Source organism: Eschrichtius robustus, chromosome 3 (genome assembly GCF_028021215.1).
Source record: "Eschrichtius robustus isolate mEscRob2 chromosome 3, mEscRob2.pri, whole genome shotgun sequence".
Taxonomy (NCBI): domain Eukaryota; kingdom Metazoa; phylum Chordata; class Mammalia; order Artiodactyla; family Eschrichtiidae; genus Eschrichtius; species Eschrichtius robustus.
This window is the reverse complement of record NC_090826.1, coordinates 154,168,550-154,238,846: the sequence shown is the minus strand read 5'-3', so window position 1 is coordinate 154,238,846 and position 70,297 is coordinate 154,168,550. Positions and strand designations below refer to the sequence as shown.

Sequence of the window (70,297 nt, the reverse complement as noted above, 5' to 3'; positions counted from 1 at the left end):
CACGCTCACTCTGTGCCATAGAAGGGACTTGCTTTGATGACGTGGGCTCCATTGTTTAGCTCAGCTAATTAGTAAGCATGTAGTGTACAGCCACCATGTGCACTTGCTGAGTACCTACTATATACCCAATCTGAAGAGGAGTTGGTTACCAAGGTCATCCAAGGCCTGAGTCTGAGGTAGCAGACCATAACGGAAAAGACTGTCCACTGAATTTGAGGTTGGTCAGGCTGGGTTCTAATTCTGCATCTATCCTCAGTTAGTACCATTAGAAAGTTTCTTAACTAGAACTCACAGTCTGAAAATTGTAAGATACCTACTTCATAGAATCATTGTAGAGACAAAATACTGCCCGGCAAACAGGAAAGTCCTAAATGATGATGTAGCTGTTGACGATGACATGGTGACGATGGTCACATTGTCCCCCCTGAGTCAATCCTACTTCAGGTCCAGGGTACTTCCCTGACTATCCAACACCCACTGGGTGATACTAGATGGAGAATGCAGCTGGCTATGGGTTCAGGAATACAAGAAAACATTTCTCCTCACTCCTGGACCAGGAAGCATGAGAACCTCACTAGCAAACAAAGGAAACTGTCACTTTCAGAAATCTGGATACAGTCAAGAAAGATGAGAAAGACAACTGGAGACTTCGGAAGCCAGACACAGGTTTGTGAAAGCAGCCCTATTAAGAGACCAGGGATGGAGGAACAGGGTGAGGGAAGGGCAGATGCCTGAGATCCTATCACAGTCTGGTCCCCTGACCCACCTCTCAAGACCTCGACTTCCCCATCTATAAATGCAGAAAAGCAAAGTTTGCTATGTGAGCTATGGCTAGAAATTTGAAGTCAGGGCTATGTCTCCACCATTAAGGAGCCAAGATGGGGTGAGGACATGGAACATACGAGCTGGTGAACGTTTTGATGTGTGAATTCCATGGGTGGTCTGAGAGTGTGAAGCTTGGAACTTTAGGAATGGGAACAGCCTGCTGAGGAAAAGTCCCTGGACCCAACTACACATTTACTACCAGGAGGCCACATGCTTTCAGAGGCAGAAAAGCAAATGGGTCCTGCCTTGGGCTGGCCCAAGCGCCCACAAAGAGGGGAATGCAGAGAGGCAATATGGCTCAGGGAAAATACTCCAGGCACCAGGATCTGGAGAGTGGAATGCAGTGTTCCCACAGCTCGCTATGCAGGGAACGCAGCAGATGGAACTGCCCTGACTTGGGGAAACATTTGGTTCCTTGTCTCACACAGACTCACTGTAGAGGATTGTGAGGATGGCCTGGAGACAGACTAACAAAAGAAAAGGTCAGGAAAGGGAAAGCCAGGAAGCTGTGCAGAAGTTTCCTAAGATCCTTCCAGAGGCCTTGAGCAGGTAGTGACAAAAGGTCAAACTGGATGGGACCTTCCAGAACACGGAATCTAATTCTTTTATTTTACAGATCGGGAAACTAAGGCCCCTAGAGAAGTCAGCATAGCACAATTGAAAGAGGCTGTGGAGTCAGGGAGACATGAATTCACCGCTTAAAAGCTATGTGATTTAGTACAAATTTCTTAACTTCTCTGAGCCTTAGATTTCTTCTTTGTAAAGGGACTGTGTCACTTGTAAGAGGTGAGTGAGGTAATGTATGTAGACCACTTAGCATAGTGGCCAACTCACAGTAGAGACTCAGTAAATATTAGCTTCTGTTTCTCAAGGTCACATTGGGGTTAACAGCAGACCTAGGACTAGAGTCTAGATGTCCTGACTCTTGACCCAATGAGTTACACATTCTACCATCCAGCTACAGAAAAGTGTCGAAGACAAAACATGCCTGTGATGTGCCGTTAGAGATGGGGTAGGGAGGGGATGAAGCGATGTTAGAAGGGATTTTCTCATGACCAAAGAATGGGAATGTATTACCAAAGGTTCCATTTTGGGAACTTATTTAAGTGTGTGCTTGGAATGGATTAAAGGCTGCGAGTGAACTAAATGTCATCTTGATGACCTGTTTGGCTCACAGATGCAGGAATCAACTTACCAGAGGCAGGGCTGGTTATACTGTTCTCTAAACCCCCCAAAAGAAAGGAAATGAATATGCAATCATTCATTCAACAAACATTTATTGAGTACATGATATGCCCAGAGAAACAGGGTTTCTAGTTACCATTTTGCCTATGAGGAAATGAAAGTTCCAAGATATTAAATGAATAAAAGGTCATACAGCTAGCAAGTGTCAGGGCTAGGATTCAATGCCATCTGGATCTGATCTTTGCCCTGCACCACATTGCATCTCCTGTCTTCTGATAGAGAGAAAGGAGTAAGATTGTGTCTGGGGCTGACATCCTCAGAATGGTGTGCATGGACAGAAGGTCTAGGGAGAACACCCGGCTTGCCCCTTCCTAAGAGCAGAAGTAGTCCTTGGAGGCTGCCTTGTGACCTTGTCCCTGGAGCTGCCCAGCTCGCTCTGGGGGCCACCCTGCCCTGAGTAGGAATCTCTGTCTAGGATCCCATGGTTTTCTCACCAGGATCAGACATCTCCCAGGACCACTCTCCAAGACAACCTCACTGCCCAGGAGCTCCACTGGGACTGACATATTCACACCCAGAGTGATTAGGGGCAGGCAAAGAAGGAAATTCAGGCACAGACACAGTTCCTGTGTGAAGGGGGAGACATCAGGTAGCTCTCACTCTTTAGGGAGATTCAGCCCCTTTCCCCAGAGAGCTCCCAGGAGGACAGAGTGATAGAATAAACACTACTTCTGCTCTTAGAGAGCTCCCAGTCTGATGGGGGACACACAGACAAAGGTAGGTTCAATAATAATCATGGAGCTAAAGCTTACTGAGTACATACTACATGAAAAGCAGTCATATAAATATGAACTCATTTAATCCAAACAATAACTTTATGAGAGAGGTCTTATTTTTATCCTTATTAAACAGATGAAGAAATGGAGGTACAGAGAGGTCAAGCCACTTACACAGCTAGAAAGTGATAATGCTAGGATTAAAACCCAGGCAGTCTGGCTCAAGGGTCTCTAAAATAAAAGAGAAAGAAAAAGCAAGCCCCTAGGCAGTGCTGGACAGTCTGGGGATACTCTGACTACTGGTGATTCCAGGTGACCAGCAACAGTGGTTCTGGTCCAAGAAGGCTGCCTCAGGAGCATGGGCAGTCTTAAGGCTTGTTTGGAGCTCAGGGCCCAGGGATAAGGGGCAGAAAGCAGGCCTGGGGCAGAAAGCAGGCCTGCTGAGATTAGGAAGCCAGAAGTGAGGGCAGTGAAGGTGAGACTCCTAGAGGAGGAAGACCAGGAAGTCTTGTGAAGAGTTTAGATAGAGCACCTGAGAAAGGCCCATGAGCCTGCCATGGAGAGAGCTGGCTAGGGACAGAGGAGCCCCAAAACAGAGAGGAATTGGGGTTGGGAAGAACACAAGGAAACATCCAATGGGAGATTTTCCATAGGGAAGGCTCTTGAGCACCAAGCCTGAAAGTGATATTGGGGATGGGGAGTTGATCAGGAGACAACAGCATGTCAACAGCTGAGCCACATACTCCCCTACCCCCAAGCCCAACAGGGCTCTCTCTGGGGCACCCATCTCAAATGCTCTAACTAGTTGACTGTTAAATAACATACTGATCATGAGCTGGGCGTTGGCATTAGAGAGATATGAGTTTCCGGTCCTAGCTTTACAACTCACCAGCTGCCTACCCTCTCTGAATTCTGGGTGTTCATCTGCAAAATGGTGGTAATAGTACCTTTAAGGAATTATTGAGAGGATTAAATGAATTACAGGTTATCTAGCACTTAGCATAGGGCCTGGAAGAAAGGGCTCAATAGGTAATGACCCATGAGTTATTTAAAAGTTTAATTTCCAAATATTTGGGGGGTTTTCTAGAAATGTCTGTTATTGATTTCTAATTTAATCACATTGTGGTCAGAGCACATGATCTTTATTATCAATATTTTTAAATTTATTGAGACTTGTTTTGTGGTCCAGCATATCTCAACCTTGTGCAGCTATTGTTGGGTGGAATATCCTACTAATGTCAATTGGCAAAATTGATTGATAAAGTTGTTTAAGTCTTCTATTTCCATGTTGATTTTATCCACTTGTTCTATGAATTACTGAGAGAGGATTTTTGAAATCTCTAGCTAAAATTTTGGATTTGTCTCTTTCTCCCTTCAGTTTTGTCTTTATGTATTTTGCTTTATGCATTAATTTTTGCTTTATGTATTTTGAAGGTCTGTTATTAGGTACATATACATTTAAGATTAACATGTTTTACTGATAAATTGAGCCCTTTATCATTATATAATGTATCCCTTTATGCCAAGTAATATTTTGTTCTGAAACCTACTTTTTCTGATATTAATATAGCCACTCCAGGTTTCTTATGAGTAGTGTTCTTATGGTGTATATTTTTCTATCATTTTACTCTCAACCTATCTGTGTATTTGTGTCATTAGTTTCTTCTAGACAGCCTATATTTGGATCTTATTTTTTTTAATCTAGTCTATTTATATTTAATGCAATTATAGATATGGTTGGGTGTAAATCTACCATCTTGATAATTGTTTTCAATTTATCCTATCACTCTTTGTTCCTTTTTGCCTCTTTTCCTGTCTTCTTCCAGATTAACTGAGTAATTTTTAATATTCCAGTTTATCTCCAGTATTGACTTATTAGCTATAGCTCTATGTTTTATTTTTTAGTAGTTGCTCTAGTTTTGACAATATTCTTCTTTAACTTATTACAGGCTACTTTCAGATAATATTATACCACTTCACATAAGTAAGAACCCTACAACAACAGCATACTTCTTTTCCCACCTCCCATTCTCTGTGCTATTGTTGTCATATATTTTATTTTTATGTTATAAACCCTACAGTATATTGTTATTATTTTTGCTTTAAATAGACAACTATCTTTTTTTTTTTTAAACATCTTTATTGAAGTATAATTGCCTTACAATGGTATGTTAGCTTCTGCTTCACAACAAAGTGAATCAGTTATACATATACAATATGTTCCCATTTCTCTTCCCTCTTGCATCTCCCTCCCTCCCACCCTCCCCATCCCACCCCTCTAGGTGGTCACAAAGCACCGAGCTGATCTCCCTGTGCTATGCGGCTGCTTCCCACTAGTTATCTATTTTACATTTGGTAGTGTATATATGTCCATGACACTCTCTTACCCTGTCACATCTCACCCCACCCCCTCCCCATATCCTCAAGTCCATTCTCTAGTAGGTCTGTGTCTTTATTCCCGTCTTGCCACTAGGTTCTTCATGGCCTTTTTTTTTTTTTTCCTTAGATTCCGTATATATGTGTTAGCATACTGTATTTGTTTTTCTCTTTCTGACTTACTTCACTCTGTATGACAGACTCTAACTCCATCCACCTCATTACAAATACCTCCAATTCATTTCTTTTTATGGCTGAGTAATATTCCATTGTATATATGTGCCACATCTTCTTTATCCATTCATCTGTCGATGGACATTTAGGTTGCTTCCATGTCCTGGCTATTGTAAATAGAGCTGCAATGAACATTTTGGTACATGACTCTTTTTGACCTATGGTTTTCTCAGGGTATATGCCCAGTATTGGGATTGCTGGGTCGTATGGTAGTTCTATTTGTAGTTTTTTCAGGAACCTCCATACTGTTCTCCATAGTGGCTGTATCAATTTACATTCCCACCAACAGTGCAAGAGTGTTTCCTTTCCTCCACACCCTCTCCAGCATTTATTGTTTCTAGATTTTTTGATGATGGCCATTCTGACCGGTGTGAGATGATATCTCATTGTAGTTTTGATTTGCATTTCTCTAATGATTAATGATGTTGACCATTCTTTCATGTGTCTGTAGGCCATCTGTATATCTTCTTTGGAGAAATGTCTATTTAGGTCTTCTGCCCATTTTTGGATTGGGTTGTTGGTTTTTTTGTTATTGAGCTGCATGAACTGCTTGTAAATCTTGGAGATTAATCCTTTGTCAGTTGCTTCATTTGCAAATATTTTCTTCCATTCTGATGGTTGTCTTTTGGTCTTGTTTATGGTTTCCTTTGCTGTGCAAAAGCTTTTAAGTTTCGTTAGGTCCCATTTGTTTATTTGTGTTCTTATTTCCATTTCTCTGGGAGCTGGGTCAAAAAGAATCTTGCTGTGATGTATGTCATAGAGTGTTCTGCCTATGTTTTCCTCTAAGAGTTTGATAGTGTCTGGCCTTACACTTAGGTCTTTAATCCATTTTGAGTTTATTTTTGTGCATGGTGTCAGGGAGTGTTCTAATTTCATACTTTTACATGTACCTGTCCAATTTTCCCAGCACCACTTATTGAAGAGGCTGTCTTTTCTCCACTGTATATTCTTGCCACCTTTATCAAAGATAAGGTGACCATATGTGTGTGGGTTTATCTCCGGGCTTTCTATCCTGTTCCATTGATCTATATTTCTGTTTTTGTGCCAGTACCAAACTGTCTTGATTACTGAAGCTTTGTAATATAGTCTGAAGTCAGGGAGCCTGATTCCCCCAGCTCCATTTTTCGTTCTCAAGATTGCTTTGGCTATTCGGGGTCTTTTGTGTTTCCATACAAATTGTGAAATTTTTTGTTCTAGTTCTGTGAAAAATGCCAGTGGTAGTTTGATAGGGATTGCATTGAATCTGTAGATTGCTTTGGGTAGTAGAGTCATTTCCACAATGTTGATTCTTCCAATCCAGGAACATGGTATATCTCTCCATCTATTTGTATCATCTTTAATTTCTTTCATCAGTGTCTTATAATTTTCTGCATACAGGTCTTTTGTCTCCTTAGGTAGGTTTATTCCTAGATATTTTATTCTTTTTGCTGCAATGGTAAATGGGAGTGTTTTCTTAATTTCACTTTCAGATTTTTCATCATTAGTGTATAGAAATGCAAGAGATTTCTGTGCATTTATTTTGTATCCTGCTACTTTAGCAAATTCATTGATTAGCTCTAGGAGTTTTCTGGTAGCATCTTTAGGATTCTCTATGTATAGTATCATGTCATCTGCAAACAGTGACAGCTTTACTTCTTCTTTTCCGATTTGGATTCCTTTTATTTCTTTGTCTTCTCTGATTGCTGTGGCTAACACTTCCAAAACTATGTTGAATAATAGTGGTGAGAGTGGGCAACCTTGTCTTGTTCCTGATCTTAGTGGAAATGGTTTCAGTTTTTCACCACTGAGGACAATGTTGGCTGTGGGTGTGTCATATATGGCCTTTATTATGTTGAGGAAAGTTCCCTCTATGCCTACTTTCTGCAGGGCTTTTATCATAAATGGGTGTTGAATTTTGTCGAAAGCTTTCTCTGCATCTATTGAGATGATCATATGGTTTTTCTCCTTCAATTTGTTAATATGGTGTATCACATTGATTGATTTGCGTATATTGAAGACTCCTTGCATTCCTGGGATAAACCCCACTTGATCATGGTGTATGATCCTTTTAATGTGCTGTTGGATTCTGTTTGCTAGTATTTTGTTGAGGATTTTTGCATCTATGTTCATCAGTGATATTGGCCTGTCGTTTTCTTTCTTTGTGACATCTTTGTCTGGTTTTGGTATCAGGGTGATGGTGGCCTCGTAGAATGAGTTTGGGGGTGTTCCTCCCTCTGCAATATTTTGGAAGAGTTTGAGAAGGATAGGTGTTAGCTCGTCTCTAAATGTTTGATAGAATTCACCTGTGAAGCCATCTGGTCCTGGGCTTTTGTTTGTTGGAAGGTTTTTAATCACAGTTTCAATTTCAGTGCTTGTGATTGGTCTGTTCATATTTTCTATTTCTTCCTGGTTCAGTCTTGGCAGTTTGTGCATTTCTAAGAATCTGTCCATTTCTTCCAGGTTGTCCATTTTATTGGCATAGAGTTGCTTGTAGTAATCTCTCATGATCTTTTGTATTTCTGCAGTGTCAGTGGTTACTTCTCCTTTTTCATTTCTAATTCTATTGATCTGAGTCTTCTCCCTTTTTCTCTTGATGAGTCTGGCTAATGGTTTATCAATTTTGTTTATCTTCTCAAAGAAACAGCTTTTAGTTTCATTGATTTTTGCTATTGTTTCCTTCATTTCTTTTTCATTTATTTCTGACCTGATCTTTATAATTTCTTTCCTTCTGCTGGCTTTGGGGTTTTTTTGTTCTTCTTTCTCTAATTGCTTCAGGTGCAAGGTTAGGTTGTTTATTCGAGATGTTTCCTGTTTCTTGAGGTAGGCTTGTATTGCTATAAACTTCCCTCTTAGCACTGCTTTTGCTGCGTCCCATAGGTTTTGGGTCGTCGTATCTCCATTGTCATTTGTTTCTAGGTATTTTTTGATTTCCCCTTTGATTTCTTCAGTAATCACTTCGTTATTAAGTAGTGTATTGTGTAGCCTCCATGTGTTTGTATTTTTTACAGATCTTTTCCTGTAATTGATATCTAGTCTCATAGCGTTGTGGTCGGAAAAGATACTTGATACGATTTCAATTTTCTTAAATTTACCAAGGCTTGATTTGTGACCCAAGATATGATCTATCCTGGAGAATGTTCCATGAGCACTTGAGAAAAATGTGTATTCTGTTGTTTTTGGGTGGAATGTCCTATAAATATCAATTAAGTCCATCTTGTTTAATGTATCATTTAAAGCTTGTGTTTCCTTATTTATTTTCATTTTGGATGATCTGTCCATTGGTGAAAGTGGGGTGTTAAAGTCCCCTACTATGATTGTGTTGCTGTCGATTTCCCCTTTTATGGCTGTTAGTATTTGCCTTATGTATTGAGGTGCTCCTATGTTGGGTGCATAAATATTTACAATTGTTATAGCTTCCTCTTGGATCGATCCCTTGATCATTATATAATGTCCTTCTTTGTCTCTTGTAATAGTCTTTATTTTAAAGTCTATTTTGTCTGATATGAGAATTGCTACTCCAGCTTTCTTTTGATTTCCATTTGCATGGAATATCTTTTTCCATCCCCTCACTTTCAGTCTGTATGTGTCCCTAGGTCTGAAGTGGGTCTCTTGTAGACAGCATATATATGGGTCTTGTTTTTGTATCCATTCAGCCAGCCTGTGTCTTTTGGTGGGAGCATTTAATCCATTTACATTCAAGGTAATTATTGATATGTATGTTCCTATTCCCATTTTCTTAAATGTTTTGGGTTTGTTATTGTAGGTGTTTTCCTTCTCTTGTGTTTCTTGCCTAGAGAAGTTCCTTTAGCATTTGTTGTAAAGCTGGTTTGGTGGTGCTGAACTCTCTCAGCTTTTGCTTGTCTGTAAAGGTTTTAATTTCTCCATCGAATCTGAATGAGATCCTTGCTGGGTAGAGTAATCTTGGTTGTAGGTTTTTCTCCTTCATCACTTTAAGTATATCCTGCCACTCCCTTCTGGCTTGCAGAGTTTCTGCTGAAAGATCAGATGTTAACCTTATGGGGATTCCCTTGTGTGTTATTTGTTTTTTTTCCCTTGCTGCCTTTCATATGTTTTCCTTATATTTAATTTTTGACGGTTTGATTAATATGTGTCTTGGCGTGTTTCTCCTTGGGTTTATCCTGTATGGGACTCTCTGTGCTTCCAGGACTTGATTAACTATTTCCTTTCCCATATTAGGGAAGTTTTCAACTATAATCTCTTCAAATATTTTCTCAGTCCCTTTCTTTTTCTCTTCTTCTTCTGGGACCCCTATAATTCGAATGTTGGTGCGTTTAATGTTGTCCCAGAGGTCTCTGAGACTGTCCTCAGTTCTTTTCATTCTTTTTTCTTTATCCTGCTCTGCAGTAGTTATTTCCACCATTTTATCTTCCAGGTCACTTATCCTTTCTTCTGCCTCAGTTATTCTGCTATTGATCCCATCTAGAGTATTTTTAATTTCATTTATTGTGTTTTTCATCATTGCTTGGTTCTTCTTTAGTTCTTCTACGTCCTTGTTAAATGTTTCTTGCATTTTGTCTATTCTATTTCCAAGATTTTGCATCATCCTTACTATCATTATTCTGAATTCTTTTTCAGGTAGACTACCTATTTCCTCTTCATTTGTTAAGTCTGGTGTGCTTTGACCCTGCTCCTTCATCTGCTGTGTGTTTTTCTGTCGTCTCATTTTGCTTATCTTACTGTGTTTGGGGTCTCCTTTTCACAGACTGCAGGTTTGTAGTTCCCGTTGTTTTTGGTATCTGTCCCCAGTGGCTAAGGTTGGTTCAGTGGGTTGTGTAGGCTTCCTGGTGTAGGGAACTAGTGCCTGAGCTCTGGTGGATGAGGCTGGATCTTGTCTTTCTGGTGGGCACATCCACGTCTGGTGGTGTATTTTGGGGTGTCTGTGGCCTTATTATGATTTTAGGCAGCCTCTCTGCTAATGGATGGGGCTGTGTTCCTGTCTTGCTAGTTGTTCGGCATAGGGTGTTCAGCACTGTAGCTTGCTGGTCATTGAGTGATGCTGGGTCTTGATGTTGAGATGGAGATCTCTGAGAGATTTTTGCCGTTTGGTATTACGTGGAGCTGGGAGGTCTCTTGTGGACCAGTGTCCTGAAGTTGGCTCTCCCACCTCAGAGGCACGGCCCTGATGCCTGGCTGGAGCACCAAGAGCCTTTCGTCCACACGGCTCAGAGTAAAAGGGAGAAAAAATAGAAAGAAAGAAAGAAAGAAAGAAAGAAAGAAAGAAAGAAAGAAAGAAAGAAAGAAAGAAAGAAAGAAAGAGGCTATAATATAGTGAAGCAAAATAAAGCTATTGTAAAGCAAAGCTATACAGACAAAATCTCACCCAGAAGCATATACATATACACTCACAAAAAAAAAGGAACAGGGGAAAAATTAATATATCCTGCTCCCAAAGTCCACCTCCTGAATTTGGGATGATTCATTGTCTATTCAGGTATTCAACAGATGCAGGCACATCAAGTTGTTTGTGGAGTTTTAATCCGCTGCTTCTGAGGCTGCTGGGAGAGATTTCCCCTTCTCTTCCCTGTTCACACAGCTCCTGGGGTTCAGCTTTGGATTTGGACCCGCCTCTGCGTGTAGGTCACCTGAGGGCGTCTATTCCCCGCCCAGACAGAACGGGGTTAAAGGAGCAGCTGCTTCGGGGGCGCTGGCTCACTCAGGCCGTGGGGAGGGAGGGGTACGGAGGAGGCGGGGCGAGCCTGCGGCAGCAGAGGCCGGCGTGACGTTGCACCAGCCTGAGGCGCGCAGTGCGTTCTCCCGGGGAATTTGTCCGGGGATCACGGGACCCTGGCAGTGGCGGGCTGCACCGGCTCCCGGGAGGGGCGGTGTGGAGAGTGACCTGTGCTCACACACAGGCTTTTTGGAGGCGGCAGCAGCAGCCCCAGCGTCTCACGCCCGTCTCTGGGGTCCGCGCTGATCGCCGCGGCTCGCGCCCTTCTCTGGAGTTCGTTTAGGCGGCGCTCTGAATCCCCTCTCCTTGCGCGCAGCGAAACAAAGAGGCAAGAAAAAGCCTCTTGCCTCTTCGGCAGCTGCAGACCTTTTCCCGGTCTCCCTCCCAGTCAGCTGTGGTGCGCTAACCCCTTCAGGCTGTGTTCACGCCGCCAGCCCCAGTCCTCTCCCTGCAATCCGACCGAAGCCGAGCCTCAGCTCCCAGCCCCGCCCGCCCCGGCGGGTGAGCAGACAAGCCTCTCGGGCTGGTGAGCGCTGCTCGGCGCCGAGCCTCTGTGCGGGAGTCTCTCCGCTTTTTCCTCTGCGCCCCTGTTGCTGTGGGATCCGCGCTGTTAGCTGCGGCTCGCGCCCGTCTCTGAAGTTCGTTTAGGCGGCGCTCTGAATCCCCTCTCCTCGCGCACCAGGAAACAAAGAGGGAAGAAAAAGTCTCTTGCCTCTTCGGCAGCTGCAGACTTTTTCTCGGACTCCCTCCCGGCTAGCTGTGGTGCGCTAACCCCTTCAGGCTGTGTTCATGCCGCCAATCCCAGTCCTCTCCCTGCGATCCGACCGAAGCCCGAGCCTCAGCTCCCAGCCCCCGCCCGCCCCGGCGGGGGAGCAGAGAAGCCTCTCGGGCTGGTGAGTGCTGGTCGGCACCGCTCCTCCGTGCGGGAGCCTCTCCGCTTTGCCCTCCGCACCCCTGTGGCTGCACTCTCCTCCGTGGCTCCGAAGCTTCCCCCCTCTGCCACCCGCAGTCTCTGCCCGCGAAGGGGCTTCCTAGTGCGTGGAAATCTTTCCTCCTTCACAGCTCCCTCCCACTGGTGCAGGTGCCGTCCCTATTCTTTTGTCTCTGTTATTTCTTTTTTCTTTTGCCCTACCCAAGTACGGGGGGAGTTTCTTGCCTTTTTGGAGGTCGGACGTTTTCTGCCAGCGTTCAGTGGGTGTTCTGTAGGAGCAGTTCCACATGTAGATGTATTTCTACTGTATCTGTGGGAAGGAAGGTGATCTCCGCGTCTTACTCTTCTGCCATCTTCTCTCCTCCCCCTCGACAACTATCTTTTAAAGAAATTTTTTAATGAGGGGGAAAGTCTTTTTATATTTACCCACATGTTTACCACTTCTGATACTCTTCATTCCTTTATGTAGATGCAAGTTTCAATTTTGTATCATTTTCCTTCTGCCTAAAGAACTTCCTTTAACGTTTATTATAGTGAATATCTCCTGATGATAAATTCTGCCAGCTTATCTTTGTTTGAAAAAAAGCCTTTATTTCACCTTCATTCTTGAAAGATATTTTTTGTTGGGTATAGAATTCTTGTTTGATAGATTTTCTTTTCTTTCAGCACTTTAAAGATGTTGTTCTACTGTCTTCTGTCCCTCATAGTATCTGATGATAAATCAGCAGCTTTTAAAAATCTTTGTTCCTCTTTACATAGTGTGCCTCTTTTTCTCTGACTGCTTTAAAATTTTTCTCTTTATCACTGATTTTCAGAAGTTTGATTATGATGTTCCTTGGTGTGGTTTTCTTTCTTTTTATCCTTTCTGGGGTTCATTAAGTGACTTAGATTTGTGAGTTCATAGTTTCCATCAAATTTGTAAAAATTTTAGTCATTATTTCTTCTAATATTTTTCTGTCCCTTTCTGGGACTTCAATTACATGTGTGTTAGTCCACTTGATATTGTCCCACATGTCAGTGAAGCTCTTTTTTAAATATTTTTTCTCTGTGTTTCATTTTTGATTTTTCCTATTGCTTTGATTCAGATTCAATGAACTCTTTCCCTCCAATATCTCATCTGCTATTAATCTGTTATGAACTGAATGTTTGTATTCACCCCCCTCCCAATTCATATGTTGAAACCCTAATCCCTCAATGTAATCAATGTAATTGTATTGATATTTGAAGATGGGCTTTGGAGAGTTAATTAGGTCATGAGGGTGGGGGCCTAGTCTGATGGGATTATTACCCTTATAAGAAGAAACACCAGAGAGCTTGATCTCTCTTTCTGTGCACCAGGAAAAGGCCATGTGAGCACACAGCATGAAGGCAACCATCTGCAAATCAGGAAGAGAGCTCTCACCAGAACTCAACCATGCTGGTACCCTGATTACAGACTTCTAGCCTCCAGAGCTGTGAGAAAATAAAATTTTGTTTAAGCCATCCAGTCTATGGTATTTTGTTATGGCAGCCAAAGCAGACTAATATATAATCTTATCCAGTGAAATTTTGATTTCTTTTTATATCTTCTATTTCTCTCTTCATTATGCTCATGTTTTTCTTTAAATCCTTAAGCTTATTGAGCATATTTATAATAGCTCTTTTAATGTCCCTATCTGCTAATTCTATCATCTCTATCATTTCTGGGTCAATTGACTATTTCAATTTACTAGTTTTTCTCCTGATTGTAAGTCACATTTTTTTCTCTTTCTTTGCTGCCTACTAACTTTCGATTGAATAACTGACATTGTGAATTTTATATAACTGAGTGTTGAATTTTATCATATTCCTTTGAAGAGTGTTGGACTTTGTTCTGGCAGGAAGTTAAATTAGTTCGACCCTTTGCTTGAGGCTTATTTTTAAACTTTTTAAAAGCAGATCTAGAGTACCTTTTACTTTATTTTACTACTAAGGTGTGACTGTTTTGTGAGGTTCTTGCTAAAACTAGTGGAAGTTCAAACAATTCCTGGCTTTATGTGAAGCTAGGAATTGTTAAGATACAGAGGGGAACAGAGGTTGAGGGGCTTTTGACTAATTTGATTTGGAAGGATAAGAGATAGAGAGGAACTACTGGGTGGTGGCATTAGTCATCTACAGTAAATAGGTGGCAAAACCACTATGTTTGACAAGGAAGACATTACTCATCATCCCCATTTTAAAGATAGAAAAATGAATCCCAGAGGGGAAGAGATTTGCCTCAAACCATACAGCCTGGGACATGGCAGAAGAGATCCTATCCCCTACACCTGGCCACCTGACTTCCTATCCCACAAGGCTCCCTCCATATCAGTCTAGAGCCTTGGTCACCCCTGCAGGAACCTAGGAAAAGCTGGATGCCTGAGTTCCAGAGAGAGGAATGCAGGGAGGGTCTTATAACACATTCTGGGAAGAGGTGGCTATTGGGAGAGGTATTGGGGAGGAGAAGACAGAGCTGGGAGAAAAGCAAAGGCACCTCCACCCAGTCAGCAGCTGCTCCCAAATATGTCACAACTTGTCAAAGAGGCAGAAATAGAAGCTGTCCAGGGAGTAGAAGGGGGGTGGGGTGGCATGCTAGGGCTCTTGGCCCACAGGGAGGGCAGAATTGAGAGGCTGGAAGGGAAGGGGGACAGGAGTGGGGGTGTTGTTCAGAGATGAGTATGACAAATACATGCCAGGCAGTTCTAGGTAGGCTGAAATGGGTCCAGAGAACATTCCAGTTGCCTTTCAGTGAGATTAAATATGGGAGCAGAAGTGGAGATGGGATGGGACAAAATATCCAAGGAAACATGCCCTCTCTGATCCTATGAGTTCACCTTCAGAGCTAGGTCTGATTCAAACAACACTCAAAACAGCCCTCCTACCCCTGACCACAGGAGCACTTCCTCCAGTCCCACATGCTGAGTCGGAAAAAGAATGTCACCTCTCAAAGGGCTGTTTGAATCATTCAATCCAGCATCTTGATTTACAAACAGGGGAGTTGAGAACCAGAGAGGAGAAATGACAGTAATATGCCCTGACTCCTTATCCAGGGTTTCTTCTTCCTCTTTCCCTGAACTTTCTCACAGTATTTGTCTCAACCAGGAGCTGAAGTTCCAGCCCTCATAGGGATTTCATAAGAAATCCTCACCTATATTTCTAAAGGCCCTCAGGTTCACACTGCCACACACTCTCCCAAGCTCTGGTCTGGTTATTTAAAAAACTAGCTCTGTGCTTTGTGTCTACCAATCACCTCTCCATGACCCTAACTTCCCAAGGACCTATCCCCTTCCACCTCCAGACCTGCACTTCCCCACCCCAAGGCCAGAGATTCTTGATGAATGAGCCTGGCTCTGAGCTCCAGATTCCAGGCAGGGACGGATTTCCCAGTGGTTATTTGATGCTCAGTTCTCAATGGAAACAATGTGTGGCCTCTGGAGGCCTGGAGCCCTCCCCTCCCCCTCATCTCTCCACCCTGGCTCCCATCTGCCTCCAAACCTCTCCTCCTGTCTCAAGCCCTCAGGATTCCCCCTGGTCTCCCCAGCCTATTGTCTCTCACCTTTCTCTTGTGTCTTCTTTTCATCTCTCCATCACTACCTCTCCTGATGTCTCTCTGAACGCTCCATTTGAAACCTAGAGCACCTCCAATTCCCTCACTGCCTCCCACCTGTGGCCCCAGCCTCACCTGGAAAGCATGTACTCACCTGCAGCACCCTTCTTCACCTGTCAGCCTCAGAGAGGGAGATGAGTCACCTTCATTCAGCCCTGAGGCCTAAGAGGCAGTCCAAGAGCCTAGGTAGTCCAAGAGCCAACGCTCTTCACACTTCTGACATTAGTGCTCTGTGCACCCAGTATGTAGAAGGAAGAAGGTGCACTAGCTGATCCTTAGACTACCTTACACCTCTGACATTCTATGATCCTGTGATCTGTTCTCACCCTGCTACAAAGCCCCACAAATAATGCTGATTTGCATGACATGTTCTTGCATCTAGGTCCTATTGAAATGTACATGCATACCTGCCACCCACCTCCCACCTGGTCCTCATCCATAATACCAGAGAACTAGCCTAGGCAAACAAAATGTGGGGCCTGTTTGGAGAAGCCAGAGGCTCCCAATCTTCCAGAACCTTCTCCTTGATCCTCTATACCTAGGTATGTGAGACTCTGGGATGGGAAACTTGCTTTGATGTGAGTCAAGCAAACTAGCAGCCCAGGTCAGCCCCCCTGTGCGGTCAGTAGGGACTGGAAGATGCTGGGAGTCGGAGGCCTGGGACTGGGTATGCAGCAGATGTGGAAGGGTAGAGTCAGGAGCAGGTGAAGGGGATCTCTGAGCATTTTGAAATCCAAGCACTACCATGCAAATGAGATCAGCCCAGCATGCAAATAGACAGAATCAAGTTGAGACAGTCAGGGTGGGGGCACAAACGACCTGGCCCTGGAGCCCCAGCCAGGGATAAGGGCTTCCTCTGGAGGGAGCAGGACTGCTGGAGGAGGAGGCTACAGTCAGAGCAGGGGGCCCTGAGTGCCCAAGCCAGCAGGGGTGGGGATTAAGGCCTGACGCCCTGCTGTCAAGTTAGAGCTGATGGATCACCACTGGTGGCAGAGCACAAAGGCTGTTCTGTGCTTGGCACCAATATGTTCCCATCCATCAGAGGGCAGTTTTCACGGGGTGGAGGAATATGCAGGGGGAGCCTCTAGGGGCAGCTTTTCCTCAGCTCAGTTCTAAGAGAGGAACAAGGAGAGAAAAGGGTCAATCGCTCCATTAGGGTTCTGAGGTGAGAGACACCTGGGCCACCCTATCTTCTCAGTTCTGGAAGGGTCTGTGCCTCACAGCTGAGATTTGACATAGTCCCCAAGCCACTTACTTAGACAGACATACACAAACACATCCACAGACAGGGATTCATTGAAACCTAGACACACAAGGTCACACTAACCTCCCAGTCCTGCCCTCACATTTGGTCAGAGGCAAACGTCACACAGACCTAAGGCCAAACTCACACCCAAACTGAGGGCAGGGACTCATCTTATTTACTGCTCTTGCCTATGTCCAGTAATGCCCGGGGAATAATAGAGAGTGGGCTCTCAGGAAATTGAGTTGAGCAGAGAAAGGAGTAAATGAATAAATTCCTTCTCTGGATTATATTAGCACTTTTTCTAGCCTACTCTGTTATCACCTACTTTGTATAATCATCTTCCCCACTCAACTGTGAGTACCTGGCAGGCAGAAAGACCACATCTTATTCACATCAGTGACTCTCACAACCAGCACAATGTGCACAATACCTGTTCCTTGAATGAAAGAGTGAATGAATAAATATATACACACATGGGGTGGGGCCAGGTTTTCCCTGCTGTTTTGGTCCCCCAGAGGCAATGAAGACAGCCAGGGAAATAGCCTGAGGGAGAGGCCAGGAGTGGAGAAGGGGACAAAGCAAGTAAGGGGACTAATGTTTTGGAGGTGTTTCCATGTGCCAGGTGCCCTTTCATCAATACAACAACCACTCCCCTATAATACGCATGTACCATCCCTTTACCAGCTGAAACATACATCCTCTCCCAGTTGAATCCATCCTCTTGACTCTGAGTGGCTTGTTCAGGTCTTCAGCACTTCACTCCTGGGTCATTGTCATGGTCTTCTGTGCCATCTCCTTGCCTCAGATTTCAAGTCCCTCCATTCTGCCTAGGTGGGCCTCCTCTCGTCTTTGTAGGCTTGTCCAATCATCCACTTACCTGAACCCTGAGCTCCATACAAACCCATCTACCCAATGCTCCCTTCACCCTCCTCTCCTCTTCTCATCCAAATGCTACCTTTTCTCCAAGACCCAGCCCAGGGCTCTCCTCCCCTTCCAGCCTTCGGTGATTTTGATTTTCTGTAAACTTCAACACTCATTTGATGAAGCCACTCATTTACAATCGGTCGTGGCCCCCATGTTTACTGCTGAATTAAAATAGCTCTCTCTTGCATTGTAATTTAACATTCACACAGTGTCCACACTCACCAACCAGAGAGTAAGATCCTAGAAACAATCACAGAACAAGCCCAGTTCTCCTGCTTCCATTTTTAGAGGATGTGGGCACATTGTTTAGGGGTGAGGCAGACTGGATCCCAAAAGGACAAAATAGTGCAATTTCTGGGTTTCTATAGTAATTTCAACATCACTTTTTTTCTCAGCGCTCAGAGGATTAGAGTGTAAACTGAGACAAGGGTTTTCTTTTATTTTTTCTTTTCTTGATGGGATGTATGTTAGAAATAGAGATTCTTCTTCAGCCTATCTGGTCAGAGTCAAAGCAAGGTTTACAACCCACAGCCCCAAGGCTGCCACTTTGTATCACAGTGGTAAGGCCCAAAACCAAATTAAGACCTTGCTGCTCCCCCTCAAAATCCTTGGGTTTTTAAAAAAATTGTCTAGTTATGTCCCCTCCTCATCTCTGTTCCTTACCCCAAAAGGACACCAGCATTTTCCTGGCTCCTCACCACAGACAATGAGAGGGAGAAAAGTTGGGTTTTTCAAGCTCCATTCAGATCTCACCTTCCCTGGGAAGTCTTCCTTGAGTCCCTAGCACAGTTCCTCTTCTTCTTGTTATCCTTGCCACTGGTTGGAACTTATAACATCAGCCTCATCTGTCTTAGGAGGAGGAATCAGACTTAGTCCAGAGTGTCCCAGGGAAAAAACTGGGACCACAGGATAGAAGATAGTAGAGGGAGCAGATTGCAGTTCAAAACCCAGAAGGCCTCCCTGCACATCAGTGGAATGGGCTGCCTTGTGAGGACAACAGATGTTGGACAATGGCCACTGGGAAGGGGATTTGGGCATCAGGGGTTGGGTAGAACCAGGTGACTAGCAGGGTCTACTAGGTGGTAAGGTCCTCAAGGGTAGAGACCCTGCCTTGAGCATCCCTGTAATCCTTCAGTCCCAAGGTTGAGCCTTGTTCACTGCTGATTTCTGAGGTCCGCCTACTATATTGGGACCACTGTCCTCTCAGACCCCAAAGCTTCTGCTGAGAGATATCCGTGGACTGAGAAGCCCGAAGATTAAGTAGTCTCTCCTCCACCTGATATTTGAGATCTGCATGATATATATAAAGCTGATGGCTCAGAAGGGAAGACCAGAACAACCAAGCCAAGTGGTCAAGGAGAGGGCATATTTAAACTGAGTTTGAAGGTCTCTGCTTTCTCTCCTTTCTACCCCACCCACAGTAAGGAGCCAGGAAAATCCTGGTGTCTAAATGGGGCAGGAAAGAAAGTTGAAGAGGTGACATAGGAGGACAGATAAGTGATTCAGAGTGAGAAAGGGAGGAGACAGAGGGCTTAATAGATCTTGACCTTGCCTCTGTGGGGAAGGTGGAGATGTGTAGACTGTAAGTTCTAATCTCTGCTCTGACCCTGGCCAGCTGTATTAAAGAGAAAACTTCCACTGACACACACCAAAAAGGAAAAATAAGACCAAAAAATTCCTTTTGCCTCAATTTATCCCCAATCACATGAGACTTAAGCGACATATGATGTCAAAGCTTCTTTGAAAACCCGGAAGTTGAATCCATCAGCCAATCCTTGTTACCTCAGACATTGAGTATCAATACATGCCCCAAATTTAAAGCACTCTCACCCTCTGGGAGGGGAATCTCTCTAAGAGTTTCATCTGACTGATATAGTCTGGGTAAGGTGTTGTGAGGAAGCAGGGGGATGAATAAGTTGACTTCTTAAGGCCTCTTCCAGCCTAAACTTACCCCTTCCTTACTCCTCCCTCCACCCCCATCCCGCTTCTTTGGGACTAGAAGCAGGCAGGCCGCCCAGCTAGGAGTAATTGAAAGGAGCAGATGAGAGGAGAATGTGTGTCCTCCCCCACTTCCCCAGCCCCCATGGAGGCTGTTGAGAAATGAAAACTAGTCAAATTACACCCTATGGCCTCCCTACCCGTGCACAAGAGCCGGCTGGGGGTAGGCTGGCTGGGGGCAGGGGTGGGGGTGTGCAGGGGGAGAGGGAAGGGGAATCACATCTAATCCATTGTAAACGTCTTGATGTGCAGCAACAGCTTAGAGGGGGGCTCAGGTTTCTGTGGCGTTGGCTATATTTATCTCTGGTTCCATGCCAGCGGGGAGGGTTTAAATGGCACCCAGCAGTTGGCGTGAGGGGCTGCAGGAGCTTGGGGGCTGGTGGCAGGAACAAGTCTTTTCTGACCCCATGGAGCTGTATGAGACATCCCCCTACTTCTACCAGGAACCCCACTTCTATGACGGGGAAAACTACCTGCCCGTCCACCTCCAGGGCTTTGAGCCACCGGGCTATGAGCGGACTGAGCTCAGCCTGAGCCCCGAGGCCCGAGTGCCCCTCGAAGACAAGGGGCTAGGGACCCCCGAGCACTGCCCAGGCCAGTGCCTGCCGTGGGCGTGTAAGGTGTGCAAGAGGAAGTCGGTGTCTGTGGACCGGCGGCGGGCAGCCACGCTGAGGGAGAAGCGCAGGCTCAAGAAGGTGAATGAGGCCTTTGAGGCCCTGAAGAGGAGCACCCTGCTCAACCCCAACCAGCGGCTGCCCAAGGTGGAGATCCTGCGCAGTGCCATCCAGTACATCGAGCGCCTGCAGGCCCTGCTCAGCTCCCTCAACCAGGAGGAGCGCGATCTCCGCTACCGAGGCGGGGGCGGACCCCAACCAGGGGTAAGTGGCCATCCCACCCACCTGCCCCAGGGGGAGGGGGGGACAGGAGGCACCTGGACAGCCTTGGAGGACCCCGCGGTGGGGCTCAGTCAGATGGCTAGAGCAGGAGCCAGACAGGGTCTTAAGAGGCTGCAGGATGCCTTCCTTTGTTAGAGCTGGGCTGCCCAGCTGACCTCCTGTGTCTCTGTGTCCTTTCCAGACAAGATAAAGGCAGTGGGGAGAAGAAGCATGTGGAAGGGGATGGAACAGGACTGAAGGAGGGATCCAGGAGCAAGTCCAGAGTCAGCTGGATGAGGGGGAAGACAGGGCCTAAAAGGCAAGGCCGAGTGTACCTGAGAAGACTGCTTTGCCCCTCACCCGACCCCCTCCTGGGTATGGCTGAGCAGAGAGCAAACCCACTCAGTCTCTCATGGAACCCCAACAGGCCTGCACAAAAGTGGCCCTGGTTGGGCCAGACATTCTGCCTCCTTCACCCTTATCCCAGGGTCAAGAAAACCACAGACCCCCTTAGGCTGGGTGTCCTATGAGGGCAGAATCACCACGCAGGATGGGTGCTAAGAATGGCCCTGAAGCAGGGGCTCTGTGGCCAGAGAAAGGCATGAAAGGAGGTGATTTTGAAGATTCTGGAACAGGGGGTGGGCCAGGCTGGAGGGCTGCAGCTTGTGGCCCACCCTCCAACCCCACCACAGGTACTTCTGCCCATTGGGACTGGACAAAGAGACACCACCAAGAATGGCGGTGCCCTGACCTTGGGCCTTCGCCCTGTCTTGCAGGTGCCCAGTGAATGCAGCTCCCATAGTGCCTCCTGCAGTCCAGAGTGGGGGAGTGCACTGGAGTTTGGCCCCAACCCAGGGGGTAAGTGAGACCAGGACCCTGGTTACTTTGACTCAAATCCCACAGGCTATCTCTAAGCCCAGTTCTCCCCTCTTATCTTACTCCCTGCTCTAGTCCTCTTCCTTTGGCCTCTCTAGGGACCTTTTGAATCCAGGGCCCCAAATGGTGGGCTAGAAGGCCATGTGCCTCCCTGAAGCCTTGACCAGCTAAGGAGTTGTCTAGGCCTCCTGCAACTCCCCAGCTGGTGCCTGGTAGATGACCTTCCCCACGGAGAGGACAATGTCCCTGCCCCAAGGGTCCCTGGGAATTGCTGAGTCAGTGCTGCAAAACTGGGCCAGCAAAGGGCAGTTCTAGTCTCCCAGGATACACCATTCTGGCTCCACTTCGGAATAACTGCTTCCAAATTCTAACCCCACCAGGGGATATCAGAGAGGACACACTGGCGTTCACACACACATATGCACACACACGTGCACATAGCACTAGGAAAGGCATGGGCTGGGGAGTAGGACCCTGAGCTTTTCTCACCCATCTGTCCAGGAAAACCCGTGCCACTCCAAAGGGCTCAGCCCCTGTCTTGGGTCTTAAGACACTTTTATCACCCAGGTAACATCTTCCTACCTTCTCCTTACAGATCATCTGCTCACAGCTGACCCTACAGATGCCCACAATCTGCACTCCCTCACCTCCATCGTGGACAGCATCACAGTGGAGGATGTCGCTGTGGCCTTCCCAGATGAAACCATGCCCAATTGAGATTGTCTGCCAAAATGGGCAACCATGAGAGGCCCCCAAGCTGGCCACAGATGCCACCACTTCTGAAGCAGGGCTCTCCTAAGCCAGGCTGTCCTGATGCCAGGAAGCCAGTCTTGGGGCTGCCAAATGCCAGACTATCCCCCTCCTCATCCATATAAGGTTAACCCACCACCCAGAGAGGGAATGGATGCTCTCATTTAGCTAACTCCTTAGAGCAGAGAGCAGTTCTGTTTCCAGGGAGATAAAGCAGGGGACCGGAGTGCCCCCTTGTGTAAGCCCCCTGGCTCAGGGGGCAACTCAGGAGCTTCCCTTTGATCATAATGCAGCCTCCAATTCCACCCCCTGAAAAGATACACTTTGAGAGACGAAGACAGTGTCCTGACCTGGACAAACTATGCACATCTCCTGTTGTTGTCTCTTCCTATGCCAGGGTTAGGCTGGGCCTGCCCTGAATTGAGAGAAGGGAGAGGAACAATCCTCTGTTCCCAAGTCACTGGGGGGCCAAGCTTTTGCAGTGAATGCTGGGAACCTTCCAATGGTTTTATGTTTTGTTTTGTTTTGTGTGTTGTTTGTAAAGCTGCCATCTGACCAAGGTCTCTGTGCTGAAGTTGCCAGGGACAGGTGGGGGGGGCGGGTGGGCAGGGACTCCTGGGGTGATTTATTTTGTTAACTAAGCATCGTGTGGTTTTGCCATTGTTTTGTATATTTTTTTTTTTTTGCTAACTTATTTGGATTTCTTTTTTAAAAAATGAATAAAGACTGGGTGCTAGAAGAGTGTCTGTGATGATATAGAGTGAGGAGATGACTAATGTTATAGCCTCTCCCACCTCAGTGGTCCAGACACGTGGCAGGGCCAGGGCTTGTGGAGCAGATGGGGCTCCAAAAGCGTCAGAGGCACCATGTTGCTGGTGGTCACTAGGCGCTGGGATCCCTGCTCTTTTTACCATTACAAAGGAAGCCAGGTCTGGTCCATTGGCTGAGTGAAGACAAGATTCTACAGAAATCCTTGTGGGACATGCAGGAAATTCCGTTGAGCATTCTGTTGCACTCTAATTCATAGACACTGTTCACAGTCTACTGCACTCCATCTTATATCCCAATAGGTCCATTCCCTTCCAATTAACTGAGCATGCTCATATGCCTAGCACTCAGACCACAGCCTGCATACAGGGGTGTAGAGCTGGAATTTGTGGGTTTCCCCTCTCTAATCCCTGCCTCTCCTCTGGTGCCACATTAGCAGGAGTCCTGTGAGGAAGTGGGAGGTAATTCAATCAGGGTGATTAGGGTCAGACATTCTCACTTTCTTCCAGGTCAACTAGCATGTCCCCTCACCACACCCTTCCATTCCTCCAGGCTGCAAGAGATTCTGGTCCCTGTCTACAGCTCAGAGGATGAAGGCAATTCTGCTGGGGGTAGGGGAAAGGGCTTACAAAGGAAACAAAGCTGGGGCTCTCTTCATATGGGATGCTATTTTCCAAAGACTGGCTTCATGAGGGGGAGAAGGTGGGTGAAGAATTGAGGAGAAAGAATTTGGATAGAGATCACATAATATTAACTGAGAAGGCATCAGGAGCTAGAATTTGAATGGACTAAAGCCTTTATTAATTCCAACTGCTTCACGCTAAGTGTGTCTGATTTATTGCAAATTATAAGTTTTAGAATCATTACAGAAGTCAGGGGATTCAGAGTGTGGTACATTCCAGCCTGCATTCAATTCTTCAGGGCCCTTTATAAAACACTTAACCCAGTTTTATCAACCAGGCCCTGATGCCCATTCTGCACTTGCTCTGGGCTCAGCTGGGCCTACCACACCTGTCCTCTTGACTTGCTCCTGGAGAGGGGAGTCAACACACTGCTCCCAGAGGTTTCTCCAGAAACTCCATTTAAGCAAAAGGTGGAGTAGGCTCACAGAACTCAGGTGAGGGTGCAGAAGGGAGGGTCTCCCCCAGGGCCTGCTCATCCCAAACCAGTCAGGGCTGGGCCTGCTGGGAATCATAAACTGGCCTAATCTGTCCCCGTTTGTGGGATTTTCTTCTTGGGTTTATGTCATTGTGTTTACAGCTGTGGACAGGGAATGTTGCCTGCCATTCTAGTAAACAACAAATGTTGCCTGCCATCAAACTATCATCCACTGTAGTGGCAAGGTACTCCCCGAGGGGAATCCAGGATGGAGAAAAAACAGGAAGCATTATGTGCTTCAGATACTGGCCCTAGATTGTTAAGATGCATACCTAAAGAATAATTTCAATGAGCCTGGACTCTTGCATCTTCCCATACATAGAAAAGCACTAAAATCATTAATTTGATATGCCTGTGTTTTGTGATTAGCAGTAATCTTTGACATTTGACTACATTTTTTTTTCAGCAAAAACTCCAATATATCCTGGCTCCTCCCTTAACTCTTCAGAACGGTTCCTCAGAGTTATCTGAGAGGCTGTCTCCTGGGCTATAGTCCTCAGTAAGTTCCCTGAGTAAAACATATCTTGCAACTTTTAGGTTGTGCATTTTTCTTCAGTTGACACAGTTTTACCTTCTTGGAAAGGCTGGAGAGGAATACCTAGGTCACTGTCACAACTCTTAGCTCTCCCTGGCTCACTGCCCTTGGAGATGAGGAGAGTAACATGTGTGGGTGCAACACCTTGGCTCTCCAATCTATACTCACTCCCTTATTATGCACCAATAATACTGAACTACCTATTCAAGGGGGATCTTCTTCCCTCAGGTTCATTTCCTCTGCCCCTGGTACCTCCCAAGCTCCTAGGGTAGATACAAGCCGGCTGCCTTCAGTTGCCCTCCTTCTTACTGTGGGCTTGGTCTGGCCAAGAGAAAGGCACTCATCTCTACTAAGGAACTGATAGGCTCTCAGGTTGCTGGATATATTTTTTAAGTTTATTCCTCTTCAGTTATCATGTCAATTGGAATCTGAGGTTCATATTCATCATCTGTTATGAATGAACAGTTCTAAGCAATGGCTATTAAGGTCGATTGTTCCTGACAATTGTCAGGTGTAGTCATTGTCTGCTTATTTCTTTTTCAGTCTTCAAGTCCTTAAGCCTCCCACCAGGAAGAAACAATTTGCTAGAACTTCACCTGTGTGAATGGCAAACTTTGCCAAACTGGAGCCCAGCCTCACTCATTATTTTCACAGAAGAAACATTTGTCATCAAAGCACAGGGACTTCCTTAAATTAACAAATGCTTGACCTTCACAACTGAATTACAGATAAGACTCCAATTAATGAGTAATGAGTGATAGTTCTTTGGGGAAATTAGCTTAAATCTGGTCTCCAGTGGAAGCACATGCAATAAATCAAAGTTAAACAAATGTTGCCTAATAACGGACTTTAGGGAATCTGCTAGAATAAAAAGATAAGATTTGAAATTGACATACCAATTGTCAGTGTGTAGAGAGGAACTTCTTGGAGTGTTTAGATAATTAGTGTGAATTGCAGAATGCTTAAAGTACTATTTGCTGCACTCCAATAAACATCCTTAGGTATCTAACTTCTCAAAGTAACCTATTTGGCAGAGTGAAAAACCTTTTTAAGTGCTGCAGGTACAGTAAGTGGTTGGACCAACTGGAGAGGGAGGTAAAGGGGGTAAAATGGAGGGTGAGAGAAGAGGAGCCCCCTCAGCTCAGGTATCTGTTTCTTGGATAAGACCCACCATGTCACGTCCCCTGGACTTGTCTGAATTCCTGGTTTCTGGGCTCCAGGCTAGGGCAGAGATGCCTGGAGGTGAGCTAAAGCTCAGAAAGAACTGAAGGCTGTGAATTGGGCTAGGATCTTGGCTAAGGAGGCACCACCTAGGCCCAAATGGGATCCCCAAACCCCACAGCGATTCTGGCTGTCCCTCACCCCTCAGCCACAGGCAACCACCTGATCCAGATTCTCTGCCTCTCACTCTGCTGGGACCATTCCTAAGGAAGGCAAAGGAAAGTGTTCTAGGAAAGAAACCTAGAGTCTTCTTTCTTTTTTACAAATGCTGACAGAAACATGATGTTGGGGTCTCATCTCAAATGCAGCATGTCCAATATCAAGCTCACATTTTCACATAAGCCTGTTCCCTCTACATTCCCCACCCCAGTAGATGGCAACTCTGGGAAACTGTAGTTTTCTTGGATTCCTTCAGATCTCACTCCTGTAGCCAGCTGGTCACCAAGGCTGGTCAACTCTACCTTTGATCATTGAGAGGGCGGGAGGGGACCCCCAGAGGCTTGTAGGCACTAGGCCAGCATCTTTCCTTGCCTGTTTGGCCTCCCTGAGTCACAAGTTGCCTTGTCTTGCTCCCATCCTGCCATCTGTGCCCATGGACTCTGCCATCCTGTATCATCAGTGGGTCAGTTAGCCTTGGAGAGGATACAGGGCTGGATGGTGGATTATGCTGCCCTCAGGGAGTTCACCATTCAGATGAACAGAAGAAACAAGGCTCCATGAAAATCACAGGAGCCAAGTACCGCATGAGTGGTACAGATGTAAGAGTTTGAGAAAGGGAGCTACGAGAAGCTTAACTTCAGGGCAGGGTCTTGGGCTCACTTAAAAGAGAAGCAAGTAATATCTGTTAAGCACTCCTGGAACTGGGCCAGAAGTTTTAACAAACATCTGTACATCTATATCTTACCAGCTGCATTGTCTCAGCTTTAGAATTTCCTGTTCTGCAAAATGGTGATGATGATACATCACAGGGTTGGGAGGATTTAATGAGCTAATACATTTAGCATGCTTAGAACAGTGCCTGGCACACAATAGTTCTCAATAATTTTTAGCTTTATTTAATAATAATCCTTATAAAACCCCTCTGAGATAAGGTTGGTTCATTTACTCATTCAAGTATATACATCTAGGGACACAGAGATCGATGAGATCGACCTAAAGGAGCTTCCCCACAGCCCAGTGGGAAACAGACAAAGAGAGGACAATGACTAGGCAGCATCACAATGTGCACAGAGTGCCAGGGGTGCAAAAGGTTGCTGGTTATCTAATTCTTCTGAGGAGAGGCAGGCAATGCCTCCCAGGTGATGCTTGAAGTGGGTCTGGAAGGTTCACAGTTGCAAAGGCAAGGAAAGAAGTATTCTGTGCTGCCTTCTGGTGATGGGCCTGGGTAGACACAACATTTCTGAGTTACGTGGACTCAAGACTGTTGGGAGGAGAGGGCACTGGAACAAGTCATGATGGCCTCTTGTCCTACACCGAGGAGTTGGACCTCAGTGGTAGCAGTGGAGCTGCTACAAAAGCGAACAGCAGCGTGATATGACTAATGGGTGTTCAGCATCAGTAACTCTTGCATCAGTATGAAAGTCTATGAGGATAGTGAAGCAGGTGTGTACAGAGGAAGAAAAAGAAATAAATCAATCCCAGCAGTCAGGACTCCTCACTCCTTTTCCTATACTCCCTTGGCACAAGTAGCTCAAACACTAACCTATCAACCCATGGTTATGTAAGTAAACAGAAGGTTACTGACTGACTACAAGTTTTAAAAACTCTGATATTTACTTTCCAGATTACAGCAGCCCTTAGGACTGTGGAATAAGCTAGATGTATCAGGTAAGCTCAAAGTTAAAAAAAAAAAAAAAAAAAAAGACCAAAGCCATTTGTATGTTGTCTCAAAACCAGGTTATTTATTGGTATGTACACACACACACTCACACTCATACACACCCATACACCCATTCCTGATACACTGTGCCAGCAGTACAGTACTGAGAAGGGACCTGACGAGATACAGGAGGCTGGTGAGGGGGTATGGGTCACAAGTGACTCCCCAGATAAAAAGTACATTGACTGTGAGGCAAGGGATACACCAAGACAAGAGCCTTCCATCACTGTATGCATCACCTCCCTGCAATAATCCCAAGATGCCCCGAACAGACCTGGGTCCTGCCAGCTGCTGCTTTATGACATGACTAATTAAGATAGGGTTGAGTTGTAGAGGAGAGGCTGGGGCTGAATTTCCCACTATGCTAGCCTATCAGAGTTCCCTGAAGGAGTCAGATGGCCTTGTGGTCTCCAGCTTCACCAATCTTAGGAATCTGGGGTTTCTCCATAATCTTAACATCCATTAACCAGGGATAGGAGCTCTTTCTCTCCATCCAACTTATTTTCTGCTCAAGAACTCCTCCAGCTCCATTCCCAGTGGCCTGACAGACAGGAAGGGCAGGGAACAATGAGGGAGAGCAAGGGAAGTTGGATGCCTTGCCCATATCCATGGGAGCCCACCCAGCCCCACCACTGGTGGGCCTCTCCTCTACTGAAAAGCAGCAGAAACCTGTAAGCCTGGTACTGCCCCAGGCTCCAGCACTCCTTCTGGACAGGGTGCTCTGACCCATCATCCCATCTGCTAGCCTAGCCACCACTCAGAATCCAAGTCATCAGCTTGCAAACCAGCTGCTCAGCCACCTGCAGGGTGGCACTTCACTGGCTCCTCTCCAGGAAACATGCTTCAGGCACTTTTCCTCTCCTTTCACTTGGATGAAACCTTAGGTTCCATCAGCTCACCCTGAACTTGGGTCCCAAACACTTCCAGGCACCTTGGCAGGATGAGTACATGGGTTAAGAAGAGGGATTTCTTGGAAATAACATTCCTACCAAAGTGGGACCTGTATCCCTCGGCCCTGGATGCTGCCGTGCTACTGGGGAAAGCAACTGAAACTGGGCAGGTCTCAGGAATTTCTGGACGAAGCAGTCCCTGCACACCAAAAGAGCCCTGAACAAGGGGTAGTGGTTTGGGGACAAGCAGGAGAATGACAGTCTTCACCAACACTGGATTTCCTGGACCTAGGACATGATTCACTAGAGGGGAAGCTTTATTTTCTTCCTAGGAGATCAGAGGAAGGAAGCCTCAGATTACCTTTTTCCCAAACCAGACTTTAAGGTCAATGTATATACTCAATCCACCCATTAGGTATATTCTTATGGGGCTGGGATTATCAAAGAAGTGGGGCAAAGGGGGACAGAAAGGGAAGGAATATTGGGAGCATAGCTGGCAGTGCAAGGTTAGCTTGATCCAGAGCCAAGATCCACACAATTCCCCTTCCCCCCAGCCCAGCAGCAGCTCTACCCTACAGTTGGGGCAGGAGGCATTCCCGCTGCCATCTGGGCTTAAGGCTACCACAGGCCATTGGCTCTCCCTCTAGCTGACCTGCCTGCACCTCTCACTGGGCAGGAGGGCTGAGTTTCCCCATCCTTATGCTTGGTGTTTGGGATTCAACTTAAACCAGGGCCTAGAATCTCCACCTTAGCCTTCCCTCTTCCCAGGTTCATCATCCTGAGGAAGAATGGGGCCTTCTACAGCCCTTCCCAGCCCCCAAGGAGGTCCTGGAGATGAGGCAGGAGCTGCAGCTATGCAGATGAGTTGGGGGAGGGATAATGGCGAGGGTGCCAAAAGCAGATGTAGACCATCTAGTACAACCAAGAGGTGGACAGAAACCAGAAAGCCAAATAACCCAAGCAAGGCAGTCTGAAGTGCCATTTTCGTGGAAGGGCCATCCCCAGCCCTTGACGCGTGTCCTGGTCTCTGGTGGAGTTTGCAGTCCAGACCAGCTAGATGCAGAAGAAAGAAGGTGGAGTCCATCCATCCTGGGCTGCCTTCCTCTCCCTCCCGCAGACCCACAACCTGGTTGCCTCCACAACACCAGGAAACCCAGCCACATTCCAGAGAGCCTTACAAGGCACACACGTTGGACTTGGGGTAGTGGGATGGCTAGGGGGTAGAGAGTATATTCTGAGATATGAGACTAGGAGCCGTGGAGTAAGGGGACCGAGCAGGAGGGTTAAGGGCTCTCCAAGCAGGAGAAAGCTGGCCTTGGGGGCTGTAGCTAGTCCCGGAAGGCGGAGAGCATGTGTCCGTAGAGATAGTGAGAGTGAGCTAAAAGAGAGAGAAAGAGACAGGCATTGCGCGGTAAGTTGGCAGTGAGTCCCTGAGAGACGGGTTGCAAGGTATCTGCGGCGTGCTTGCAAGCTCCAAGCGCCCAAGGCCAGAGAAAGCAGGAAGGGCAAGCCGGGCAGTGGGCGCGAGCAGGGCTGGAGCGGCACGGCCGGCCGGAGGCCAGGGACAGGCGCGGGGAGGCCTTGTGCGGGCGGAGGGCGGGCCGAAGAGCGCCCGTGACCAGGGCCTGGCCCACTTACCCCGAGCCACGGGCACAGCCCCGTCAGACCCGGGCCGGGAGGCGGGGTCAGCAGGAGTAGGTCCGAACCGTGGAGGTCTCCAGTCTCTGCGCCCCCGCCGTCCCGGCTGGGAGGAGTCGGCAGCCGCGGGAGAACACAGAGCGGCGGGTTAGTGCGCGCACAGCTCGCCCGTGGGGCCTTCCCGGCCGCGCCTGCCCGCGGCGGCCATTAGTTAGTGCAGCGCCGGCGCGGGAGCTGCGCGCCCGCCTCGGCCTCGCCTGAGCGCCAGTGCCCGCCCCACTCCGCCGCCCGGGCACCTAGGTCCTGCTGGGCCGCGGCCATGCCCAGCTAGCCTGCCACTCACCTTCAGGCATGATCTTCTTTGGCGGGGCCGGTGGAGGCTTCAGTGGCCCCAGCGTGGACACGCGGAAGCCTACCGGGAGCGTTTCGCGAGAGGCGCTGAGCATGGCGCTGCCGTGGTGGTCCCGTGGCCGGAAGCGTTTCCTCCAGGAGGGCGCGCGGCGGAACACCTTGTCCTCCCCCTGCACCGTGGGGACACGCAGAGGACCAGGGCTACGTTGGAACTGCCATCCTCACTCCCTGCCTGGGGTAGGATAGTCAATGGCTGGTTCTAGGGGTACCTTTCCCTTCGGAAAGAAGGGAGCAAGGTCACGTCCGCTTTCAGGCCCTCAGCTTTTCCTAGTGTAAAGTGAATGGGGCAAAGTGGATGACTGCGGGGAGCCCTTGCCACTCTGAAGTTCCCTGTCTCTAGGCGGGGTGGGGTCCCCCTGTTCGGATGTGGCATCCTGCAGTTGAACTCGGTTTCTCTGCCCACCCCAATCATCTCAAACTGGGCTTGGGATGCCCATTGACCTTTAAAGTATTCCTCCTCTCAGCCTCATCCATGGGAAGTAGTCACCAGCCAGCCTCCGTTCACTCCTCCCTGCCTTTCTGGGGCCTCCGTATGGCTGCAGCACCGGTGTGCTGAAGCAGCGCTGGGTCAGGAGTTAGGAGACCTGGCTTCCATTTTATCAATACTAGCTATGTGACCCTGAGCAAGTAACCTCTCTGAGCTTCAGTTTCCTTATCTGTAAATGTAAAATAGGAATAACATCATCTGCCCTACATATTTCTCAGGCTGCCAATCCCTGAGGGGATCAGGGGAGAACACTGACCCATTGACAGTGATGGGTCAGGCAGATGGCCAATCAGAGGCAGGTTCCTCCAAAGGCTCCTGCTATCTGCCCTCTCACCCATGCCAGCCAAGTCTCCAAAATAACTATCTCTGCCAGAGGGCACCCAGAGCCATAACTCTACAGGATGTCCCTCTGCACAAGCCTCCCACCCCACCCTTCTTCACAGCTTACAACCATCCTGCTTGGCAGCCATGCCTAATCCCCCTCAACGCTTGTGTTCTTGGAACTGGTGCAGGTAGAGCGCTAGCAGCAGGAGTAAGAGACACTAACCCACCAGTTCTCACCTAAACAACCTCTCCCAACCCCATTAGGGTTTGTTGTTTGTGCCCTGAGTAGGCCAAATGCCCCCATCAGTTCTTAGCACCACGTATGTCTGTCATAGCATTCATCATAGCATTTTTAAATGTACTTATGAGATTATTTCATCAATTCCTTTCTCTCCCTCTCTTCCTCCCCCCACCCTACCCCTTTCAAATTCTATGCTTCATGGGACAGAGATTTTGATCCTTTTTGTTCCAACCAATATATCCGCAGACCTGAGTAGTGCCTGGGAACACAGTAGGCACTCAATAAATATTTGCTAAATGGCAGCTGGCTCCCTATGCAGGCATCCCATCCCTGAGTTTATCAGTAACTTTCCTCATCATTTCTGTCTTCGCCATGATCCTATCTTTAACCTAATCTAGAGACCCTTCTCTTCTGCACGCTCTCTCTCTCTCCATTTCTATCTTCAGCCAACCCTAAGAACTTGTTTCTGTTTTTCTCCCCTGTCCCCTAATAGTCAGATGTTCTTTGTGTTCCTCATCTCCTCATTTCCCTTGAGTCCTGACATCCATGCATGGGAGAACTGGATATAGCCCTCCAGGGCCTTGAAGCTTGAGAGGGGAAACTGAGAACCAGAATTGTCAAAGGAAACCATTGCAAGAGACAGCTCAAGGTTGCTGATGATGTGCTGGACGGCTGGACAGGAGGCAGTCTCTTGGATCTCCAACCTCCCACCTGCCACTCCCCCCACCCCCAAATCTCACCTTATGCCTAGGACCTGGCCTTCTACTTAAGCTTCCTTTTAAAGAATCAGTTCTCTCCAGCCCCACACCTAGCTGCATCCCAGAAAGCCCACTGCATTGCCAAGATGATATCACCTACTCAGTAACTCCACCCCAGTGCCTGAAGCCTGATAGGCCAGCTATCTCCACTTTTAGGAGGCAGCAGGAGGTAGGAAAAAGAACACAGGAATCAGATATACTTTTGCTCCAGTCTGGCTCTGCCACATGTCAGCCTGTGACTGCAGGTAAGTTATCTGTGACAGCAAGTAAGTTACCTCTTTGAGCTTCAATTCCTCATCTGTAAGATGGCATGATAACCTGTCTCACATGATGATTGTTAGCATAAAATAAGATGTCTGTCCTCACTGCACCACCATGCCTTGCCCAATGCCTGGCCCAGAGTAGGCATTCAAAGAATATTTTTGTAAGGATTGAAGGAGTAAAGAGTTTTCTAAATTAGAAAGCACCATTCAAAGATATATGGGAAAGCTGTATCAAAGAAAGCTTAAAACCTAGTGTGTGGGGAATAAGTAGGAGGGTCCACCTTGCAGGGGCATTGGGAAGATTCAGATCTCAGAGTGGAGACATCTGGTGGGGTCTGGCAGTTTCTCTCCTTGACTGGAATACACACACACACATATACATATGTAATATGTATGTAATATATGTGTGTGTGTGTGTGTAAATAACACAATCCAAATTTCAAGGTACCTCTGTGAAGAAAACACCCCTCCACAAATTCTGTATGTTTCTGAGTGTGTCCTACCTACCGAGGTGCAGTAGTCATTCCACAAAGGTGGGTTTTAGCCCTGTTAAACCCAACTAAGAAGAGACTAATTGATAAGTAGATAACACTAATGATGTCCCACAAGGAGGCCCAGAAGTCTAAACAGAGGCATTGGTAGGGGTAGGGGTGCTGCAGAGAAAATGGGGATCAGAAACAGATCTGACTGAAGATGGAGAAGCTAAAAATAAACAGTCTGGGCTCTTTTTTAACTTGGTTGGAACCAAGGCAGCTAAGGCAAACCTGACAGCGAAGGCAGGCAAGGTTAATGGTAGGAAAGTGAGTAGGGAGGAGGGAGGGGAGAGGAGGCAGGGGCTGGGGAGGGGGCTGTGCCCTCAGGAAACATGTATGTTTTAGGAGGCATCTCTAACAGTTCTGGCATTATGGCCAGAACTTTGGAGTCTTCCAAGACATAGTCCAACCTAAACTCAAGGAGAAGGCTTGATGAAACCCAGTTGGAAGGGACTGTTTCTTCAGTGACCTGGGGCGTAAGAGTAAATCTAGAAAGGAAGCTGGGATGATAGAAGCCTGAGCCATGTGTTTAGCTGTGTCAAACTGCACTGAGGAACATGTGAGCAAACCTGTCATTTAATGACCTCAGAATAATGTCTACCTCCAAACAACCACACTATTGGATGGGTGGGAAACTTAGCAGGCTGGAGATATGCTGTGCTCACAGCACTGAAGAGAGGGTGTCTAAGAGATAAAGAAAAAGGTATGATCCCAAAGAGATGACCTTTGGGGGAAACCTCTGATCCTGTGTGGTTAGGAGATTTGGAGCACAGAGTTGGAAGAGGCTAGAGGTACCCAGAAGGAGTGTCATAGAGACTTCTCCAGGCCTATTGCTAGCCCTGTCCCTGCCTCCCCAACCCCCTGATATCATCCCCATCCTCTATGGCTCTCCTCCCTTAGGCCACCCCACCAATCATTAGCCCAAGGAAAGCAGAACTCATGAACTCCAACAAACCAACAGTGACCAGATCCTCAAGGCCCCCAGTTCACAGCCAGGTACTCACATCATCCAGCTTCCGGTCTGTGCCCAAGGCCAACAGGTTGTTGAACTCTCTCTCCATCACCTGGCGTGCCTGGAGTCCACAGGGTGAAAGAGGGAGAGAAGGGAGGCGCTATGGTTAATGACCTCTAATGCCATCTTTCACCTGTTTCCTAGGGGGTCCAAGGGCAGAGATGGGGTTTTCAGTGCATTTAACCCATTAGCCCTTGATGCCACTCCTTTGAGCTAACCTTGGTGTCCTCTGAGAAGTCAAAATGTTAACCTTACGATTTTTTTCATATGGAGCAAATTAGAAAACTATAATTTTTTAAAAAGTAGGATCATAGAACACGTGGATGGACAGACTTCACCTACTGGGGAAAAAACCCCCACAGTTTGTCTCTATAGGGGAATATCATGCCATACTATCTTTCTGGAGGGGTAAATAAGCATGTAGACCATGGATAATGAAGATTTAACTTATTTAGATTATATAAATGTATTTTATAAAGTTCCACATCAAAAATTTAACTTAGGAAAACTGCTCAGTCATGGATATTGGTGGCCCTTGGGCTGAGTGGGGCATAAAGGCCTTCTCTAGGCCTCCCAGCTATTTCTCACTAGGAGATTTGAGAAATCCCAGAAACAAGAAAATTTTCAAAACTACCACCAGATATTCTGAACCATTTTTTTAAAATTAATTAATTTATTTATTTATGGCTGTGTTGGGTCTTCATTTCTGTGCGAGGGCTTTCTCTAGTTGTGGCAAGCGGGGGCCACTCTTCATCGCGGTGCGTGGGCCTCTCACTATCACGGCCTCTCTTGTTTCGGAGCACAGGCTCCAGACGCGCAGGCTCAGTAACTGTGGCTCACGGGCCCAGTTGCTCCGCAGCATGTGGGATCTTCCCAGACCAGGGCTCGAATCCGCGTCCCCTGCATTGGCAGGCAGATTCTCAACCACTGCCCCACCAGGGAAGCCCTTCTGAACCATTTTTAATGAAGGATTCCATATTGGGTCAGATCCTACTTCCCCTAATAGCTAAGCTAAATGAATGGGTCAGAAAAATAAGATTGGTTAGAGAGCAACAGACAGTAGCCCTGCTACTGTTTACAGATGTACTGCTGTCCACAAATGTATTTAGAGATAGGAAATGAGAGAAAAACAAGCCCATTTCTGGGTAGATAATATTAACCATAGAATTCTGTGGGGACAGTCTTTGTTGGTATTGGGAACATAATATTTTTTAAGTGATCAGAAAGGAGAAGCATAGTTAATTTTCAAGTATCCAGATGACACTGTTCCTCTGGGTAGTGAAAGGTGACTATGACATTTACAAACTTCAGAAACATTTCACAAAGTTGTATGAGTGGGCAAGAAAGCAGCTGCTGGGGTTGGAGATTGGCAAGCATAGAAAAATTGCATTGGGATTTCCCTGGTGGCGCAGTGGTTAAGAATCTGCCTGCCAACGCAGGGGACATGGGTTCAGTCTCTGGTCCGGGAAGATCCCACATGCCGTGGAGCAACTGAGCCCGTGTGCCACAACTACTGAGCCTGCACTCTAGAGCCCACGAGCCACAATTACTGAGCCCGCGTGCCACGCAGCCATAAATAAATAAATAAATACAATTAGAAATGACTCCTTGATTAAAAAAAGAAAAATTGCAGCTAGGGGGAAATCTCAGCTCTTCCTAGAGAATGAGGGGAATCTGTGCTATCCATTCTGGCTGGTTGGGATGGGTCATTGCAAAGAGACTGTAGGACGCCCTGGCCCTGTGTGCTGCCATCACCCCTAAAAGGCCAACACTCCACCCAAAATTATAAGACAACTCAGCCCTATCCTCACACAAGTGAAAACTCGTCTGCTCCCAGAATAGCTTGTGCAGCTCTGGTGGCTGAATTTCAAGAGATCTGACAGCTGCAAACAGTCCAGACAAGGGCAGCTAAAATGATCAGGGCATGGAGACAAGTCTATATGAGGAAAGGCTAAAAGAATTAAGACCACTCTGTCTGGAGAGACAAAGGCTTGGCCCCAGAGGCAACACAATCAGAGTTTATGAAATCACAGAAGGTTAGAAATAGTCAAATACAAATACCCATACTAAATCGTAGAAAATTAGGATGAGGCAATTCTCTTCCCCGGGGGAGCCCACTGTGGGTACATTTAGGACAAATAAAATTAGGAAGTACTTTACACAACAGGTAGTAATTCTAGAGTCCATTACCCACAGGAAGTTAAAAAAGCCAAACATATAAATAGGTTCAAGAGAATTTATATATATTCTTAGATGACAGCTCCATAATAATTATCAAATGTAATGGAAGGAGATGTCTAATCTTTTGAGCTGTTGACAGGGAGACAAAGCCCTGACATGGAGAAGCTCTGGGCTGTGTTATTTGGTATATTTAGCTTTCTAAAACCTAGGGACCCAGGAAGAGATCCCCGGGGGTGGGGAACAAAGGGGATATGGGTTCTCTGGTCCTTGTGGGCCCCAGGGCTAGTTTTCTTCTATGAATAGTCAGGTCAGAGAAGCAAGTAGAGGAAAAGTGTCAGCTGTAAAGATGGGGCTGGGAGGAGATGGGGGTGCCCACTGCAGTGTGGGGATTAACACAGTATTCCAGGCCTGTGCTGAATGTGCTCTGTATGTGAAGGGCACTTGTTTCCTGGGGACTTGGTTATGCATAGGGACCACTTGGAGGTTTGAGGACATTTGTGATCCCCTCTAGAACAGGCCTCCAAAAAGCCCTCCCACCAATCCATAAACTTGCGCATATCAGAGGGAGAGAGAGCAAGACTGAGACTGATGACCAAGATCAGACTGATTGAGACTTACAGCCTACCTGGGTATTCTGCGTGGGTATCTGGAGGACCAGGGCCAACGCATTGTGGTCGAAGTTCTCGTCCAGGGCCAGCAGAGCACCATGCACACCACTCTCGTGCAGGTTTCCTGCATAGTCCCGGAGCCCAATAGACTGGACCCAATGAACCACCTGGTCGTTGGTCCAGACCAGCACATCTGGAGGGCAGGGGAAGAAAAGGAGTAGAAAGAGACAGGTTTGGCCAAGGCCCCTCCAGGGACAGAAATAGAGGTCCCTAGACCCAGAGCCCCAGTCCACCCTGTTCTCTTGGCTCCTACCCACCCCTACCCACCTCAACTTTCCACATCTTCTTTCTGTCCTCCCTGGCACCTGGGCTCTTGGAGAACCAGCCCCATACCACTCCATTCTTGCCACTGCAAGACTCAGGGTCAGGCTAATAGGCTTTCTCCCCAGAGCCCCTGTACTAGTCATCCCCTGCCCCCAGGCGGGAATGGCCCTCTTCTTATTCTTTCTACCTTCAAGGTCTCTTCTAAGACTTGCCTTTCTTTCCTGTCCAGCCCCACCCAGATCACCAAGTTCCACGAGCACTTTCTCACACCAGTCTATAGCATTATCCCAAGGGGATCATTGCATTTGTCTAGTTGGTGGCCATTGTCTAATGTGTTGGGGAGGGGGATGTTGCAGCTGATTGGGCAGGGGCTATTTTTCCTCCACCAGATGGCAGCATCCTTTGGGCATGGATTGTGTCTCCCTCATCAGACTGGGAGCTCCCTGCTCCCTAAGGGCTGTGTCTTCCCTCTTAGATTTGGAGCTTCCCTGTGGCACAGAATGCCTCTCCTCCCTTCACTCAGCCCAAGGCAGGGATCAGTGAGGCAGGTCCCTGCTCCCCCAAGGCCACTCCCACCACAACTTTCAGAGGAGGCTCCATTGAGCCTGACAAGCTTACCCTTGATCTCATGCTGGCTTTCTTCCCGCCTCTTCTCCAGCTCCTTCCGGTCATAATTCAGCCTCTTCAGACACATGATGCCATACTGAAGACTGGTTCTGCAGGGACACAGCCCCCCTGAGCCAGAGCCTCAGTGGGGCCACGTTTCTACCACATCTGCCCCATATCCAGCACCAACCACAGCCCATCAAGACCTATATCCTCCAGCACAGAGAGCATCCCAGCCTGCTCCTTCTCCTCCTTCCTCCAGGGCTTAGACATAATCCATCCCAAGGCCACTTCCCTCTCTCTGCCTACCCCAAGTCCTCCCCCTCAGCCAGGGTGTGGGCCTGATTGACAAAGGAAAGTTCTTTGAATGATAGCAACATGTCCCTCCCTCTCCAGGCACTGGAATGACAAAGAACCCTACAGATATTCTTTCGTGTCCCCATTTCACTCAGAGTCATTACAATGGCCTACAATGTGATACATGATCTGCCCCTATACTGATAGCCCTGCTGTTCCTCAAACATGGCAGGAATGCTTGGCCTATGTGCCTTGGGGCCTTTGCAGTGGCTGCTCCTTCTGCCTGGAACACACCCCCTCCCTGCCCCCCAGTCTGCTACGTGGCTTACCCCCTTGTCTCCTTTAAGTTTTTGCTCAAATGTTATATTTTAAATTCAGTAGTTACCTTGTCCACCTGATTTAAAACTGCAACATCACCAGCACCACCAATCCCCCTTACGCTGGTCTAATTTTTTTTTCTACCACCTTTTATCTATTAACATTCTATATATTTATAATTCCTTGTTTGTCTCTCCCAGTTACAATGTAAGCTCCACGAGGGCAAGGAGGTTTGTTTTGTTCACTGATGTATCTCAAACCCCTAGGATGGTGCCTGACACATTCCACAAATGTAAACACCATAAATGCTAAATGAATGATGTGAAATAATTCACATAAAGTACTAAAAGTACTTTAAACTGTACCAGGTGCATAGTAAGCACTCAATAAATAATTACTAAGCCAGGCCACGAACCAAAGAATCTGTAGGTTAGAAGGGACCCCACACACTATCAGTCCAAGCTCCCCCCCACCTAATGCAGGAGTCACCTCTGTAACATCCTTTTGAGTATTATGAACACCTGTGCCTAAACACCTCTGGTGACAGGGAACTCACTACCTCTTGATGCAGCTCATTCCATCTTGGGCAGCTTTCCCTGTAGTGTTCTTCTTTAAACTTGAACACTACTCTGTCATTCAGCCTCTCTGGGTTTTGTCATCTACAAAGTGGAGGAATAGAATAGAAGGTCTCTCCCAATTCCAAATGCTTTTGACTCTATCATTGAGGCCATTGCTTTGTGAGATTAAATTATGCTTGATTGCTCCCTACTTCTCTCCCCTCAGTTCTACCCAGGTAGCCCATCTGCCTAGAACAAACCCTTATAGCTCAGAGACACCACTTCTAAGGGATCTGGCTCAAGGCCACTGGTTTAAGCCTTGGTCCCCTGGAGGGGGCAGATGCACACATACCTCCTAAATGGAAATGCCTCTAATTTCAATCTCACTTACTATAATTTTCAGTTCAGTTCCTATGACTTTCAAAGCTGTTGCACAGATTAGCAAAAATATAAAGGCCTTAAAGTCAGATCAACCTGGATCTGAATGCCAGCTGTGCCACTTCCCAGTTGAGTGGCACTCAGCATATGTGAGATGGGGGTCATACCTCTCCTGCAGAGTTACTGTGAGCATTAAAGGTGACCCTGTATGAAAGGGCTTAGACCAGCTCTTGAACATCAGAGGCATTCAGTAATGGTACCACTTTTGGGAGGACATTACTAATTATTGTGTGTGCTTTTTCTCCTATCAAAATAGGAGATTCTCATGGAAACCTGCTCAATAGAACACTATGGTCTAAGGAAAAGAGCTCTGAGTTGGGTGTCAAGAAAGAAGGATGCTGGCCCCATTCTATAACCACTTGGCTGAGTGACCTGGTGACACTCAATCTCTATTGGACTTGTTTTCCCCATCTGTGAAAGGAGAGTTTTTAAATAAATCTTTCTCATCGTTAAAGAAGTATGATTTAAAAGAATTTTTAAAGATATAAGAACATGCTTATGAAATATTAAGTGGAAAAAAAGCAGTTATATACCTAATTGAGGTAAGGAATGTGGAAATGTTTTAGAAACTGTGAAGTACCCAAGATTTAGAGCTAAATCTGGAACCGTGTGTATAGGCTGAGAGTCTCTCACGGGCAAAGGGTCGGGGGAGGACTTCCATAATGCTGTATAGGGTTGGGCTGCCTGATCCTCTAGCAGCCGAGGCACATCTCAGCTTGGTGGGGAATGGCCCTTCTCTCCCCAGCCCTATCAATCACTGAGGAGGGAACAGGTGCAGCTAGGCCTGGCAGCCTCCCAGATTGACAGAAACAAAAGATTCCCTTTCAGCCCTGGTGGTGAGGGAGGGGTGGTGCTCAGGACAGACACAGCTGGGGGTTCCAGCATAGGCGGCTCTGCAGTGTGGCGGCAAGAGAACTGGATTTCAGTCAGGAGACTTGCATTTTGCTAGCATCCCTGAGTGACCTCGGGCCGCTGCTCCTTCCCATGCCTCAGTTTCCTCACCCATAAAATATGGAGGCTAACTAGATCCCTTCCAAATATAACTTTCTGTTGTTTATGAGTTGGAGAGACCAAGGGACACCTGCAGAGCCCTAAAAGAACCTTGAAAAGCCACACACTCCTAGCTCCACCCTTTGTCACATTAACTACTCAAGATAAAAGACCTGGCTCAAATAGCAGCCTGTGTGATTTGAAGTTGGATGTTAAAAAGGACTTCCTAAAAACCATCAACTCCTGGAACCATTACCGAAAACCTATGTCTTAGGAGGGCTGCCTCCCTAGCTCCAGCTGGTTGTTTCCATGCTGGGATGTGCCCATAGAGCTTTCTCTTTTTCAAGAGAAGCCAGACATCCAGAATTTTGTTTAACATTTCCTAGTGTTTAAATATTGGCAGCTACGGTCATAATTTTAAAAATACAATGTAGGCCAAACAAATTACACGTGTGAGCCAAATTCTGCCCTCAGGCTACCAGTTTGTGACCTCCACTGCAGATACTTTTGCACAGAAGATCTTTTCAACAAAGAGGAGGAGAACACTGGATGACTTCCTGTACAAAAGGATGTGTGTTTAAAACTGAGAGGCTCAGATCTGGGATGTTGGCAGGGCAAGCATCCAGAAAGAACTTTCCTCTCATCTTGTAAGGAATTAGACACCTAAAATAGATGCTGGGTTCAGTGTGAGTCTTCTCAGGGTAAATGTAGAGAATTCAGCAAGCTCAATGACAAGAAATAAAATTCATATCTAGGGGGAAAATTTTCCAAATGAAGCTAAAGAGAAATGACTGTGTCTTAAGGGTTGGAGGAGGGGAGACAAAGTTTGGCTTTCCCCAAAGGGAGACCTGTTACCACCCAGAACAGGCAAAGAAAGAGATGGAAGCACCTCTATTCTTGGAGACAGACCCCCAGAGTTGGGGGAGACCTGTGTAGGGAGGTGGCCCTGGGTTCCAGCCTGGCTCACCGGTGGAAGCTGTCCACCATCTTCAGATGGACCCGCAGGTCCTTCTTGGTGAGGTGATCCAGCATGCGAGCGTCCACAAGGCACTCCATGAAGTAGCTGCGGTACTGGGGGAGCCCCAGGCTGGGCAGCCACTGGTTCCCAATCCACTCGTGGTTCATGTCCCCATAGGCCAGGGTCTGGAGAACAAGATGGAGGAGGCTGGGGGCAAAGGCAGTGCCAGCAGGTTGCAGCTAGCAGTTCAATAAAATTTCAGCTTACTTTCACTGAGGGGCTGGTAGAGGCGGGAGGTGGGGATTTTAAATGGAGCTTTTTAAGATCCTGAAATGATATATTCCCACTCACTTATCAGTTATCTACACTAATGAACAGAAGCAACTACCTAGGCAGCAAATCATAGGAAATCCTTCCCATCGACTCTGAAATGCATTTGTGGTGCTGTAAGGCTGACTTGCCTTCCTGATGTTCAGTCAGCCTCAAGCCTGCTGAGCCCAGGGGATAGGCTGCATTACAGAGGGCCTGCAGAGTGACAAAGAAAGCCAGTCTCACTTGGGAAACTGGCCTCACACGGTCCACAGGGAGTTACGTTTGGCTAAAGATATAAAAAAATGAAGTAAGGTGAACTGCACCTGCCAGCGCTCTTCTCTAAGGCTTGGTTGTCTCTCCAGAGATTCCCTAGGTCCTTCGTGTGCCGCCTCCCCACCCCACCACACACCGTGCGCCCCACCTCCCACCCAGTCTGGTTCTGAGAGGCCTGCTCCACTTAGTCATTGCCTCCTGCCTTGAGGGCAGGGACCTCCCTAACCATCTATCCTTAGAATGAATTTTAATGGTAACCCTCCATCACTCTCTTTCCTTACCCAACTTGATTTTTTTAGAATTGAAAATTTTATTTTGTTATCTTTTAAAATAAAACGATTGATACATATAAAACATATGTAGTGTATGTTCATTACTAAGCATAAAAACGAAGTTAACATCCTTGGACACCATCCATGTTATCCACACTGTTGCATCCATCCTTATGTTCTTCTTCCCCATCTTATGCCCTACTGCCCCTCTAGAGGTAACCACCATGCTGAGTTTTCTGTCCATGATGCCCCTGCTTGAAAAAATGTTCTTATAGTCACCAAGGTATATTTCTCTAAATAATATGATTAAATTTGCTTGTTTTTGAGTTTTAATAGAAAATCTTTTGGGACTTACACTTTTCACTTTACACTATATGTCTGAGTCATCCATTCCCTTTGCTAAATAGTGTTTTACTGTGAGAATATACTATAACTGATCTGTCCAGTCTCCTGTTGATGGGGTTGCCCAACAAGTATAAACAGTGCTACATGCTTCATTTTTATTCGTGGCACTTACATCTATCTGATATATTGTCCATTTATTTGTTTGTTTACTGTCTGTTTCTCCCCTAGAATATAAGCCCCATGAGGGCTAAGTTTGCCCACTTCTGTATCCAGAGGGCATAGAAAGGCCTAACACCTAGCAGCTGCTCAATAAATCCTTGCTCACCAAGTGAATGAATGAAAGCCCTTTGCTCAGCTCACCAGGGGTACCCCTGAGAGGGACAGGAAGAGGAAGAGGATTCATACTAATCTAAGTCTCATTACTCCTGGGAAGAGGGTCGAACTGAGGGGAAGAGGGTCGAACTGAGGGGAAGAGGCAGGCATGCTGGGGGCACAGCCCTCCAAGGCTCCTCACCTGCCATAGTGAAAAACCAGAAGTAGCTAAAGGGGAATGAAGAAGGATGGAGGCGGATGGCTTCAGCGGAGGAGAGAACCTGTGCCCAGGGACAGGTGAAGAGGGACCTAAAAGACTGGGGCTCAGAGAGTCCTGCAGGGGAGCGAACCTGCTGGGAGAACACTACCCCAAACTGCTGAGAGTTGGTTCTGGACAAGAGGAGGGGGTCTTACCTGAGCCCAGCTGCCCTCCTCACTGTCCTAGGAATGAGTGCAGCATGTCAGGGGGAAACAGGCAAAGTCAAGAAACCTGGCAGCCTCCACCCAAGGTCCCATCAAGAAGGAGGAGCAGACACCCCAGTAGCTGGATGGGTGACTAGGGAAAGCTTGTTGGAAAGGTTAAGAGAGCACAGAAGGCTGGTGCACGTGCCTGTGTTTGCAGTGAGGGGGGATCAAATGTGTGTGTGGCAGAAACACAGTCAGGCAAGGTGCCAGGTCCTCCCAACCCTCCCTGTTCCTCCACCAAGGATCAAGCACAAGGGTAAGAACTCTGTGGCTTCATGCCGATAGCAGGGCAAAATGCTCCCAAGCCCTGCTCTTCTTCACTGGAGTATACCAGTAGCCCAGGGTGAACTTGTGACCCCCTGGAATAGACCACCCCCCCACACACAAAAACTGTTTCCATTCTCACTTCTTTCCCACCAACCCACCACCCTGAGAACAGCACTCCATCACACATCAGGGATACCAATCTCGTATTAGATCAGCTACAAGCCCCTTTGACTTCCCACAACCTTTCCCTCATCCTCATGCAAGTCATCAGCCCTAACCCTAGGCCCAGGGCCCAGGGCCAGACTCACTGTTTTAGTGGATGTTGCCAGAGTTTCCATCTCTTCATGGGTGACCCAGACATTCCCAGAAGACTGTAGGCAGAGAGGAGACCTAGCTGATCCTGCGTGTGAGCTCCTAGGCTCCCCATCAGGCTGGGAGCCCTAAGGACAAGACATAGCTCCCTTCCCCTGAGTCTTCCCACAGGCCCAGCCCAGAATTCTGCACATTGTCTAGCTCTGAGCGACTCTGTTTTATTACTGTATCTGCACTGCTTCGCACAGTGCCTGGCACATAGAAGTACCCAACAAATATTTCCTGAATGAATATGAATAAACGGTGTGAATCTGGAATAAGGGCTGACCCCAATCACAGAGATGGACTACAGTGAAAGATTTTACCCTGGGGGGTCCATGGAGAGGTTTACATTCTTGTGGAGAGGTTGAAGGACCAGAATTTACAAATGCCCTACTCCCTCTGCTACCCCAATCTGTCAAAAACACAGAACCCAGAAGTCCTGTCTTTGGAAACTCTGCCCAAAGATCTAAAATTACCGGCAGAGTAGGTATGGGGAGATGGAGCTCATGGGTGGCACGTGGGAGGCAGGGAACTAGGCCTGCTGGGATTCTGCCAGCAACAGTGTTACCTCCTCTTGGAGACTGGGTGGAACCCTTTGTGGGAATGGGAAGTAAGGGGCAGGACTCAAATGCTGCCATCTTCCCAATGACCAATATGAGACTTTGTAAACACTATTTTGGGGCTTCTGAAAATGTCCTGGGTGAGGGAGAGGCCACTCACAGTCCTGGAGGTGGGTGGGGCAGAGGGGCTGGTCAGCGACACCATCTCCTGGATAGCCAGCCGGAGCTTGAGCCGGTGCAGGGCATTGCTGATGCCAATTTCCCGCTGGATCTCTGTGTCCGAGAGGGCTGACATGATGGCACCACTCTTGACGTTTGCCCGGCAGGCTGCCACATACCAAGCAGGCATCCCCACCCAGAGCTGCAGATATGGGGCACAGAGGGTAAATTCAGCCCCTTTCCCAAGATCTGGGCTCCACTGCAAAAGTTTGGCAATACTGAGAGGCAAGGGCCAGGCCTCATCCATGGTCTCAGAACAGCAAATGAAAAGCAGAGGAATTTAGAAATGTGGAGATGACCATCATCAAATGCCTCTTTTTCCCATTTTACAGATGAAAAATCTGAGGCCTGGGAAGGTGAAGGGATTTTACCAACATTGCATGGGTGATTAGCTCCTGGGGGCACCTATAGGAAGAATGAAACCACCTGTGTAAGTCTTAATGGCTCAGTGAAGATTAATTCCCCTTATCCAGACTTAGCTACTCGAGAGGCATCAGTATATAGCATCGATTCTGGCTAAGTGCTAGGTATGGCACTGTGCACTTGGCAAGGGAGAAACATGCTGGGAAAACTCTAGGAATACCACCCCTTTGCTCAAGGAGTCCTTGTCCCAATCCACACATCCTTCCCACCAGACCCCTGAGTAGACTTAGACTCCCTTTGCCCAGGTTTACCTCTAGCCAGGAGACCACAGTAGGGCCGTCCCACTGGGCAAAGGGCATTCCTTTTCTGCGGGCATCTTCAAGCAGCTGGTGTCTTGCAGGAAGAGGAACAACAGACTCACTAGTCCTTCCTTCTTTCTCAACCATGCTTACTCCCAGGGACCATGGGCTGTGCCAAGAGTTGGACTCCCACTACCCCTTCTCCCCACCATTGGACTGCCACCCCTGCTCTATTCCTGAAGCAGTGTGACACCAAGACATGAAGCAGCAACACCTCTCCATTCCCCGAGGTGAGGGCTCTCGCTTTGTTTGCACATGGCCTGAAACACAGACATTCTACTCTGCTCTGCCAGAGAGCCCCAGGTGCTGGGTCACTCTCCCACAGCACCCTTGTCTCTTTCTCACTCAGGTCGTCCTAAGAACAACCTCCCAAACCCTGCTGTGCCCACTTAGACCAGGCCAACTCAGTCCAGAAAGGGCTTTGCTGGGCTCTGGCTGCCTGAGCTCAGTCCCATAGCAGTCCAGGGAAAAGACAGTGGGTGAGGGGCTGGACCCCACCCTGGCAGAGCCTGGCCAGTGGCTCTTACTTCTTCTTCAGCCGCCGGTCCTTTTCTGCCTGGGTCCCCAGCTTGGTAGGTACCATGGGCTCCTGCAGACCGAGCTCAGAGTCTGTTAGCAGAACTAGAAGGGAAGAGATGGCATATCAGCTAGGCCCTCTCTGCTTCTCCTCCCTTGGCCTGCGCCAGGACTGGGGAGCAGACCAGCAGGAGGCTCCTCAGCATGTGACAACCCGAGGGTCTGATGGGACAACCCATTATTCTTGGAGCCTCCACATGACACCCCTACAACCAGGCAGTCCCACAGCGGCATCGAGTGGGTCACCCCAAGCCCAGAGAGCCTTCCCCTGGGAACCTCAGCCCTGGAGGTGTTTTTCAGCCAGATGGATGGAAGTTGTTCCACCGTAACGGCAGCAGAATCCTAGCCAGGACTTGTCCCTCCTCCAAACCAAGGGGAAAAGGAAACCCAGAGAGCCAGAGTGGGCTTCGAGGCTTAGACAGAATTGTCCTGACCTGGGTTGACGGTGGGGAAAGAGGCACGTTCAGAGATGTGTGTCTGGGCCTCTTTCTCAGGGCCACTCACTTGCACAAATCGCAAAAGGGAACATGCATAGCTCTGTCCTCTTCTGTTAAAGATCTCCTGAACTGATGCTAGAGTTCATGGCAGGGGCAGCATTTTACAATTCATTTAAGCCCTGGTCACTCCTCACAAGTGCACAGAGGACAGAGGGTGTTGGTAATCCAGAAGCCAATCTGGGATGCTGTCTTAGGTTTAGGTGCCAATGTGGCGTGGGGAACATAGGAAATCATAAGGCTTCAACACGAGATGCCTCTTCCGCTGACCGGACCTTCTCAGCCCTGCCCCCTCCCATCTGTGGCTGGCTCCACAGTATATTTTGCAAGGCCCTAATGAGCTGGCCCCAACCTAGGGTCTAAACTCACCTCTTCTGCTCCCCCCACCCACTTCCCTCCCCACTCTGAATAAACTCAACTGCTTACAAAACTCTCACACCCATGAATCTTTGCCTTTCTCAGACCCCCCCTACCCCATCCCCTTCCCCCCCCCCCCCCACACACACACACCTCTTCTTGGCTTGGCTAATTCCCACTTAGCCTTCAAGCTTCTGCCCAGGTGTTGCCCAGCAGAGGAAGCTGCTCCTGTCGCTCCCACCGCTCCATGGCTGACCTCTGAGTTCCAGAAGCACCCAGAGCATATTGCTATCTTAATATTGTTTTAGAATCATCTCTTTATTTTTTCCTTTTCATTAGAAACTGAGCTCCTTGAAGGAATGCACTATTGCTCTGATACCTAATACTAAGCCTTGTTTACAGTAGTTACTCAATACATGTCTATTGAACAAATAACTGAATAGATGAGGGAAAGAGAAGGAGGAAGGGAGGGAAAGGAAGAAAGGGAAGAAGGAATGGGGGAAGGGAGAGGAAGACAGCTAACATTTATTGTGTACCTACCACACACCAAGCACACACTGGAACTTTATATCATCATAGAGGTGTTAATAACGCTACCCTTGCCCAAGCACTTACTTGACTACAATGTCTACAAAGTCATGATTAGGCATTGTGATATTTTGAGTCCTGGAGGCAAGATGTACTAGGAATTAAGAACTGACTCTCTTAGAGAAAGAACTAAGAAATTTCTCCTGAAGGTCCTGAGCATAGTACCTCAGAAAACCTCCAGACTGGAAGAAACCTCAGAGGTCCAACCTCACACTGAATACAGGAACCCCTTCTACAGCATACTGAATAAACAGCCTGATACTGATGCCTGACACTTCTCGTGGCAGAAGCTACCACCTCATGAGGTAGCCCTTCCCGCTGTGAAATAGCTCTAACAGAAAACTTCTTCTCCGGAGCTGAATCTCTGTGTCTGTGGCTTCTGCCCACTGGTCCCTGGGAGGCAGGCAGAGAAGACTGGATCCAAGGATACCCTCCTGCTTCTGCCCTCTACTCGCACCCATTTACTAGGAGACAGAGACCATGGCCCGTGGCTCCGTCCTGGCTCAGCTGGATCAGCCTGCCTTTCTCCTTCTTCCCAAACAGGCGGCCGATGGATGATTTGATGCCCTTGCGCTTGGCGCCCTTGTGCAAGGAGTCCTGGCTGCTGTTGCTGCTGCTGGGGTTGCTGCCTGGATCCTCCAAAGCACTACAGGATGACAGCCAGGAGGGGGTGGAATGAGAAGAAACATACTTAAATTACAGCATGAGAGATGGAAGTGAGACTTCAGGAAGAACTTACAGTAAGTGTCAGAGTTGGGAGGGTTAAGGGGATATGATCAGAGCACGTGACCAAAGGAGACATGGGACTGTCCTTCCCTGATGGTGTTTCAAAGACAAGTGAGATGTTCAGACACCTGGGACAAGTGAGATGCAGCCTGTTCAGAGGCAGAGAGAGGGACGAGATAAACTTGGGAATGGAGAGGCTCGATATGGGGTCTGCTCCATTTACCTCTTGCCTTCTTCCTGGCTCAGGGCTGGGTGGCCAAGCTTCTCTAGCTGCAGCGTCCTGGGTGAGGAAGGAGGAGAAGTCTCACATTTTATGGTGGCTTTATCCTCTCTGTTCTCTTCCCGAGACACTGGTGACTGAACAGACAGTGAAGCCGTCAGGGGATAGAGGGAGAGATCTGGGGCCTGCCTACCCAGCCCAGACAGGCAGAGGAGCATGGAGAAAAGCAGAGGGGAGGCCCTAGGGGCCTCTCAGAGTTCAGACTCAGACTCAAGGGCCCAGTGGGGAGAAGCCAAAAGGGAAAGGCCTGGGAGAATTAACCTATTAGTACCTGGGTCATCAGGCAGCACTCACCAGCAGCTTCCTCCTATGCTTTCTTAAGTCACTGGGCTGGAAGAGAGAGTGAAGGGTGAGCTTGGACTCACCCTTTGGATGCTTGAAAGTCTACCCCAAGGGGAGCCCAGTGGTCTTAGGATGAGAAGATAGGATTCAGTGCCTCACACAGGCCTGAAGAGAATATCACAGCAAAACAAAACAAAACAAAACAAAACAAAACGACAACAAAAAACTGGCTTGAAAAAATAAATCAGGGCTACCTCTGGAAAAGAGAAAGAGGTATGGGCATTGGGTGAGTTTCTTAAGCATTATCCAAGGGAGAGGGTAAGGAAGATACTACATAGCCCTTTCCAGACCCAGAAGGACATGCTGGTGACCTGGTATGCCAGGGTCTGCACACATCATGAGAAGAAGATGCTGGGGCCCAAATGAGAGAGAGTGAGCCCTGCTGTGCCTTGTCAACTCCCCTTGGCCAAGCCCAGTGATGACAAGGTTGTTCATCAACTGCCCCAAGACTCTCACCAAGGTCATGACCCCCATTCGGTCCAGGTCCTGGGTAGCACTGCGGGAAGTAAGCTTAGGTGTGGAGCGGCCGCTGAATGGAGGGGACGCGCTGGCCAGGGACAGGGCAGTCAGAGAGGTGGGGATGGAACCACGTTTGCGCAGCTGGGTCAGGTTTAGGGCCTCCATGCTGCCACTAGTCACTCGTGTCTCAATCTCCTCAGCACGGAGCTCTGTGGACTCCTTCTCTTCCTGGATCATCCTGGGAGGCGGGCAAAACCGGATCTCATGATTAGCCCCAGAGAGGACCAGCAGGAGGCAGATGTGGGCACTGCCTGCAGTCACCACCCAGTGACCCCAGGTAGAAGGCAATGGCCAGGTGTGCCCCATTGTCTTCGGCATTGCAGGGACATACAAGGCCTTGTGGGCAGAGTTGGTTCTATCCCACTGCAGCTTAGACAATTTTCTCTCTTTCTTGTTAACTGGCCTAATGTAACAAAATTCCCTAATTTAACAAAAGCAGTTGCTGGGAAAGGAGGCAATTTAGTCAGTGGAATATTAACCTTCCTGGAAGTCAGAATTCTTGACCTACCACTATCTATAGGGCCTCAGTTTCCCAATATACCCAATGTCAGGAATGGTCTAGGTCAGTATTTCTCAAACACAGGACCTTTAATTGATACTGATCCCTGATGGAGCTTTCCCTGTTCCATGGAAAAGTTAGAATAATAGTGATAATGTTATGTGTATGAAGGGGGCACTCAGAGAGGAATGTGTGTATGCACACTCACACACACGTACACACTCTCACACACACACACACACACACACACAACTAATGTAAAGATGCCAACTATTCTTTAGGAGCAGGACCTATCTTTATCCTCAGAGCATGTCTTTCCAACTTTAGGGATGTTAAAATATCGTTTCTTTTGTAGAATGGTTGTGATAGGAAATGGTAATTATCTTTAATGTTTCATTTTGCAGAATGAAAGTTGGCAGTCCTATGTTAGTACCCTTCTCTTTCTGTGTGTGTGTGTGTGTGTGTGTGTGTGTCTAGTGTTTTCTTCTTAGCTCGTCTGTGAAATCCAAAAGTGTGGGAACCATTGAACCAGATGACCCCTACAGCCCTGTAAAGCTCTGATGTTCTCTGGTTTGGATTTTCCCTTGCTGTTTGTCACGAACATTAATAAACTCTCTACAAAGGCAGGGTAAAGTGCAGGTCTTCATAACATTCCCTGCAAATGGTTTCTGTTTGATGCCTCATTAGGAACCGGAGGCATGACACAGTGCACTGAGTTTAGACCCGAGTTTGAATCCTGGCTCTGCCACTTACTGCATCGCTTTGGACAAATCACTTAATCTCTCTGGTTTGTTTCCTTGTCCATAAAATGGAGATAATGTTGTCTCCTCCAGTGACTGTGATTAGACTGACAAAAGCTCTCACCCTGAGTTGGCCTCAGTATGTGGGAACTACACTCTTAGTGATTATGTTTAGCTTCAGGAGCTTCAGGAACACAGTCTCCATAGACCTGGGAGAGAAAATGAAGCCTAAGAAGTCAATCTGAGGTCCTACCCCTCTCTGTCCAGCACTGGGCCAGAACCTTGCCTGATGCTCCACACAGGGTCCCTAAACTGTGGCACTCTAAGGTGCAGCTGTAAGAGACAAGCAAACACATGTAGAATCTCTCTTGCAGTGACCAAACACAAAGAGCCTCTGTCCTTCAAGGAACCTCCCAGGCCCTCCACCCCTGCCCTAACCTGATCTCCTCGTTGATAGCATCCAGCTGCTCCTGCAGCATCATGGCCAGGGTCTGGGCGTCTGAGTGGCTGCTGGGGGAGACAACGTCCATGGAGCCCACCAGACCCCCTGGCTCATCCTCATCCACATCAGAGATCTCAGGGTCACTGTCAAAGGCAGGGGTGGCTGTGGGGACCAGCACCCCAGGCAGTGGAGATGGCTCCCAGTCCTTAGCAGAGAAGGAGAGCAGAGGAGTAGTAATAAGACACACCAGATGACTAAGGGGCAGGACCCTCCCCACCTATACCAGCAGCACTGGCATCTCCTAGGAGCTTGTTAGATATGCTAAATCTCTGGCCCCATCCCAGACCTACTAATTCAGAATCTGCATTTTAACAAAATCCCTGGGTAACTTACTTGTATGTTAAAGTCTAAGAAATACTACTCAAACTCAAGGAGCCAGATAGCAGAATGGTTAGGAACAGATTCCAGATACTGCCTTGCTTTGAATCCTGGCTCCACCAAATACAAGCTATGAGAGAGTTGTTTCACCTCTCTGTGCCTCAGTTTCTTCATCTGTAAAGTGGGAATAGTAATAGTACCTACTTCATAGGTAGCTGAGGATTAAATTAGGAAATGCATGTAAGGCACTTAGCACAGGGTCTGGCACCAAGTAAGCATTATGTAAAGGCTATTTGTTTCTACTCACACAAAAGGTGACTTGATATAGGGAACGAGAAAAAGCCAAGCAGACCTGACTGTCTTGTGTCTCAGAGTTTCAGCACATTACAGGACCCTCTGATCAACCCGCAGAGGAGGTAGCTTCTCAGAAATCATTCTACAAACCCCTTCGGTAGACAAAGGCCCAGAAGCAGAAAGAGCACAGAACTGGGCTGGGAGTGTGAGAAGAGCAGCAGAAGAAAAGGAAAGAGGCCATCTCTAACCCCATCCTGTATGACCCAAACCCCCAAGATCCCCTTAGGGCTCTTTTCCCACTCCTGCAGCCTTTAGACTGAGGTCCTGGGCAGCTGCTGTGTTCTTATAAACAGAGGAAAGGGAGAGAGGGGAGAGAGAAAAAGAGATGACTTCAGACTTCAACTCCCCCCTCACACTAGGGGTTTCCTAATGGCAGAGATGAATCTTCTGCCATCAGACTAGGAGTTCCCTCCCTCTCCACCTATATCTTCTAGTGCCCTAGAGCATGTAGAGGATCTGGGCTCGAGACAGAGCATGGTTAACAATTATGGGGCTAGGAAGGAATCAAGACTTCCCCAAAAGATTGAAGTCAGTCCTTTTCTGCCCCTAATCTTTCCTGTTCCCTCTAAATCTCCCTAGGCAGACTCCACATGAACTACATGCTTCTCAGAAAACTTCAGGTGCCGTCCCAAGGCCAGTTAACCTGTCATCCTCTCTCATCTACCCATAAACCACAGCTTTTGTTCCAGAAAGCTTGCCAATTCCATCTTGCCCCTGCATCCCCCACCCCAACCACTAGAAATACGTGCCTGCACACCCAGGTACACATGCACAGGCCTCAGTGGGGCCTCAGGGACTAGCTGACCACCCACCAGCCTCTACCTCTTGCCCACCAGGAGGTCGAGGCGAGACACAGCTGTTGCAGTGATGGCCCCAACCCCAAGGCTGCAGCTGTCGTTGACACGGGGGAGGGTAGGGGGAGGATTTGCATCACACACCAGCCGTCTGTGAAACTGGAGCAAGGCACGTGGCTGAACTGACCCCAAACTCCCCAGGGTAGACTCATCCACACTCACCCCTCCACCCCCTCACCTTGGCAGACTCTTCCCGCAGTGCTGAGTAGCAACGATGCAGACCTTGAGGTGCGTGGGAGGTTGTGCTCAGGGAGAACCGCACATCTGCTGCACTGCCTATGTGTGCCCTTGAGTGGAGGATGGGGGAGAAAAGACAAGCCCTGAGGACTGACAGCCCCAGCTTACACCCACTGGGCCCAAAGAGTTAAGGGATCTTTAGCTTGGAAAAGAGAAGTCTTAGCAGGACATGAGCTTTTGTTAATGACTTAAGGGCTGCCACGTAAGCAAGAGATTAGGTTTATTCTCTGGTGCTCCAGGGATCAGTATGATCCAGGGGAGAAAGTTCTAGGGAGGCAGCTTTAGACTTAACACAAGAGGCACCTTCAAATAGCAAGAGTTGGCTTATGATGCAACTGGTAGCTTTAAAAAAGCTGAACTCCCCTCAGAGAGGTATTCAGGTGGAGACTCTCTGGCCATCTGACAAGAATGTGTGGGAGGGATCATGGCACCAAGAGAAGTTGGAAGGGATGATCTCTAAAAGTCCTTTGAACTCTGAGCGTCTTTGTTTCTTGGTCTTCTCCCTAGCAACTACCTCTGGTCTTCCTCTGGACTAAGTCCCTGGCCAAAATTCAAGCCAGGCATACTCCCTATCCCCAGGAAGCTTCAGGAGGCCCTGACACTGTATCAGAGACATGGGCTAGAGAAAGCATTTTGATTGCCCCAAGGGTCTATCCCAACCCTGAAATTTTAGGATCACAGTAATGATCCTCTGGAATATCTGGAGCCTCCCCTACTGACATTTCTTTCCTATGCCTTCCCAGTTTAGAACTTGAGGGAGCCCAGAGCAAAGGAACAGGGTGAGCCTACAACAGATTACACAAGGTATCTGGAGGGATGGGGGAGTTTCTGCTTATCACCCCCTTTTCCCTGCAACTCAGTCCCAATTCCATGATGGGGCCAGTGCTTCTATAGTCAAAGCCAAGAATTTCCAACCATTAAGGAAAGCAAGCAGTGCCAAATAGCTTGGTGTACTCTGGGCTATGCCTTTTTAATTGGCGTAGGGAGTTGGTCTCTTCTGAGCAACCTACAGGAAGGGAGAAGTATGAGGAATTCCAACTACCATTTTCTGTCTCTATTCCCTGCTTCTCTCCACACTCCTATACAATAATTCCTAACAAACTTGAAATTGATACCCAAATCTCTAACACCCCAGAAACCCACAGGCTTCTCTTCTTCAAGTTCAACATCTCTTTCCCTAATTTAAGCCCTACCCCTCTGCACATATACATGTACACTTTTCCTTTAACCTCTCTTCAAAGAAGCTGATCCCTATTTCCCTGATATAACAAGAGCATGACCATAGGGAACCTTATGTGTTCTGATCTAAGAGACTTTGGTTTGGACAGAAAATATCCAGGAGCCATGAACCTTGAGTGGCACCATCTACTTCAGTCTCCTCGATCGTCAGCCTGCCTCTCTGGGCAAAGAACTGAGGGCAGGCTTGAGGTCTGAGTTCACTGCCAAATGCTTCACAAAATATGAAGAAAAATCCAGAAGTTCCCTAAAACATGGGCCTAATTTAAGCATTAGGTTCAGAGCCCTAAATAAGGTGTCTCAAAGTAACTAGAGTGAACCCAGATATTCCCTGTGAGCAGGCCCTGTGGGACATGGGTGAGCATGTAACTCAGCAGACCCCTCTCAAGGGCATGCCCTCTGTCAAGGAAGCAGGAATCATGCTCTGTGTCTCATGGCAGTGGGGAAGGATCATCCTGTGCTTTACTTGCCTCTCAGCATCCCTCAGAGGACAGGTGCTCCCTTCTAAACTGCCCAAGTGAGCTGGATGACTTTACAAAGTTCTCGAAGCCTCAGTGTCCCACCCTGAATATAAGGAGGACCCTGAGGTCCTGGGCGGTATTTTGGTGGGAGGAAGTCTCCTCCCCCAGGGTCCATCTAGGTCCGTCCAGGACTCCATCACAGCAAGCTCAGCCTTCTGAGCTCCAGTACCTGGAGTGGATGCCATCCACAAATGGCCCTCCTCGACCCTTCAGCTGGTCCACCTCTTGGCGCAGCTTCTCAATCTCTTCAGACAGGCGGCCCTGTGCCAGGCAGAGCCATGGTTGGGGTAGGGGTGAGGGAGGGGAAGAGAGATGAGAGAAGGACAAAGAAAACAGCAGAGTTGGGGAGAAGCAGAAGAATGCACTGCAAAGTCCAAAGCCAGGGACCAAAGGCCAAGCCCACAGATGACACCAAAAGAGAAGAGGTCCAACTGGAAAGTGAGTAGAAGGGTTGGCAGGGGCAGGGCCAGAAGAGAGGTCTGTCTGGAAGGACTCTACCAGAACAGGCCTGCTGAGCCCTCACTAACAAGCAAATGCATGACAAATAAGGCTGGGCAGCAGAGGGGCCCTCAGTGAACTCCCAGACTTCACAGACATTGCTAGCATAGAGATAGTGGCTAATCCGCCCCAAATCACCAGAAAGCAAGAGCTTCACCAGGTTTGAGGCCCCACCAAATCCTTTTGTCGAGTCCTTCACTGTGTCCTGCCTCTCTGCTACCCACTCTCTGCCCTATGCTTATGGCTAAGTTTCTTCTTTACAGGTGGGTGGTGGTGACGCATCTACTATGATAGGCTTTAGGGAGGATTAGTGAAATAATGTGTGTACATGGACTAACAAACTGGCTAGCACAGTGCTGGGTTTCAGGGCAGCTGCTTGAAACACAGTCCTGTTCTTTCCTCACAGCAAGCTCAGCCCTCCCAGGCTGGCAGGGCTGGCCAGCAGCTGGGTACCTTGTGATGGTGCTGCTCTTCAATCTGCCGCTGGGAGCTCTCCAGCTCTTGGATCAGTGTGTTCTGGGGGAGAACAGCTGTGAGCCAAGAAGCCCCCTTCCCCTCCACCCCGGCTCCTCTACTCCGGCTCAGGCCTTCCCCTTCCAGCAAGATCTGCCTTCCAGTCTGCTCTCCCAGCCCTACCTCTCCTTGCCAGACCGCCCCACCCCCAGACCAGGCTGCTCCTCTTCAGCCTAACTCCACTCCACACCCCTCCGCAGTCCCCGCCTCGCCCAGCCCCCCACCCCCGCCCCGCTCCTGACTAAGCTCTCACATCCCAACCATTCCTGCTCGCCCGGCTCCACCCACACCTTTACCCACTCCGCCCCTTTCCGCCAGCGCCGTCCTTCTGGGCAGCCCTGCCCATCCAGACCCGCCACCCACAGCACCTTCTCCTCCAGGGCCGCTATGCGCTCCTTGAGGTGGAGCTGCAGGCGCTCATTCGACTCGCTAAGCAGTCGGTCCACAGTGTCTGACAGTCGCTTGTTGTGGTCCTCGTTCATCTTCTCCCGCTGGCGCACCTGCATAACCAGACCACCTTGCACCAAGCCACCCCAGGGCCATCTCACTGCAATCCCAGGGAGCCACTCATTCCTGCTGTGGTTCCAGCCCACTCATCTGTCCCCTTCTTATCCTCTGGGGGCCCCTGTCTGCAGCTTTCCTGACCACCTCCTCCCACCCCTCTGTGGCTCTGTCTCTGTCCCTAGCCAGGTCCTTCCCTAGCTCTCACTCTTCCTCCTTTCCCTATCCACAGACCATCCTGGGATGCCGCCCTGGGGTTGAGAGGAGGCTCGAGAGTCTGGCCCAGTAAGCTCACCCTTGCCAGCTCTTGGTTCTTTTCCTGCAGCTGTCCCTCCAGCTGCCGCAGGTGCTCCTCAATGTTGCCATGCCGCTCTTCAGCCTGGAGGGAGGAATGGGTCAGTGCAGCCTGAATATCATCTGCCTTCCTGCTCAGACCTTGTATCCCATGCACCCAGGTGCCAGAGGCGCCCTTGGGAATCAGGGCCTCAGGGACCAATGAAACCAAGCTCTCCACTTACCATCTTGGAGCATAATTGCCACCACCATTGCCTTTCTTCCCAAGTACCCCAACCCTGCTGCTTTCCCCCCACCCACACCCTCTCCTTCCTGCTCAGGGCTAGCCTTGAAACATCCCGGAGCTGGCAGCTCAAGAGGCTAAATTCTCCCTACGCTTCCAGAAAAAAACTCCACTCGAAAGTATGAGCGACCATAAATCTCTATGCCTCCAGATAGATGGAATTGCCCTTAAGAGCATGGACTCAAACCAGACTGGTTCAAATCCTGGCTCCCTCCCTTCCCAGCTGTGTGACCTTGGGCAAGTTACTGAACCTCTATTGAGTCTTTATCTCCTCAGTTGTAGTAACAGCACCTATGCCCATTGCAAGGACTAAAGGTGATAATCCATGGCAAACACTTAGGACACAGTAAGCACTCAACAAATGTTAGCCAGGGTGATTACCTTTGTTATTAAACCAGCCTGAGTAGAGTGGTCTCCCCTTCCATTCATGCATCTTCAGAGATGGAGAGCCCACTGCCTCTTCTGACAAGGTATTCCAGACAATCACACATCTTACAGTCAGGAAATCCCTCCTTAAAGCCCTTCTACTATGACTCCCTTGAACATATTAATCACTTCAGTCCATCCTTTCTTGTCAGTTTTGAGAGTTACTAAACCTGACTGTTCAGCATCCCACACATAATGTCTTCTGCTGCACTTTAAACTCTGCCCTTCATTCCTAGGGGCCTGAAAGGCCTTAGAGATGACCAAATTCAACCCCATCATTATAGAGATGATGACATCATCACAGAGATAATGACACAGACACCCAATTAGGGAGGGAGTGACTTTTCCCAGGTCACAGAGCAAGTCAGTGGCAGAAGCAAACGTGGCCCTGAGTCTACTGAGGTACAGCCAGGCTGCAGGTTCCATCCCCAGAGCCCCCAAGCTGCCACACTGGCACAATGGCCAGCCTCTATCCTCCAGAGGCTCTGGGGTCTGATGCTTACTAAATATTGGTTTTCTTCTCTCCATTGCTTGAGTGGGTAGCTATGGTGATCCCACATGAGGCACCCCTGAAAGCCTCCGACCCACTGTAAACACTCCTAAATTCTCTTGATTAAGCCACCACATGTAGATGTCCATGCATTTACATAGCTCTTCCAGACCTAGGATGTTTTCAGCCTGCATACCTCCATGAAGTTAACTATCCATTGGGTAAAATTATATTCCCTTTTATTTGTCCAAAAGCTGAATCATTCAAACAGCTAGGGATGGTCCCTAGATCTAGAATGCTTCAATTTGACAAAAAAAAAAAAAAAAAAAAGATATGCTCAGCCTAAACTCCCACCCCATTCAGAGATGTATAAACTTTGATCATATTTCCTCTCAGATTTTACCTTTCCAGAAATGAAAGTCCTATTTTTTTCACTTCAGAGCCCCCCAAAAGGAAGTATTAACTACAATGGTATAAATGATAATAAAAATATTTTGCATCAGCACAGTTTCTTCTACTTATTAAAGTACTCTTACATCCCTTCTTATGGGACTGTCACATCCCTGTGGGGTGATGAGGGCAGGGATTACTCTTCGATCTGACAGACACAACAAAGTGTGTTTCCTGGAGTCATGCAATGAGAAGCAGTTTCCTGGCCCCCAGCCCAACGTGCCTCCCACTCTCTCCATTCACTGCCTGGCTACATAAGAGCACAGGAAGCAGGGAACAGAGGAAGATTCCCAGGCCCTTGGCCCACTTGCCTTGGTGAGGGCTGCAATTCTCTGGGCCAGCTCAGCCTCCACCTCTGGCAGTGTCTCAGCCTTGCGCATCGTCTGCTGCAGTTTCTGCTCTGCTACCTCCAGCAGCTCCTGCAGATGTTGGGCTTTCTCCTCACACTAGCAAAGTGGGGGGTGGGGAGAAGAGTCAAGAGGGAGCACTGACGCTTCCCCCACCCCCTGGCCCATCCTCAGTAGAGAGCAAGTGATAGGTCAGAAGCAGCAGGGGGCAATCTTGATTCTTGGCTACCCAGAGACACCTGACTTTCCCTTTCCCAAGGTGACCAGCACCTCAGGGTCTCCTGGGCCACCAAAGGGAGGTTCCAGCACGATCATTAGGACCTCCAGGGTCAAGTACAGTGTCCCCCAACCCCATCTGCATGAGTTACCTGGCGGTGCAAGGACTCCTTATTGGCCAGCTCATTCTCCAGTTTGTCGTTGAGGTCATGAATCGATGTAGCCTCACGCTGAGCAGCCAGGTAGCGCTTCTCCAGTGTGGTTATTCGCTCCTCCATGTCCTCCTTCTGGGCTAGAGCCTGAGCGGTACAGGAGAGGATGAGATGAAGGTCATCATCTGTTTCCTGCCCTCATCCTGTCTGCACCTCCCCACCAAATCTGGCTGGCTATATCTCCTCCACATTACCTTATCAGTTTCTGACCTTGATCCATCCCTCCCACCACTCCTCCCCACATTGGACCCTACCAAGTGTTCAGTCTTACACTCCTCAGCCCCTGCCTGGCTCTCCCTCTACACCCAGGACATCCAGCAGCTACCTTCCTGAGTGCCAAATACCTGCACCCAGAAAGATAGGGTCAGGCCCAGGCCCTTGCTCACTTCCCGGAGGTCCCGCTGATGTTTGCTGCTCAGCTCCTCCGACTTGATAAGGTCCCGGCGGGCCGTGCCCAGGTCCTCCTCAAGTTCGGCCACGGTTGCTGTCAGGGTGACCAGTCGCTCCCGGGCCTGGCTCAACTCAAAGTTCTGCTTCTCCAGGAGCTCCTGCAGCTCTTCTACCTGGCCCGCGTCATGCTCCAGAGACAGTGAACTATCAGTCAGTCATCAGAGCCTTGGGCATCCCATTCCCCTGCCCTGCCCTGGGGAGGTGGGAAGAGGGACAGCACAACCAGAGCAGATCACAGCTCTGCCCTCAATTTTAGAGCACACCTCCAGGTACACCCTTCTTCCTCTGGGCTCCAGAAGCTCATTCCAGACAATGACCGAACACTCTCACTCTCCTGTGTATCTCTTGAAATCATAATCATTTCTAGTTTTACCTGCTATTTCAGCCTCTTGTAACCTAGAAAGGGGCATGACTAGGGGAACAGAGGCTCAGAAAGAAAAGTGATCTCTTAGGTACATGGCACCTAACAATTCAAGTGGACAAACACATTATATGCTTAGCAGTGTATGTACTGGGCACTAAAACAAAAATCTGTAGATTTCTTTGCAGATGGGGTAGGGGAAAGCAGGAAAGAGAGATGGTAACATTGGAGAAAGCTCCAAATTTAATTCAAGCAGTTGCTCTACTGCACTAAGGCAGGGCAGGGCCCCCACCTCCTGTCTGGGGTAAGACATGTCCCCTCTATGCAGCTCCCCATGACCCACCTTCCACAGGCATTTCGGTCCCAGTTCCACAGTCCCCTCCTCTTCTGCCACTCCATCCTGAACCCCTGCCTCCTGCTGTAGGGCAGACACCTGTAGGGCACAGTCCCCAGGGCAGTGAGTCAAAGAGAAGAGAACCTCCTATATATTCTAGACCCTTCCAAGTCTCCCACCTCCTAGAGAGAGATGTCTTCTGTTGGCTAACAGTCTCCAGTTAAGACAGAGGGGAGAAATCTGATAAGGAACAGAGTGGGGAAAAGGGGTAAACCAGCCTTGGCTTCCAGGAGCTGTAGTCTACAGATGGAGGGAGGGCAAGCAGCTTACCTGCTGGTGGGCACCCGCCAACTGCTCTTCCAAGGTGGTCACTCTCTCCAGGGCCACCCGGAGCCGCTCTCGCACCTGTCCAAGATAAAAGGGGAGATGAAGAAAGAAACAGGGACCCCACTGGACTCAAGCTGGAGAAGGCTGGGTTTGGTCTACCACCACTGAGCATAAGGCAAAGAGAAGGACCTGCCAAGAGGCAAATTTCTGAGAGGGAACCTAATAGAAGGACCTGGAAATTGGATTAATTGTAGGAGGGAGCCAGTTACGAAGCTAGACGGCAGTTTTCCCTAAACACAGGATTCAGAAATCTCAGAGAAGGGATGCACAGAGGCTCTGGGGAAGCCTGGCTGGATTGGGGGTGGAGGCAGGCTGTGGGCCAGCCTAGGTACCTTCTCATCCAGGGCCTTGTGGTGCTCAAACAGTGACTTGAGAGCCTTCAGCACCTCCACCTCACTGGAAACCCCTGAAGGTGACTGAGCCTGACGCTTCACCACAGTCATCCTCAGTGACCGCTCATGACGGGACACTAGGCACTCCAGATGTTCCAGAAGCAACTGGCAGAGAGAAGGGGAGGGCAAGAGGAAGGGCTGTGAGCCTATGCCCCAGGGGCTATAAGCAGGGTCCACATGAACACTCAGCAGACACGAGTACTGCCATGTGTACCATTGTTAGAATGGTGAAATACTTCCATGTGGGTAAACAGCTGCTGCCCCAACTGAATACCTGCCCTAGCCTCTCTCCCAAGACCCCAACCTTTCCCATGACCCCGAACTAGAAGTGAAAAGCCTAGCACTGATGGTTGAACAAACTGACTATCACCCCAGAATATAAGGCAGGAGGAGTTTAGGATAGGGCTGGGGATGTCCTGGCCCTGGCCATGCCTGCTCCCTTGGTCATACCCACCACCCCCAAAGCACAAACACACGCCAGGTCACCCCACTTACCCTCGTGTTATTCCGCTCTGCTTTCAGCTCTGATATCTCTTCCTCCCTCTCTAGAAGCTGCTCCCGACACATACTCAGCTCCCGGGTTAAGGTGGCAAATTCCTGAAAACCCCCAAGGCCCCTCAGTGCTTGGGGATCCACCACCTAAGCAGTATCCTGCACGCCCAAGTCAGTGGTGGGATCCTCTCACTCGTCCCTTACTTCCACCAACTGTCCCCAGAAAAATCCCTATCCATCCATACCACTAAGCATGTGCTTCTCAAGAGGGGAAGCATTCCAAGTATGTAGTAGGGTGCAAGGGAATACAGTTAGATATAAGAGTGAGAAAGTCACCAAGTCAGCCCTGCGGCCCCTTCCCCCTCCAGCCACCAATATAACCTGATTATGTCCTCCCTCCCATTTTGTATTTCTGTTTCTCCAACAATCCAGTGACATTTCCCTTTAGAAGTGGATGGAGGGGAGTTTCACTTCCGGTTTGATATTAGTAACGTCCCTCCCCAACTCTAACCCCTCTGACACACTGCTGCCAGGGTAATCTCCCAAAGCACAATGTTGTTTACACCATTAAATACAAACTTCTTATCCTGGTTTCCAGCTTCTCTCTCACAGTTCCTTTCCATACACCCTAAGACCTGGTCAACCTGGGTAACCGCTGTTGACAGTCACTAGTAAACTTCTTAATTCCACACCTTTGCTCAGTGGGCTCCCCCCACCCCTGAAAGCCCAATCTTCTGTCAACACCTGATCTTTCAAAGCCCATCTCAAAGGACACACCTCCTTAGGACCTTTCCAGACTTCCCAGTGGAAGGCTTCCTCCCTCCTCTGAAAACTGTTAAGAACACCAGCACTGTGAGCACCTACCATGTACCAGCTCCTGTGCTGGTCACTGGAAACATGGTAACAGGAAAGACATAATCCCTGCCCTCATGAAGCTCCCAGTGAGGGGTTGAGATCAAATCTCAGCTCTGCCCGTTTGTGACCTTGGACAAGATACCTAACCCCTTTGAACCTCTAATCCGAAAGACAATCCTCCCTCAAGTGTTGCTCTGAGGATCAATTATCTGGCAGCTATTTTAGGTCTTGACACTGCTTTAACAATCCTTTGGGGGCCCCTCTTCTCTTCCTCCACATTTTCTTCCTATCATTTGGGCTCTTGTCTATCTCCTTTCTAGTGTACGAGCTCCCTGGGGGCAGGGACTGACTCCTTCATCCTGGGGCTTGTTCAGGGCTCCGAACACAGTGGGGTAGGATGGGCCCATCTCCCACCCCAGTTCCTCACCAGGGCTCCATATTCCTATCTACAAAGCATCACAAGACTCTGCCCCCCGAACCCTTCTGGACCCTGGGTAGGAAACTCAGCCACTCTGGTTCTTCTCCCCACACGTGGGGAGAGGGCATGGAGCTGAGTCCTGAGCAGTGTGGCCCCTCAGGGCTGCCTCCCTAACCCTTGCAGCACCCCCACAGGCAGGGTGGCCATGAGCAGTTTACCAATCTCCTCAAGTTTCAGCTTCATCATTTGTAAATTAGAGATGATGGCGATAACAGCACTAACTTCATCGCTGTGGAATTTAGTGAAGGAAATTCCAGTCAAAGTGCTTAGCACACAGAAAACACAATAAATGGTGACTATTATTGCTAGTAGTCATGTTGATTGAGGAGAATAAGAGGGGTATCACAGCTCTGCCTATAATTTTCCATGTGATGCCTCTTGTTTTTTTCATCTGTGCAATGAGAGGTGGACTAGATAACCTCTAAGGCTTCTCCCATCTCCATTCTCTGTGGTTCGCCACCCACCACTTCCAAGAATAGGACACTGGTGAGGAGCAGCCAAGGTGGAGGTGTCTTTCCAGTACAGCCTGCCACCTTCTGGCTGCATGGGTTCACTGCAGTTGGCAACTAAGGCTGGGTTTTCTTCCTGCATCAAAGTCCATCCTTTTCTCCAGGTGGAGCCAATTTCAGCCTGAGGAACTTGGGAGTAACTGGGAAAAGTATTATGAAGCAAGGTGAAGGAGAGTAAATGCTCTGTGAATTCCCTTTGTTGAGATGCTAATAGATGAAGAGAGCTGAGGACCCAGAAGTTGAGGGCTCTGAAAGGCTGGGTGAGGGGAGGGGATGAGGGAGATGCAGACTATCAGGCCTTACCTGGGGAAGGGCAGAGTTAAGGTGGCGCTGGAGCTGGTCTCGCTCATGCAGGGCATCCTGGAGCCAGCTCTGTGTCGCCGCCAAAGTCTCCTGACTCTCCCGAAGGGACTCTAGCAACTTCTCCCGCTCATCCAGCATGTTCACCATCAGCTGCTCAAAGTTGGCATCAGCATCCGTTCCATGGGGAGGCCCCAGGGGGTCCCCCTCGTTGATTGTGGGCATCACTTCACACATGGTGGGGGTGGGCAGGGCTTTCTCAGTGTCAGGGCACAGGGGAGGGGTTCACAGGGTTGGCACCTCCAGGGTGACCCGTGTAGGGGTCTCAGAGCAGGCAGTGCCAGGTGAGTGAACAGATGGGCAGGGGCTTCTCCCATGGCATCAGTTGCTCTCGGTCTGAAAGGGGCCTGGTGCCCAGAGTGCCCCTGTGAAATGGAGCGAGAGGGCCTGGTTTAACCTCTCAGCGCTGGGGCTGGGTGCCCTATGTCCCCAGGCAAGCAGGCAGCAGCTGAGTGTGGCCATGACAGACAGGGAGAGCAGGGCTGGAAGAGGGCCCTTTCCTTAGACTGAGCACTGGAGCCTGGCAGAGTCCCAGCTGGGTCCAGCGACAACCATCGTTTCTGGAGGGCAGTGGTCTGTTGGAGAAGAGATTGTTGTGAGAAACAGCTGAGCAGAGAAGGGCATCCAGGAGGTGGGTGAGGGGAGAGGAGGCAGGAACCTGGACCAGAACGTGGGGGAAGAGGGTGAGGAGTTGGCGCATGCCGCTTCTCTGGGCTTACTCACTCAGATGGTGCCTTCCTTAGTTCGCCCAAGAAATGCACATGCCCACTGCTGTAGCCTCTGTCACCAGCTTCCCCCACCCACAGCTGTCAGAAGTGCAGCTGCAGTGGAGTGGTTCCCCCACCCATGTGGCTTGCTGGCCAAATATAGAAATAATTCAGTAAGCGGCAAGGGAGCAGCCGGAAGGCTGCCCAGAGTCCTCCTGAGACCTGGGGCTTTGAGAGTGGGAGGAGAGGAAATAGGGTCCCTGCCCCACCCCATAGGTTTCTCCCCCACATTCAGGCCAAGGCAAGCACAGAAGGGGTTAAAGGGCTCTTAGTGGGTATGAGTCCCATACAGGATGGACTACTGGGTTCATAGGAAACAGGGAGAGAGTAGCTCCTACCCTGACCACTGGCACAACATGGCTCCTTGAAAAGGCACAGGCTGGACACTGGGGCAGGCAGACAGCCCTGACCTGCTCCATGCCCATCATTCAGGGAGGAGGCTCTGGCTCAAGTCATCCCCTACTCCTGAAACCTGGCAGACAGCAGGCTTCCATTCTGAACTCATGGCCTACCACCTCTGGGTTGGAGCAGAGGCAGAATGATGTAAAGGATTGATGTTGGTAGGTGGGGGAGATGTTACTCTCCTAGGGCAGGGCTTCCATGTGGGGCCCCTGCTCATGTCTGGGAATCTTCTCCCTCCATGTAACTGCCCAATGCTGGCACTGTCAGAAGTCACCAGCTAGGGTGGTTAGCATGTGCACAGCCTGGCAGTAACGCCTTGAGCCTGGCACAGGGAATCCCAGTGGTCAGAGCAAAGGAAGGTGAACCGAGGAAGGCAGCATGCAGCTAGGGATTTCTGCCTGCCATCAGGTTCCAACCTCCCTGCTCACTGCTGGAAGGCTACCACCTTAATCAGTTTTCAGAGGGAGCTGTCTTCAGAGCTCCTGTTTTATGAGAGATGGGATGTGAGACACCCAGCACAGTGATGAACACTCAGAGAAGCCCTGTAAATGGTGCTTTCCTTCCTTCCCTACCCCATCCCCATTTGGGAGACACAGGGACAGCTTCCTGTTCACCCCTCAGGTAGCAGACTGAGCAATAGGCAGACTGGGAGGGTCAGGGACAGGACAGGCGGCATCTGGACCCAGTGTGAGGTGAAAAGTCAGACACAGGGAACAACCTCTGGCCTGTGGCAAGGTTGAACCTAGCAGGGGAACCAAAAACGGGCCAAGTCTCTTCTACCTGAACCCCCTGTCATCCTCTTATCCCCTCCCCCAGAAATGGGGGATAGCCAAGGTGAGGCTGGGGAGGAACTTGGGCCTGGATAAGATAAAAGTTAGAGTGCCAGCTTGAGAACTCCCAAGCTCATACCCACAGCCATTCCCAGAGGGCCCAGTAGTTCAGGCAGCATGTGGGCGTGCCCACACATGCACACAGGGCGACACAGGAACTTGGAGACTTAGGACATACACATGTTCCCAGACACAGAAACTGGATACACACTCTGATCCAGGGATCCATTCCCCAAGCTGCACAGCCACCGTAAAGGGCAGGGTTCCAAGAGGTGAAAAGTAGCACCTTGGTCTGCACCCTACCTTACCCCAACATCACTGCCCCACAGAGCAGCTGGGAGCAGATAGGAGGGGCTGCTACCCCAGTCTTGCCAGAGGTGCCATCTCACTAATGCTAATAACAGCAAGTCCTCTGATTCTCCCACCCACTTCACCCTAAAGCTCCAATCTGTGAGGTTTAAAGGCCACATTGGCCCCATCATACCTCTCCAAGCTCATCAACAGCCAGACCCTCATCCCTTCCCACACCCCTACCCCCATCCCAAGAAGAAATGAGAAGCAGAAGAGAAGGCCAGTCTGGGGAAGGGGGCCCCTGTGGCAGAGGCTGTCTTTTGGAGAAGAGTATAATGTGCTCAGGAGCTCAGGGACTCAATCCAACAGATCTCCAGGCAGCCTGCAGTGTAATATAGAGGAAGGAGCCCAGAGCGGGGACTCTGGAGACCTGAGCTGCAGTTCTGCCACAGACCAGCTGAGTGAGCTTGGGCTTGTCATGACCTACTAAGGCCTCTACTGTAAGACAGAAGCCACAACCCTTATTTAGTCCACCTCAGAGGGATGAGATCATGGATAAAGAGTTTGGAAAAGCAGAAAGCACCCCACAATTGTAGGGGAGTATGAATTACCTTAGTAGTGGGCAAAGGTGGGCCTGTGGGTGGGTTTTTTATGGTTCCTTATAGGAAAGCAGTTGGGAAGTTCTCAGGAAGGAAACATAGGACCTCAGGCTGCCTACAGTGATGTGCTGGCTATTTGGTCTGACTTGGCCTCCTCAAATCCTCCTAGTCATTCTGGTAACTGAGAAGCTGGCTTCAGTGTCATCAGCCCTTTCCCAGCCTCCTTCCAAACCAAGAGCCAGGTAGCGACTCCACTTCCCCTAGGGAACTGGCATCATGTAGAGCAGGTTGAAGATGAGGCCAGAGATGTATGCCAGACAGATGCCCCTGAGATGACTGTCCAGGACTTCCTATCCCTGTCCCCACAAACTGCACAAGCATGGTGAGCAGAAGGGAGCTTGAAGACAGCCACATCGGGACGCCTGGCTCTTTCTGGTTCCATGGCCATCTTTAAATAGCGCAATTATCATCTCAGCTTAACAGAAGCCTCCTCAACTCCTGCATAATTTCTAAGTAACACTCACAAGTCCTGATTCAGAGGCGAAAGCTACCAACCCCCAAAGCAAACATATGTGAGGGGTTTTGCCAGTGAGGAGTGTGGGCAGGCTGTGACACAACAGAGAAGGGCTCCAGACTGAGCTTATGTGTGTGTGAGGAGGGAGGGGTCAGATGAAAACCAGGCCTCTGGGCTTATAAACACAGAAGAGGCAGACTCTGAGGCCTCTTTGGCTCCCCAAAAATCACCTCCATCTTTCCCTAACAAACAGGAGGGATGGGCACTTGGGTCTGATGCTCTAGCTGGCCACATGCACACACAGACAGGCTGGCTCCCCACTGCCCTGCCAGATGGCAGGCCCCACCATGGTGAGACAGCTCAGCAAAGGCAAAGCTACCAGCTCCCATAGAAGCCAAAGGGCCAGGGCAAAGCTTCCAGGAGCTGTGCTCAAGTCTAAGTGGGCCATGAGCCACACAAAGTGGGCACTTCAAGGTAAAGAGGTAAAAGAGGAAGGTCTGATACCCAGTCAATTGGAGGTAGGGTGAAGACCTGAGAAAATGGGGAGGGAAGTGGTCATCTAGGAAAATAATAACAATTATAATAGCAACTATGATTTATTCAATATTTACCATGTGCCAGACACTGTGTTGTCAGTGGACATATATTAACTTACTTTAATCCTCACAGTTCCTTGCAAGGAAGACACAATTCTTCTTCTCATTTCACAGATGTGAGAATTGGGACTTAAGTCATGTAATCAAGTCTATACAGCTAGTAAGAGGAAGAGCTAGGATTCAATTCCAGTCTGACTCCAAAGAGGGGTAGGGGATGGAGGAAGAGGGAGTGGACATGACTCCTTCAGGCGTCGTGTTTCTTCCAAGAGGCCAAGGCACTTGGGCCCTGGCCCTTCTCGCCTTCATCCAGGGAGATGGCAGCCTAGAGATAGCTCACCTCGGCCCTCCTCCACTGATCCTCCTCTAGCTTGAGCGAAGGCCTCTGCATAGCAGGCATCATGGTCATGAGGCAGCCACTTCCCCATTGGAAGTGACCTGTCTCCAAAGCCTCATCTACCACCTACCCAATTCTCTCCATCTACTGCCTAGCTGGCTCCATACTGAGTTGTAAGGAGACTGCCTGAGTTCCCCATACCATACCACATTCTCACAGGAACTACAGAACACATTCTTCTGAGCCCTCAGCTCCCCTCACCCTGTGGGGTTTTCAGATACCATCCTCCCAGTGGAATGAAGTCTCGCTCCCCACCTCTCTTTCCCTCTAATCCAGAAGCTTCTCCTCCTCCCTTGTTCCTCTCCCTATCCAGCTCAACAACCCAAGAAGACTTGCCCTCACTCATCCTCTTCTCCAAAGCCCAGTTAAGCCCCTTCTCCCCTGCTACTCCCTAGCTCTGCTCACTGTCATGTTCCCAGAGCCCACCTATTGCTCATGAGCTTCTAGCACCTCACCTGGCCTGCCTCAGTCTTCCTTTCCATGTTAGTCTAACGAACTCCTGATCACCCTTCTAAGCTCATCTTAAATACCACTTTCTCCATGGAGCCTTTTCTGATTCCCCCCCATACATAAGATTGGCTCTTCCACTGACCCAGCACAGCCTTTCCCTCTGTTTGTGCAACATAGACTCATCTGAAGACTCTAAGGTGAGAACCATAACCTAATTATCTTTGGATGCTCCAACACTTACCATGGTCCTAACATACATGGAGCTGAATGGATACATGTGACAGAGTCATTCTGGGAAGTGCATCTCTGACCAACTTTAAAGAAGGGGAACTCTAAAATAGAAAATACTGACTCAAGGCTTGGGAATAGGTTCATTTATCTTCCCCTCTGAAAAATTAAAGCTTCTTTACAGCAAGATGGAGGCCACTCCTACCTTGAAAGGAAGACTCTGGAGCAGGTTGATGGGCTGTCTCCTCCACTGACATGTGACTCTGGAAAGATACCTAATCTCTCTGAGCCTCAGTTCTTCATCTGTGAAATGGAGATGATAATAATATTCACCTCACATAGCTGATGTGAGGATTACTAGAGTTAACATATGCAAAGTGTTGACATCAGTGTCCAGCAAACAGTAAGTGTTAACTCTTAGCACCCCAGGCTCCTGAAGCACCTCAAGGCTGGGCCCACTCCAATTACAATAAGAAAACTAAAAATCTATATTAGCTACAGTAAGCCTTCCAAGGGAAAAACACTCTTGGAAAAGCTTTATTGACAGTTTCTCACTGCTGGCCACAAATCACTTCTAAATCATCCAGTTCCCTGGGCCCCTAAAAGGCCAGCAGTTAGACTTTCTCTGGGCATCAGGTTCCCGAATCTGGAAAATGAAGGTCATAACACACAACACGATACAGTGATCATACAGGGTGTCATGAGGGTCAAAGGAGTTAAGAGACATGAAACTGTTCTGAAAAGTATAAAATGCTACCCAAGCACAGGTTAGCACTGACTGCCAGCCCAGATACTCAACTTCTGAATGTTGGCACATTCAGTTGATTCAGGAAGAGGCCTCTCTATCTGACAGGTTCCTCTGGGCCCATATCTGTGAAGCCCATCTCTCCAGCTGCTCCCCAGGAGTTAGTTATGAACCACCTCTTGCTAAGACATGGCCTATCATTTGGGTAAGCAAACAACTTTCTGTCTAAACCAGGATAGTGAATGGAGGCACTGTTAACAACCACACCAGGACACAGATATAAACTGCAGCTGCCCCGGGCATGCCTAGCCGTATGGTTACTCGCATTCTCACCACCCCAGGAGGACTAATGTCAAAGGCTAGTGGGGAAAGGAGGACTGAAAGTCTCTGTGCACCTCCAAAATAGTTCCACTTCTAAAATAACCAAAATTACAGCCATCACAACTACCTCTTTAAATTAAGCCAGGGATTTGCAAACTGGGCTTTATGATAGAGTACCTTTGAGGCAGCCCAGGACGAAAAAAGGGGAAAGAGGTGAGACAGACACAAAGGGCTCTGAACTCTCTTTCCTTTCTTTAATCTCATCAACTCCAAGTCTGTCAATTTTACTGGACATCTGATTAAGGTTTCATTTGTATAAAAGGGTTCCAAGCCTAAAAAGAGGTTAGAAGATCCCTGGTAAGTATTGTCTACAGAGACCTCTGCTAAAATAAATACATGTTCTCT

General features: G+C 48.6%; 2 protein-coding genes across 11 annotated transcripts; one reads left to right on the top strand and one right to left on the bottom strand.

Annotated features, from left to right (window-relative positions):
- Positions 1-20,174: 20,174 nt before the first annotated feature.
- Positions 20,175-22,235, top strand: MYOG (myogenin). Its single transcript, XM_068538454.1, has 3 exons — positions 20,175-20,645; positions 21,419-21,500; positions 22,114-22,235. Exons 1-3 carry the CDS (start codon positions 20,175-20,177, stop codon positions 22,233-22,235), a joined length of 675 nt encoding a protein of 224 aa, XP_068394555.1.
- Positions 22,236-30,047: 7,812 nt separating this feature from the next.
- Positions 30,048-63,932, bottom strand: PPFIA4 (PTPRF interacting protein alpha 4). Of its 10 annotated transcripts, none has more exons than XM_068538444.1 (29): positions 63,699-63,932; positions 61,557-61,658; positions 61,002-61,166; positions 60,613-60,687; positions 60,292-60,381; positions 59,524-59,715; positions 59,078-59,224; positions 58,674-58,808; positions 56,715-56,798; positions 56,287-56,418; positions 55,859-55,921; positions 55,077-55,168; positions 53,092-53,200; positions 51,324-51,532; positions 49,584-49,824; positions 49,080-49,115; positions 48,729-48,862; positions 48,259-48,425; positions 46,292-46,385; positions 45,717-45,798; positions 44,984-45,184; positions 44,218-44,280; positions 43,592-43,618; positions 41,673-41,848; positions 38,118-38,215; positions 37,193-37,368; positions 34,379-34,447; positions 30,701-30,878; positions 30,048-30,097 (listed from the first exon to the last, which is right to left on the bottom strand). In XM_068538444.1, the coding sequence occupies exons 1-29, from the start codon at positions 63,930-63,932 to the stop codon at positions 30,048-30,050; spliced, it is 3,621 nt and encodes a 1,206-aa protein (XP_068394545.1). The 10 variants fall into 10 exon arrangements, with proteins under 10 accessions (XP_068394545.1, XP_068394547.1, XP_068394549.1 ...); XM_068538446.1 differs by having other exon boundaries at positions 58,674-58,781; XM_068538448.1 differs by lacking the exon at positions 34,379-34,447.
- Positions 63,933-70,297: the final 6,365 nt, after the last annotated feature.

What these genes read in the sequence shown, in the direction of transcription:
- MYOG (XM_068538454.1), top strand. Translation starts at nt 20,175, where the DNA reads ATGGAGCTGTATGAGACATCCCCCTACTTCTACCAGGAACCCCACTTC. An exon ending in GGGGCGGACCCCAACCAGGG is followed by an intron (nt 20,646 to 21,418) that starts GTAAGTGGCCAT and finishes CCTGTCTTGCAG; the next exon opens with GTGCCCAGTGAATGCAGCTC. An exon ending in GTTTGGCCCCAACCCAGGGG is followed by an intron (nt 21,501 to 22,113) that starts GTAAGTGAGACC and finishes TTCTCCTTACAG; the next exon opens with ATCATCTGCTCACAGCTGAC.
- PPFIA4 (XM_068538444.1), bottom strand. Translation starts at nt 63,932, where the DNA reads ATGTGTGAAGTGATGCCCACAATCAACGAGGGGGACCCCCTGGGGCCT. An exon ending in AGCATAGGAGGAAGCTGCTG is followed by an intron (nt 48,863 to 49,079) that starts GTGAGTGCTGCC and finishes CTGTCTGTTCAG; the next exon opens with TCACCAGTGTCTCGGGAAGA. An exon ending in AGGAGGGCAGCTGGGCTCAG is followed by an intron (nt 41,849 to 43,591) that starts GTAAGACCCCCT and finishes CTTGTTCTCCAG; the next exon opens with ACCCTGGCCTATGGGGACAT.